Source organism: Streptopelia decaocto (assembly GCF_964273445.1).
Source record: "Streptopelia decaocto genome assembly, chromosome: 22".
Lineage (NCBI taxonomy): Eukaryota > Metazoa > Chordata > Aves > Columbiformes > Columbidae > Streptopelia > Streptopelia decaocto.
In genome coordinates, this window is record NC_138677.1 from 4,401,969 (window position 1) to 4,462,916 (window position 60,948).

The 60,948-nt window shown below is 50.5% G+C and overlaps 2 protein-coding genes and 1 long non-coding RNA gene across 6 annotated transcripts; 1 reads left to right on the plus strand and 2 right to left on the minus strand.

Moving 5' to 3' along the window:
• Positions 1-6,381: 6,381 nt before the first annotated feature.
• Positions 6,382-28,062, minus strand: KPNB1 (karyopherin subunit beta 1; the record flags this gene model as incomplete). 2 transcript variants are annotated; one of them, XM_082070827.1, is made up of 22 exons in its annotated part: positions 27,757-28,061; positions 27,415-27,473; positions 24,375-24,557; positions 22,999-23,199; positions 21,597-21,749; positions 20,508-20,567; positions 20,133-20,222; positions 19,812-19,922; positions 18,716-18,817; positions 17,434-17,658; positions 16,835-17,026; positions 15,567-15,697; positions 14,315-14,462; positions 13,944-14,015; positions 12,472-12,616; positions 10,859-10,941; positions 10,171-10,278; positions 9,778-9,921; positions 9,578-9,683; positions 9,101-9,215; positions 8,410-8,571; positions 6,382-7,779 (listed from the first exon to the last, which is right to left on the minus strand). In XM_082070827.1, coding segments are annotated over exons 1-22 (2,631 nt in total). In that variant the 5' UTR covers positions 27,797-28,061. The 2 variants fall into 2 exon arrangements, with proteins under 2 accessions (XP_081926953.1, XP_081926952.1); XM_082070826.1 differs by lacking the exon at positions 6,382-7,779 and having other exon boundaries at positions 8,406-8,571; positions 27,757-28,062.
• Positions 27,660-31,666, plus strand: LOC309448945. 3 transcript variants are annotated; one of them, XR_014185885.1, is made up of 3 exons: positions 27,660-27,759; positions 28,856-29,434; positions 29,665-31,666. It is a non-coding gene; the product is annotated as an uncharacterized lncRNA (long non-coding RNA). The 3 variants fall into 3 exon arrangements; XR_014185886.1 differs by lacking the exon at positions 27,660-27,759 and adding an exon at positions 28,615-28,681; XR_014185887.1 differs by lacking the exon at positions 27,660-27,759 and having other exon boundaries at positions 28,707-29,434.
• NPEPPS (aminopeptidase puromycin sensitive) lies at positions 31,378-59,771 on the minus strand. The gene is made up of 23 exons (XM_082070828.1): positions 59,500-59,771; positions 52,895-52,979; positions 46,606-46,683; positions 45,623-45,744; positions 44,615-44,722; positions 44,119-44,319; positions 43,710-43,806; positions 43,569-43,602; positions 41,913-42,027; positions 41,196-41,360; positions 40,589-40,693; positions 40,222-40,282; positions 39,566-39,675; positions 38,971-39,034; positions 38,487-38,626; positions 37,944-38,078; positions 36,903-37,122; positions 36,140-36,282; positions 35,359-35,415; positions 34,784-34,891; positions 34,348-34,503; positions 34,195-34,242; positions 31,378-32,781 (listed from the first exon to the last, which is right to left on the minus strand). The coding sequence occupies exons 1-23, from the start codon at positions 59,620-59,622 to the stop codon at positions 32,629-32,631; spliced, it is 2,628 nt and encodes an 875-aa protein (XP_081926954.1). The 5' UTR covers positions 59,623-59,771; the 3' UTR covers positions 31,378-32,628.
• Between the last annotated feature and the right edge of the window lie 1,177 nt (positions 59,772-60,948).

Here is a 60,948-nt window from a genome sequence, read left to right on the forward strand (position 1 = left end):
CAGACAAACCCCCCTGCTGCTCCCCAGCCCGTGCCTCAGTTTCCCCGTCCGTACCTTGCAGCGGGCCCCGGGCGCGGGGCGAAGCGGTGCGGGCTGGGCAGGGCTGCGGCGCGGGCACGCGGGTCTCAGGCGGCGGCGGCGCGGGCAGGGAGCCGCGGCGGGCGGGCGCTCAGATCGGCCACGACAGGGTCAGTGGGAGACGGCAGCGTTATCATTAGGTTCCAGGGGTAACGGTGGAGGTCCCCACGGCACCGGTTGCGCTCCCTCTGCGTTCCCAGCCGATGGTCCCTCCTCGAGGCCTACAAATACCTTTAGAGAGAGCGAAAATGGGGCTGCAGCTCCGCGGCACCGGGACGCGGCGGGAAGGCTCGGCCGGTGAGCGGCAGTGGGGATGGGGACAGGGATGGGGACGGGCTGTGCCAGGGAGCAGATGCCACCGCGGTGCCAGCACTCAGCTCCATATGGGGGGACACTCCACGCAGCTGCCCGGCCCCAGCACGGCCCCGCTTGGGCGTCTGGGGAGACGTGCTCGGCCGTACCGTGGCCCCGGAGCGGCCGCCCCAGCCGCGCAGCCCTGCCCGGCGCAGCCCCCTCTCCAGCGCTGTCACCTCCCCGGGCACCGGCCCCGCTGCGGCGGGGCGAGGAGCCCGGGACACGGGGCCACGGCCCCGAGGGAGCGTGGACGGGCTGCGAACCGGCGTGTGAACCGGGGAGCGAACCGGGGAGCGAACGTGCCCCCGACCGCGGGCGCGGGGCCCGGGCAGGCGGCTGAGCCCGGGCGGGGGTCGCGGGCGCCGGTGGGCGGTGGGGGGGGTGGCCCGGCCTGCGGAGGCTCCGGTGCCTCCGGTGCAGCCTCCCCGAGCGCGCCCGGCCCTGCCCGGTGTCGCACCGCGCCGGACGGGATCGGGGATGCGGGAGGGTCCGGGGCCGAGCCGGGGATGGAGCCGCGGGGGGAGATGGGGATGGACACGGGGACGCGATGGTGACCGGAGGCGACAGGCCCCGGTGGGGCGGGGGCAGCCCGGTTATCCCCCCCCGGCCCCGGCCCCGCACTCACCGGCGATACGATACGATGCGACGCGACGCGGCAGCGCCCGCCGGGATGCGGTGCCGGTGCCGGTGTCGTGTCGGTCCCGGCCGCCCCCGCCGCAGCCCCGGCCGCCGTTTCTTCCGCTCCGGAGACACCGCGAAACCACGTGGGCACCGGGCGGCCGCCAGCCCCTCCCCCCGGCCCGGTGCCGCCCCCGGGGCTGCCCCCCCATCCCCGCCACCCCCGGGCACGGCGGCTCCCGGGGCCGCTCGGGGGGACACGCTGCCCCGCACCCCCCGGAGCCGCCACCCCCTGCCCAGCCCCGGGGGGACACAGCGGCCCCCAGCCCCCCGCTGCGGCCGGGACCCCCGGGGGGCTGAGGGGGGCCGGGGGTTCTCCCTCCCCGGTGGGGGGACGATGGCAGCGCCGCAGCTGCACGCCATGGGGGCTGGGATGGGCTCGCCTCCCCCCTTCCCCCTTCCGAGAACATTTTATTCCCTGAATTGTTCTCTCGGAGCTGCTTCCATTATGGAATTACATTTTCTTCCCTGTGCTGCGCAGGGTTATTAATAGCTGCTCTCCTTTCGCCGCTGCCGCCCGTGCTGCGGGGGACAGACCCTGCACCCCCCCGGGTGGGGGTGTCACTGCCAGCCTGGCACCCCCCGACCGCGAGGCCTGGACAGACGGACCCACAACACCTGGCAAACAGACAGACCGACAGCACCGTATGGCCCCGATGGCACAAGCGTCGCTGCCAAGGCCTCGTCCCATCCCATTGGGGGATCCAGGGGACAAGCGGAGCCCCCGTGGTGCAGGAGGTGTCACCGCAGCACATCCTGCATCCTGGGCAGCTGCTTCCATCCCATGCTGGGCTGGGGGCAAAGGTGTTGCCGCAAAACCAGCGAAGATGGTTTTTGGCTTCACCCAACCCCTGTTTCCCCCTCGGCGACCCAAAGGGAGTGAAGCCCCCAGCCAAGGAGCTCCCCCGGGGGCCCCTGTCCCAGAGCCCCCCCCCCCGGCGCTGTGTTTAGTGCTGCTGGATCATCGCTGGGATGGAGCTTGGAGAGCGCCGCGGTGATTGAGCGCACGGAGCATCCTCCCCGGTGGCACAGCCGGACCCTGCCCGCCCCGGGTCGGCATCACCGGGTACCGATGCCGAGTGATTCCCGTGGCTGAGCAAGAACCGGGCACCACGCCGGGGGTTTCCCAGACGAAAAAACAACGCGAGGCCCGGGAGGTTTTGGGAGGCGATGCCGGGCGGGCACCGCGCTGCTCCGAGGCCTCGGCGAGCAAAGCGCGGCCGTTCCCGTCTGAATTTCTGCCAGGGAACTGGCACGTTGCCTTCGGTGCGTGACCTGGAGCAACCAACAGCTCTTGCGGGCTGCGGGGGCACCGGGCTGGGCTGGGAGGCAGGAGGGGACACGGGGGAGCCGAGGGGACAGGTGGGGACCGCGCTGTGCCGCAAACAGGGCCCTGGAAAAATCCCGAGCGTGCCAGCTCCGGCGTCGCTCACGCTGGCAGATTGCTGCAAAGCGCTTTGAAGTGCAAATTAAGGTTTTTCCATCATGTTCGGAGTTAATTTTGACGCAAGGAAAACAGCACCGGCCTCAGCCCCGCCTGCATGGGATGGAGGCAGGAGCCGTGCTGGAGATGGGCAGCCCTGCGGGGATGGGGACACAGCCCAATGTCCCCCCTGAGCCCCCTGGGGGCTGCGCACAGGGGACAGGGCAGGAGGAGTGATCCGAGCTCCGCGCTCATCACCCACGTAAGCCAAGATTTGGGGTCCCCATTGCACCCCCCAGCCAAGGAACACCTGGGACCGCGGGGACGGGCAGAGCAGCACCCAGCCCGGTACCCAGGGATGCTCCGGCTCTGCCCCTGCGTTTCCCGCCTCTCTCCCAGATCCCCATCTCCACCCTGTAACTGAATTATTTAACTCTAATGCATTTTGGGTACGGTTGAGGTTTCGGCTGATCACACGGTTCCATGGTGCTCGTGGCAGGGAATGATGGATGGCAGGGGAAGAGCAGGGAGGAAGGGCAGGGAGGAAAAGCAGAGAGGAAGAGCAAGGGAGGAAGAGAAGGGAGGAAGAGCAGGGGGGAAGAGCAGGGAGAAAGAGCAAGGGAGGAAGAGCAGGGAGGAAGAGCAGGGAGGAAGAGAAGGGAGGAAGAGAAGGGAGGAAGAGCAGGGAGGAAGAGCAGGGAGGAAGAGCAGGGAGGAAGGGCAGGGGAGGAAGAGAAGAGAGGAAGAGAAGGGAGGAAGAGCAGGGAGGAAGGGCAGGGGAGGAAGGGCAGGGGAGGAACAAGCTCTCCCGTCCCCAGCCCTCGTCTCCTCCTCGAACAGCCCGTGTTACTGGGAGGCTGCAAACTCCCCAGTTGACCCAAGGCCTGAGCTGTGATAAACACACCAGTTGAACCCCAAAACGCGGCCGTCATCATCCTCAGCGACAGTCCCTCGTTCGTTATCCCCATTAACCACACAGGGAGGAACGCAGGAGCTCTCGGGCAAAGGCTTTATCAGGAGCTCTTGGGCAAAGGCTTTATCCTGTGTCTGGACTCTGGGAACTTTGGTCCTGGCAGGACAGCCCCACGTCCCCGCTGGGTGAGGGGACACGCGTGATGCCACCGCAGCACCCGGTTTCGCAGGGGGCGCTCCCCATCACCGGGAACCGCAGCTTCCCCAGCGCCCGACACGTGGAACGTTCATGGTCAGAAAAGCCCCTCGAGACCATCGAGCCCAACCAACCGTCACCCCAACACTGTCCCCAAACCGTGTCCCCAAGGGCCCGTTCACCCCCAGTGTGCAGAACCCCCGGCGCGGTGACACCAGCCCAAGGGCCGCGTCCTTGCCCTGTCCCCTGCGCTGCCACCGTGCCACCCCCAGTGCCGTATTCGGCGAGCGCCGGCGGCGCCAGACAGCGCGGGAGGTGCCGAGGCTGCGGCGACACCTCCCAGACTAGAAAATGAAGCTTTCGGTTGGCTTTTTGTCCCCAAAGCTGTAGGGAAATTGGTTCTTTCTCCTCTCCCTGTAGGGACGTGGCTGTTGCACATCAGCCCCGCTCACCTCGGGCCACCCAGTGCCAGGAAAGGCGCTAAGTGATGATAATAACGATAATAATAATAAAAATGCAGCGCTGGGGGGGAAGAGAGCGAGCCCCCGCGCCCAGAAATAGCGCGTGCGGCCCCGCGATCCCCGGCGTGGCACATACGGCTGGTGACACATTTGCTGTCACCTCCCCGAGAGGAAACATCGTCACTGTCACTCGTCCCATCCCACGCGGCCGCCGGGAGCAGAGGCGGCTCTGGGGAAACGCAGCAGGAAAAGAAGGGAAAGGAAAATAAAAATAAAGCTTTGTTTTTAATTTAGAAGGTGTATAAATCGCTCCTACCCATCCGCCGGTAACCGGGTCCTTTCCGAGCGTCGGTACCAACGGGTTCATCTTCGCTGCTGCAAGCGCCGGTTCCTTCGCTGGGTACAACTCAACCAGACAAAGTGAATAAAGCAGCTTGGTTTGGGGAGAAAAGGCCCAGATTGCGTTAACGGGCACTTCGATTCAACTTTAACCCCACGCCCCCGCATCGCGAAATCATTCGAGGAGGAAAAGGCTCGACCCAAAGCGTCAAAATCACCATGGTCGCACGGCCCCAGCTGGACAGGGACAGGATTGTGGTGCTGGGGGGTGGTCAGTAGGTCAGAGAAGTTCTCCTGCCCCTCTGCTCTGCCCTGGGGAGACCACACCTGGAATCTTGTGTCCAGCTGTGGCCCCTCAGTTCCAGCAGGACAGGGAACTGCTGCAGAGAGTCCAGCGCAGCCACCAAGATGCTGCAGGGAGTGGAGCATCTCCCGTGTGAGGAAAGGCTGAGGGAGCTGGGGCTCTGGAGCTGGACAAGAGGACACTGAGGGGGGACTCGTTCATGGGGATCAATATGGAAAGGGTGAGTGTCAGGAGGATGGAGCCAGGCTCTTCTGGTGACAACCAGTGACAGGACAAGGGGCAATGGGTGCAAACTGGAACACAGGAGGTTCCACTTAAATATGAGAGGAAACTTGTTCCCAGTGAGGGTGGCAGAGCCTGGCCCAGGCTGCCCAGGGGGTTGTGGAGTCTCCTTCTGTGCAGACATTCCAACCCGCCTGGACACCTTCCTGTGTCACCTCAGCTGGGTGTTCCTGCTCCATGGGGGGATTGCACTGGGTGAGCTTTCCAGGGCCCTTCCAACCCCTGACATTCTGGGATTCTGTGACACGGCACTTAGAAAAGGGAAAAATAATGAAAAATAATCAGTTGTTGATTCTGTTAACTAAATCTGCCCAGCAGCAAAAGCAGCTCTCAAAAACTACGTGTATAAAAGGAATAGCTGGTCCCCCCCTCCAGCCAGCACAGCAGGTGAAGGGAGAACATCACCCAGGTGAAGCCTGAAACAAAAGCAACAAAAACCCAAGAAACAGCCCCAAAACAAAGCGCACAGACACAGTTTGTTTCCACTACGGGCTCAGTGTACTTTATTCTCCTGCTGTCTACAGCTCAACAGCCACACAGGACAGAAACAGGTACCACTGAGGAATGATCAGATTTCTTCCCTCCCCAACTTCAGGAATGGCTTTTATTATTATTTTTTTTTAATATTTAATTTTTTTTTTAGGAAATCCCACCCCCCGCCTCGAGAAACAAAATAAAAAGGCATTACTAGAAAGGCGCCGCAGGGCTCCCCGTGCTGCGGAGCGGCCTGACCCCTCCGCACCCGGGGTTCCAGTTCTTTTATTGGTTTCTATTCCGTTTGATACACTGGTTCAAAGTCGGCGCTTCGACTGCGATCTGAACCCAGCACTGAAAGGCACATTATCCGATACCCTGTACAAGAGCGGCTGTGGGTGCTGCAGCGCGGGTGGGCAACGTAAAGGGGCTTTTCCACTGGGATCCTCGGGTCGGGGGGGGGAAGGAAAGCGGGGGGGTCACGCAGGGTCCCCAACTGCTTTTTAAAGGAAAAACAAGGAAATAGAAATGAAAACAGGTTGAGGTTTTCTCCGCTCCCTCCCACAAGCGGCTTTTAGTCCAAGCGGTGGGAGCAACAGCTGCGTTAATAGAAATGAAATGAACCAGCCGCGCAACCTGCGGCTCCTCGGCCCGTTTTGCCTTTCCCTGACACAAAACTGCTCCTCCAAAGTCTTATTTAAGAGGAAATAAAACATTCGGATCCTTCAGGTGAAAATAAGACGTGGGGGACGGGGGGAGCGGCAAGCGGGGGTTCCGAGGGGCCCGTGGGGCGGTTGCTGCTCCGTCAAATACAATAGAACATCATTGATGGGTTCCCCTTTTACTGGAAAGAGCAAGAATACAAAAGGGAAGTATTGGGGAATGTTTGACACCATTTTATTAATCTTCAACTGCAGTGGAAAAATATAACCTTTTACAAGTGCCGTCTTGTGTAAGCTCAAGTCAGTATATATATATTTTATATAAATTTCTTTTTTTTTTTCCTTTTTTTTTTCGTGTTTTGTTTTTGTTGTTGGTTTTGAAGTGCAGCAAGAGACCAATAACCACATTGAATCCGATCAAATAAAGAGCACAAAAAGGCCGAGCAGTTTCCAAATGGCGTTTTATCCGATTCGGTTTGAACATTGAATTTATCTCCTCATTTTGCGATCCAAAATATTACCTGAAGTCTCGTTTTTCAACTCTTTGGCACAATTTTCGTGGGCGTTCGGGCTGCTACAGTACAAGTCAGGAGAGACCTTTCCCTTTGCGTTCTCATGCCAATTCGGAGCACTTTACATTTGTCCTTTTATTTAAGCCTGAAATCCTGTTTGACAATTTACTTCTATTCCCTCTAACGCAAGAGTTTGCTATTTTTTTGTCGTTTTTTTGTGTTTTTTCCCCCATTTCTACATTCACAGTTGAACAATATTAAGGAAGGAAAGGCGCTTCGATGAAACGAGATCATGAAAAGCGTCACTCGGAACGGGAGCTCTGAACATTCGTCAGTGTTTCCCTAAAATAAAAAGCCCTAAAGAGCGACTTTCCTTTTATTCTTTTATTATTTTTTTTTGTCTTTTTTTTTTTTTTGGTTTTGTCTTTTTTTTTGTCTTTTTTTTTTTTTTTTTACTCCTTTTTTTACATCTCTTACGCTGCATCAGTAGACTGAACTCCGGTTAGTTTATGAAATGCAACAGCTAACCCTTTTTTATTTTCGCTTGCTTGCTTATTTTATCGGGAAAAGATAAACTGCAATGACTCGAAGTTGAGAATGTGGACACCGCCTCATTCACACACACTCACTCCTAGACCCAAAACCCTTCACCCCGCTCCTCCCCGGGCACATCCTGCGGCTCAGGGGGTGCCTGGAGACCCGACGCTCCGGCATCTCCCCCTCCGGCAACCAACCAAAGCCAAACCTCAGACCAAAAGCACCACGGTTGAACCCAGTTTTCTCTCCCAAAGGGGCCGTTGGGCGCCGGAGCGGCCGGTCCTGGCGCGGCGGGAGAAGAGACCCGGTCGTTCCCTCTCCGCGACGGTGGGTTTATCTTACGCAAACCAGTGCTCGGCTCTCGCTGGCGGCGCTGCGGCGGGATTCTCGATGTGGTGTGTTTGTCAAGCCTCACTCACTCATCCTCTCATTCCCAAGCATTCAGCATCCGTGCACACTCCTCGCTTCCGGGTTGTGTATATTTTTTTGTGTTATTTTTTTGTTTTGTTTTAAAAGATTGGAGATTTTTTTCCAGTGGGGGTCGCGGGTGTCCCGATGGTAACACATCTGCAAGCAGAAAGGGGCCGTCAACACAATAAAACACAAAACAGGAGATAAAACCAGCAGCAAGCACAAAAAGACAACTAAAAGATAAATAATAGGGATCCTAAGGAACTTCTTAATGTGGGGCGACAAAGCTATAACACTTTTATTCTCCTAAATTCTGATATAACATCACACCCCTCGCCACAATCTGCTTGTCCTCAAATGCATTTAGTGGAATCAGACTCCGAGGTTCCCAAGTTGGACAGGACCCATAAAAGAACCGAGTCCAAGTGTCTGCAGGACAACCTAAAACTAAACCAGGACTAACCAGCATCGCCCAGGCGCTCCCTGAACTCTGAGCGGGACTGAGGAGGCAACAGGTTTTAATTAATGGCGTTTGGGGAGCGCGGGATCGTCCCCGAGCAGCACTGGGGACGCATTTCAGGAGCCATCGAGCCTGCAGGTCTCACAAACCCAAGTTCACCATGTTCCGTGGTGTTTTTCTGATATATGAGACCGCAGATGGGGCTTATTTACAGCAAAAATAACTGAGAAACAGCCTTCTACAGAACAAGGCTTTTGGTGAAGCATCTTGGTTTAGCCAATGCCATAATTACACAACAAGGTGGGTGCCGGGGTGCCGGCCCTTACCAAGCTTGATTCTTCAGTTTCCTCAGCTCTTTAGTGGCCCAGGTAGCGAGGGTTTTCGTTTTGTTCGTCTTGGATCTCCTTCCTTCAGTTAGCAGTTCATGTATCATGGGTCTAGCTTCTACTAATTTGAGGACGTCTTTCCCAAAGGCTGTACACAAATCCCTGCGGAGCAACGAGAGGCTGAGCGCCGCAAACAGATGTGCCGCCAGCAAAATATCTGACTCACAGCTAACGGCCTTTTTGAAAATGCTGCATACGGTCACTAATTGCAGCAGGAGGAGAGACGAGGAGTTTCCTGAAATTGTGATGGAGCCCATTCAAACTCCTGCCCAAACACTGATCTCCCTGATGTCCCCAGCAGCTCTCCCTAAACGTGACCGAAAATATTAGAACGCCCTGACCCGAGTTCTTCCATACCTGGGGAATTGAGGGTGGGATGCTTTGGTTTTTTAAGCCTTGAAAAAGAATACGACATCTGGAGTTTCTGTAACATGCGCTTTCAGTTCTACCTCCTGGTTTTCACCCTGTCACTTAAAGGGCTTCACCTGCACAAAGCACTTCACACCTTGGCTTAAAACCCAACGCGAGACTCTAAAACGCCAGAACTGACGTTAAACGCTTCAGACACTCATAAAACCGCGGCTTCGGATGTTAAAGCTGTTGTACGACGGTTTCTATTGACTGAACTCACCCTATCAGTCCGGCGGCACACGCCACCACCACGTCGGTGTGATCCTCGTCTCCAGCAATGTGGTCGATGTAAGACAGGATAAATTCTACTCTGGGCTGCACCAGCATCACGTCCGCTGAAAGGAAACGGCTTGGTCAGCGCGGGGTGAAACGCAGTTCAAGCTCAACAGTCTGCCCTTCAAAAGAGATTTGTCGGCTGCCCCCAAGCTGCCAAAATCTGACCCCAAAGAGAAATCTGAGACAGGGAGGGGCAAAACTGTCAGAGGAGCCACAGCCAAGGTGCCAAAGCCATTCCCTGCTCACGGCAGCACAACATCGGCTCCCACGCAGGAGGGAGGAACGAGGATGTGCCCGTGGACGTGGAAACAGCTACAAGGATGTGCCCATGGATGTGGAAACGGCTCGTCCGGGCAGAGTTCTGCCCATCTCCCTTTGTCGTTTCAGGCCCAGAGGCGGTGCAGCGGGACGAAATACTCACGATGGACGTTTTCCTGGTCTCCCTTCAGCCCCTGGATGATGCCGGTGTACGCTTCCAGGCAGCCCTCCCGCAGCTCGTTCAGGTAATCCACCATGTCGTAGTCGGACTGGAAAAGGCGACGGGAAAGCACATTTCAGCCACGTGGCCTTTCCTCGTTTAGGATTTTAAGGAGGGGACGCGATGTAGCAGCAGCGGTTTACCTTGTCAACCTGCGCCTGGGACGCCTGCTGCAGGGTGTTCAGCACAACATCGAGGTACTTCTTAAACTCTCCTCCGATGGCCAGGGCGATATCGCCAAACACAGAGAGAATCTGAGGCTTCACGGACCTGTGGACATTTTCATTCTGGAAGAGATTTGGGCACCATTACATTCAGCTGCTAAGGAGGGAGGAGCTAATAAATCAGGACATTTGCTTGCAATGTATATCCTCACCCCCAATAAATTTGGATTCCATTCAAATAGTAAGCAAGATAGTTGTCAAACACGCGATCTTCAGAGCATGCCTGACACTTCTGCTTCTCCCACCTCCCACTTTCCTCTCGGCGTGCAAGCCAACTGTTACTAACCGGCTAATGAGGAGGTAAACACTCACCCCCAGGTTCTCCAGGAGCAGCTGCATCACCTCGTCGCAAAAAGGCAAGATGTTGGATTGCAGGGCTCTGCACAAGTCGCCAACCAGCCCCACCGCGGCCAGACAGACCTGCAAACAGAACAGCGCGACACCCACCGCTGAGTCAGGCTCTGCGCTCCGTCCTCCGCTGATTAAAACACCGAGCAGCGCTGAGTCTGGGGCCATTAAACAGAGAATAACGACCCTCACACAGCTGATGAGCCCCTGCTTCGTTAGCCATCTCTATCACAAAGAGCCAAGCGTGCTTTTCCAGGGGGAGGACAAGAAACCCAGGGGCAGCAAAGGGACGGGGACTTGGTTTGAATAAACGCTGCCAAATTCAGTGGCCGATGGTCTGAACACCCACCCCACCCAGGACTTGACCCTTTAATGAGAATTCACAGCCAGAAGCAAACTCTGTCTTCATCAAGGCAAACTAATGCGCAGCCACTGTGAAAACACAGGTGTCACATCAATCAAGCCCTTCTGCTGAATTCAACAGTTTGAATTTGTGCGTGCAGCCAATAATTAGAGACAAGTCTACGGGGCTCCAGGTTCGGTTTTGTCACCAGAAGCTGTGTGGGTTTGGTTTGGTTTAGTTTTGACACACGCACACACTCAGCATCTGAGAACTGAGACTGAACACGGGGCCGCGTGGCCTGAGCTCTACCTGGTACTCGGCGTAGTTCTTCAGTCCAATGCCGAGGAACGGCTTGAAGGCATCCATGTACTTCAGGAACTCGCCTCCTAAGACTGGGCATGGAAAATATTCTAGTTAGAAAAAAAATCCCAAACTGCAACGTATTTGCTGGAGTTCATCAAAACAGAAATGCCCAAACGCGGGACCCGTGTGTTCCACGGAAGCGCAACACATCGAGTTAGAGTCATCTGGGCAGGAACAACCCCAGGTTCCAGTATAATTTGGGGAATGACCTATTAGAGAGCAGCGTAGGGGAAGGGGACCTGGGGGTCCTGGGGACAGCAGGGTGACCATGAGCCAGCACTGGGCCCTTGTGGCCAGGAAGCCAATGGGACCTGGGGTGGGTTAGAAGGGGGTGGTCAGTAGGTCAGAGAGGTTCTCCTGCCCCTCTGCTCTGCCCTGGGGAGACCACACCTGGAATCTTGTGTCCAGTTGTGGCCCCTCAGTTCCAGCAGGACAGGGAACTGCTGCAGAGAGTCCAGCGCAGCCACCAAGATGCTGAAGGGAGTGGAGCATCTCCCGTGTGAGGAAAGGCTGAGGGAGCTGGGGCTCTGGAGCTGGACAAGAGGAGACTGAGGGGGGACTCATTCCTGGGGATCAATCTGGAAAGGGGGAGTGTCAGGAGGATGGAGCCAGGCTCTTCTGGGTGACAACCAGTGACAGGACAAGGGGCAATGGGTGCAAACTGGAACACAAGAGGTTCCACTTGAATAGGAGAAGAAACTTCTTCCCGGTGAGGGTGGCAGAGCCTGGCCCAGGCTGCCCAGGGGGTTGTGGAGTCTCCTTCTCTGCAGACATTCCAACCCGCCTGGACACCTTCCTGTGTAACCTCAGCTGGGTGTTCCTGCTCCATGGGGGGATTGCACTGGATGAGCTTTCCAGGGCCCTTCCAACCCCTGACATTCTGGGATTGTGTCTGTGGTTCTCACACAAAAATGGAACATCGGTTAAAATGTCCATCTGGACCAAACTGAGATTCAAAAACACTCAATTATTTGAACACAGACAACCCCTCCAGCACTCAGACAGGATGTTGAGACCTTCCCAACTGGGCAAACCCTTCCAAGGGAGCTGTAAAACATAGTTTTCACCTTCTAAACCTGAACCATGAAGCTCAAAAACTGATTACCAGAACCAAGGCCCATCCTGACATGCTCCAACACCCGTCTTTGCCATTGTGATTTCTTTCAAACCAGAACAACGACCATAAAGCCACCGCTGACAAAACTCCACAAAACCACCACAGGTCGCGAGTATGAATCATGAAGAAACCATTAAATCTGCGCCGTGGCGGCACAAAGGGACCAGGTTCCCTCTGCGTGGGGCACGGTACAAAGTACCAGTGGGGTGTTTTTTCCCTGCTAGAATTTGCATTGTAGCTACGTTATTAAAGGAAAACAAACCACTCATTCAGGAAACACAATCTAGCGTAATCAGCCAGTCTCAGAGCTTCGCAGATGATGTGGTGAGATGCATGATGAGAAGTGTGCCTCAAGAAAACCCAGGAAAAAGCAGGTTTTTCGCCATATAGTCAAAAAGAGAAGGAAGCAAAGGACAAGCCTGCTGTGCAGCACAGGACCGACCTTCCACCAGGGTGCTGACGGCCATCAGGGCGTCCTCCTGCACGCCCCCCGATCCCGCCGTGCTCTGGAACATCCTCAGCAGCGACGCCATCACCACGTCCGAGATCTGCAGAGCGTCCTGGTGCTGCACCTTCCGCAAGACGTTCTGGTGGGGACGGACAGAGACATGGGGATTATTTCCACGGCCGCGAGGTCGAATCGCGCCCTCGCGTGTCCCGCGGCCGCGTGGCGCTGCTGAAAACGCGGCTGCTGGGTGAACTGGGCTGCTGCAGAAATGTGCTTTGTCAGGGCAAGCGTGATGTTTTAGCTGCATTCAATTTTGCAGCTACAGAATGAGCTGATTTCACCTTTCCTGCTGCATAGGCTGTTCTCCAGGCTTTCCATTTGTGAGCTGGCATTAAACGTGACCAGCTCAAACTCGGGCCTGTGAAAAAGCCCTTTTCCATCACCGCCATCTCTTACTGCCAAGTGTGGGCTGCACGGAAGCTTTGCTTCTAAACGCAGAATTAAACTTCAGAAATATGACATAACAATGTCCTTACTGCAATCAAACCTCTCCTACAAAGACGAACAGGAATAAATTAACTTACAACCGATACAAAGTAGGTTTACAGGAACGTGTTTAGCACTGGGGGGTTTGAAATAGTGATTTTTGGAGTGAGCAGCATAGGGGAAAGGGACCTGGGGGTCCTGGGGACAGCAGGGTGACCATGAGCCAGCAAAGGGATTAATCTGAGCAGAGACACTCTGCTCTGCTTTTGGTTCAGATTACACAATATTCTGTTACACCTCCAGAAGAAAATGCTCCTTTCTTCTCCGAGCCGCACGGAGCTGCGTTGATGCTGAATCTACATCTATTACAGAGATTTAAAGCAGCGCCTCGAAGCTGTTAATAAGCTCGGTTAATGAGTTAATACAGCACAGTAAGACCCTTCCCGCGGTGCGAACGGGAAAGCTACAATATCAAAAATCAGGAGGGTCTGATCAATCTCCTGAGTGATTTTTGGGGAGAAAAGCGGCTGTTTTCAGCAGACTTGGTAGGAGTAAGCAAGGACTGAAACACGCTGGCACTCCGAGCCACACGGGCTGTTCATTACCAGATGTTTAATTTCAAGGACACTCAGCGCATTTTAATTAGTGCCATTTTAAATAAGAACACCAACCACAAGAGGCAGATGAACGAATTAAAGCCGTTATGGAGGTTTTTTTGTCGGTGCCAATCGAAGCGATTGTTCAGCCAACACCAGAGCTCATCTGAAAGCACACACCACCTCTAACACGCCGCAAATGGTGTTTTTTCATTCATATTGCCCTAAATTTTAGAAGCCGTATTCTACTGGTGCCTTCTGAACCCTGTGTCACCTCCCACGCATCAGCTGGGCCACCAGATCCAGTTTCCTCATGCAGATCTCATCGCCAGCCCTAAAACCGCCTCTTCCCCACGACCACGAACCCGGGCGACGGGAACTCACCTGTAGAGTAGCGCAAAGAAGAGACTGGAGATCGTTGAACTGGATTCTGTCGGACGTGCTCTGGATATGAGACTGAAAAAGAAGAAACCCCGTGTGAAAAGCCTGAGTCGCGGTCCATGCAAACCCAGCCGTTCTGACTACGAGCTCCGGTGCTTCAATTTATATAGCTGTTTCCTCAAATCTAAGGCAAGACATTCTGTTTAGAACCTTAATGCATCTACCTAGCTATAAAAATAAAAAACCATTGTACCACAATATATGCAGTCAGCAACAAAACTCATTTTTCAGATGAAGACAAAGCACAACAATATCTCAGCTGCTTGGTTTGCTTAAACCTGCCTATACCATGGGTTTAAACTGGGCTTTCCTACCTCCATCTGCAGCACTTGCTGGAGCCGCTCCATGATGACCAGGGTCGTCTTCTGCACGGCCGGGTAACAGTCCTTGGCACTGTTCTTCACGATCTCCATCAGAGACTCATACGCAGAACTCCTCAAGTTATTCTGGTGTCCGTCAGGCCTGTAACAGAAGGAATATATTTGCAGTTCCCAGTGCTCAGGCTTGCTTAGAAACAGACTATTCTTTATTAGTAAACCGGTAACGGCTCAGTTTAGTGTTGTGACAAGCAGAAGCACTTGCATCCCGTTTCCCAAGGCTTGAAATTTGTGAAGCCGCTTTTGGAATATATTTTTTCCTTTCGCTATTAATAATGAGTTCTAATAGTTTCGGTCGCTGGCAGCAAGTACAGGAAATGCCGTGCGCATGGGCAGGTGAGCAGCACACGTTGCTGCCTCCGACACCAGCAAGGGCATTAAATCTGAACTGAAGAGCCGAGATCTGCGCTGAGATGACTGACGGGCTTCAGAGCCCTGAGCCAGACCCTGCACTTGTGGTTGGGTGTAAATGAGATGGGAAGAGTTTAGACTTTGAGCCGTTGAGACAGGGACACCACTGAAGGAGTCGTCCTGCAGCAAAAGGCTTCAACCGGCGACTGAGCTGATCCAAGGATTGAACTCTGAGCTGTCAAGATCCACGCGACCTTCAAGGCAAAGAACAAGCTCCAGCATCACCCTGATTTTCGCATCTGCAGAACCGAGAAAATATTTTGCCTCGTCTATTTATATTTCAGCTTAGCTGGGCAAAGGGCAGTATCCAGCCTAACTGGGTCCTCGTCTCCTCCGGGAGCACCTGGATGTAACGCGACGGCAACAACCGCGGCGTAAAACAATCAGGGTAAAATGAACCGTTCGATACGCAGATTTCTAATTATGCCTCGCTGCAATCCTGATTATTCGGTGGCCTTGAAGAGCCTCACGACTACCATACGAAGATGTGCACGGTCCTAAACTGTGCTCAGAGACCTCAAAGTAAAGAGGGAAGGGAGATTCGTGGAGGAAACACCAGACTTACTAAAAGCAGATACGGACAAAATACTGAGAAATTATTCTGCATGAAAAACTTTCTTCCTGTGGATTAGCATTCTGTATTGCACGGGACACCAAAAAAGCCCGGTTCTGATAAAACACCATTCAGATCTAAGCTGCAAGAGGACCAACAGCCTAAAGTAATAATCAAAAGTGTTTTGGCAGAGCTGAAGCCAGCTGGTTAAGGGTTTAGCGTTACCTGTCTGCAGTCTCCAGCAGTTTCTGAACTATGAGCTCAAATGATGAGGACAAGCAGTAGGTCGCTGGTTCTTCCTGATCATCAGCTACATCTGCAGCTTCATAGGCGGCTTCAGCAAGACTAGAGAAGGCCTGAAACACAGAACAACCATCGCTGTTACGAGTTCACCCTCACAAGTCCAGAAACATCTATTCCAACGGTTTTCATGCTCACAGAACAAGCCCAAAAAGCTCCAAACGTGTGCCGGGTTAACTTTGGTTCAACAGTGGTGAAAACTTCCAAGATTTAAAATACAAATGCCTGCACGGCGTTGGTGTTAACCGGTAGCTGTCAAAAATCAAACTGAATAACAGCAAATGGCTTGAACCTTGTGGGGGTGATCAGCTTCTCCCCACTACCCAGCACCACCCCAGGTTGGACACGGCTGCTCCAATTCCCAACCGCGAGCGATTGTAAACACTGAGATCCGGGTGGGATAGAGGAGTTGAAAGCCTCCTGATTCTCACTTCAGTCTGCAAACACAGCATAGTCATCATCTGCAGCAGACAAAAGCCACAGCTACATGGACTTTTGCCAGGATCAAGCTTCTGTGCTCAACTAGAAGCCTTCAAACCTCTGGAATACTAAGAGAATAAATTCTGTCATTTCTAAGACTTGTTTTGACATGCAAATACTCGTCTCCAGCTCAATTCCTACTGAGCAGCTCTCTTAAAAGGCAGTAAGGGACACATCCTCTTTACAGCGACAATCGGATGTGCAGCAGACACAGGCGAAGTTACAAACCAACCCAAGGGACTGCGGCTCTGTGAGCGAACAAAGCAGCCTCGCGCTTCTCCGTTTGGTCCTGGAACCACCGCAGAAACAGGTTTAGGGGTTGGGAAACAAGGTATCTTGTGTGTCCCTTAAGACTGAGGTGACAAACCCAGCTGTCCCCAAGAGAAAAGTGCAATGCCGGTGCGTCTTTTCTAAGCAGCTCCCACACCTGGCATCAAGGACAGTCCACATAGCGTTTTCAAACCAAAGGCAGCTTCTACCTCTGTGAATATCAGCATTTTTCTCCTTAAAATCCATTTCTTCCTTTTTTCTTTCCTACCAGAGCCACAGAACAGACCTGAAGTAACTGCAGAGTTAACAAGTTGTGCGTGCGGGATGACCAAGCCATGAATCACCTCTGAAACCCCTTCAGGCGTGCGAGTATACATACGTGTGTGCGTATATATTTGTAAATACGCGTGTCTATGTGCATATATGTAACACGAGCCGCGTACCCAGCAGACGTTGGAGGCCACGCGGGGCTCGGCGCTCAGCCCCTCCATCAGACACTGCAGCAGCGGCGCCAGGTAGATGTCGTTGATGGCGGCTTCGGGGAGCATCTCGCAGATCCTGCCCACGGTCCAGGCCGTCGTGTCTCGAACCACCACGCTGGGGTCCTTCATTAGCTCTATTAAAGTCGGCATCGCCTAGGAGACAATCACAGGCAGGAGAAAGGCGTGATCCTACGCTGTGTATGGAAATACTATGAGTTTGCCAGCGTTTCTGGTATTAGTGGATTCCCTAAAGGTAAGACCGGAGAGGGGAGGACAGTCTAGACCCAGTTAGGCCATTGTCCTCGTATTTTAAGATTCATAAAGTTATTTCCCAGGTGAACGAGTTCAAAATTCCTGGCTCCAGATGCGTCCTGCACATCCCCATGATTCAGACCTACTGCCTGCCCTGCGCCTACCCAATTTCTCTAAAATACTATAAAAAAGTGGCATCCTTCTGCTTTTCCTCAGATTAAGGACAACGCGCAAAGCAGGAATCCTCCTCCAAATAAATCAAGAAGTTTCTGTCCTACAAGACTCCAAGAAAACCCACCAAATCCTACCTGTATGACTAGTGGTTTGAGCTGGTTTGGCTCTGGTCCTTCCAAAATGCACCCAAAAGCCATCACAGCCGCATCTCGGTATCGCCAATCTGGGTTTTTAATGTGTTCTTTAATAAAGGGCAGCACGTGAGGAACAATGTCGTCTTCGCAGCAGGTGGCCAGGAGCATGAGGCAAACTCCCGCCGCTTTGCAGGGGTTCCAGTCGTCATCGTCGTCGTTTTCATCCTACGAGAAGAGCATCCCCGGTCAGTCTGGGGGGGAACATCCCGTCCCACTCGCGCATCCTGCTGGGTTTACTGCAGGTAACATCATCGCCTTATTACCAGGTGTTCTCTTTAGAAATTAATTCAGGTCTGGAAGCACCGGCTGCATCTCTGGCAGAGAAGCAACCTGAGTTATTGGCATCTTCTGTACCTTCTCATCTTTACTGACACCCCATACGTCTCCCAAGCTGCTCCTTTCTCATCCAGGCTGACTTTACCCTTTGATCCATCCCATTGCCTCGCGGAGTAGCCCGCTGTACCAGTTAAAGAGCTCTTTCCCCCCTCAGTCACTTCCAAATTCCTTTGAAGCTGTGTACCTGCCATCCTCTGATCTTTATCTTTCCTGTTCTAACAAACACTCTGGAACCTCCTGCAATTTAACTCTCCACATCTAAGCGGACGGCAATACAAAACTAATAGGGAAGCAATTCCCTGGATTCGCTAAGAGCACCAAGCACTTTCCCAGCTCGTTGCAATAAGCCAAATGAACTCCATCCTGTACGGCTTAATTAACAGCTTTATTTTATAATTAGACCTGCTGTAGCAAGTGATTCTATTAATTCTGATTAGACTGTGAAGCACAGTCCAAACAAGTCCCTGTGAAGTGCTTAATAGGTACTAAATAAACATGGACTTCACAGTTCAAGAAGTAAAGCTCAAGAATTCCAGCAACTGGATCGCCAGTGACGCAGAGATTGGTTTCAACTTCACGAACATTTCGTTAGGAACACAGATAACCACCCAACCCATAAATACAAGCATGTGCTAAGAGAATTCAGCATCAGAAAGACACCGTGTGCAGTCTCACAGTCTCAGCCTTAAAAATCGATGCATCATCCCATCAGAGTGGTGCATGGTGTCTCATCACAGACCGAGGACTGCGACCGGTGTGCCCAACACAAAAACCATCCCGAGCCACCCACAGCACGTCAAGAAATCACTTGTGCAAGGGAGCATAGACCGCCGGCCCGGGATTTGAAAGTGGGCATAATAACCTTTATTTTTGCCATGGAACTCACCTGTTTCGTTAACGTCTGTGTTAGAATCGGGACCAAATACTGTAGCGCTCCCTTTGCGTAGAATTTGCTAGTGTGCTCTGGAGGCCGCCCTTGCTCTGCTGCCTGGAAGAAAAGGTTACAAGTGATCCTCAGTGGTTCTACGGGTACGAGGTCCGATTGACGAACTCCAAATCCTCATTTGTGCGCCTCCCTCCCCTTCCCAACACCAGCCTGGAGTTACCACAACACACAGGAACGTCAAGGACAACCAATCCCAGCTAAATATTCAATAAGCAATTTCAATTTGCCATTCCACACACATCTAGAGCCCTTCCTCATACAGATATAAATATTTTCAGTTTGCAGTTATGTATAATTAACAAGTGACCCCGAGCAGAAGTGGCAAAAGGTCTTCAGCATGTAAACGTGCTGCTGACTGCCCTTTTATCCTTGCTATCCTTGCTTTTTTGGGCACTCAACATAAATATATATTTAGCTGCTTTTAAGGATGGATATGATTCATCTAGAGCCCTTCAAAGTTTAAGCTATTATTGATGTCTGCAGCTAATTTATGCAAACAGCATCTGCATGCAGAACAATACCCCAAATTCATCTCCAGCCCCATCCACTGCAAGGGATGATTACTTTTATTTCATCCCATCATTTTACACTTAACTCATAAATAATATATTACATAGAACGTGATCAATGTTTTTGTGCACTGGGGTAGGGCTGAGTCCATAACAGACCCCAGGAATCCTCCGTGTCAGCGTCCATGAGGCCTCCAAGGCACCAACTAACTCAAGAATGATCCGTGTATCAACACAATCCAAGATGCCGCCTTAACGAAGCAACAACTCAAAGATTTTAACGATACTGAGAAATATACTGTGCCTAGGTGCTTAATGCACATTTAGGTTCCAGGAGTAGCTTTGGAAGGCTATAAAGAAATCAGGCAGTTGTCACGTCCCGTTTGCAGAAAACCAGTGTTCAAGCTACACTGAAACTAAAACAGAGCCTAAAAACACAACCCGGGAGGGCTTCCAGACACCATTTCAACGTTTCCAAACAGACCATCGCGGGCAGTCACCGCTTTTCAGCATCATTCGGGTCTCACCTCCGAGGCCTCGATGGCCAAGTCCATCTCCTCATCGCAGACGTTGGACCAGAACTCGATCCCCTGCAGAGCCACCTCATCGATGTCGCTTTTCATCGCTTCAATTGTTATCTTCGGAAAGACAAAAGAAAAGAAGACATTTCAACAAGCTATTTCTCCTGAAATACGTGCCCAGACTTTCAGCTGACTGGTAGGTGGTTGGTACGAGATTTAAGAGTGTCTGAAATCGGATGCCACGCGAGCTGAACTTTTCCTTTTGGATTAGGACAAAGGAGTGCAGGAAGATCGGATTAACTACAGAAGAGAAACCCGAGTACTCACAGCAAAAAGCGCAGGGCCCATGTACGTCTCCATATACTGATAATAAAGGGACATTATCTTCACCAAATTCTGTAAGGCAGCCACTCGTACCTGTCGGGGTAGGAAATGGATCAAAGATGTGACTGTTCTGAGCGCGGTAGCCCACCGCAGATCAATCACCCCCTTTCTGCTGATTTAGTTCACTCCACACCTAATGAGATCTCTCACAAGAGACATAAACCCTCTGAGTAGTTTAATACTTCTAACTTTAAAACTCATTTTGTTTGAGTACTTAGATATGCACTGATCATTTAACAGATTGTTGCTTATTCCATGTCGCATTTCCCACCCGTTTGCCGCCTTCCCCAGAAAAAGCAAGCATTTCATTTCACTCACCCTTGTATCTGGACACTGCGTTGCTTCACAGACTACTTGCATAATAAAGTGCCTTTCAGACTAGAAAGGGAAAGAAAAGAACATTAGAACTGCCTCACAAAAGCATTCAAGTCTTTGCAAACCTTCCTATGGAGGATTTATTTTGAGTTTGGACTAATACAATCCCTCGTGCAGCACTTGTAAAGATCAAGGAGCAGTACGGGTTACTATTCACTGCAGTATTTGAAATAATTTCTTCCCCCAAACGGGAATCTCAAGCTCAAGTGCCTAACGGGCTGTCCAAAAGACAAAGATCCTGCTCTTTTCCTGAACCACTTCAGCAATTGCTTCAAGAAACCTCAAAGCTCAGGACATAAATTTCTTGAGGGGCAGCACCTGGATACTCGCATTTCATAGGGAGATTTATGGCCAGGCTATTTACAGTGGAGAACCCAACAGAAATACGGGCTGGACGGATCGTGCACCTCCCAGCCCAAATCCTGCCGGACTCTGCTTGATCCCCATCAACACCAGTTGACCGGGGAAAGTTTCCATTACAAGAGCTTCTACACTGAGGGTTCAATATTAACTCCTCCTTCCCAACACTCCCCCAGAGAGACCCGGAGGACAGACTCAAGCTGAGAAGGAAAAGAAAAATCAATAGGTGTGTTGGTTCTGAACAGGATCGCGTTTTGAGGCCCGTTTTGAAGACTCCCAGGCCTTCCTCCCCCAACAATTTTCCGAGGGAAAGTTAAATCTGGATGGCTGCCACAGCGCTTGAAAGAAAGTGCTGAGCCAAGCTCGTCCTCTTCCAGCAGCATTACAGAGCGGGGTTTGATTAGGAAGCAGAGCATCTAACGGGCTAAACTCTACGGTCACGTTCAAACTCATCCCAAAAAACCTCAACGGTGCTTCCTTTCCCACTGATGAACCTCTGAAGATTTCCACAGCATTTCCGCATCACAGCGAGAACGCGCCGGATTGACAGAGATGAATCCAAGTCTCAGCCGCGACATAATTATGCATCAAAACTCAGCGTGGTGCATGATGTCTCATCACAGACCGTGGATCCAGCCCTTTGCGGTTCAGGTTGGGACCCATCCTGCTCACCTCTTTGTCGAAGTTTGCTTTGGTGAACTCCAGCGAGTTGAGGAGCGCGTTGGTGGCCGCCAGCTTCACGTTGTTGCTGGGCTCCTCCTTCCTCATCCCCTGGATGATGGCCGTCAGGATCTCGTTGGATTTGTCCTGAAGCTGCTCTGGATCCTAAAAGAAGCGTCGATAAAGTTATCTGCCAGCTGAACAGCTGTCTCTTTATTTTAAATACCCACTCAGTTCAATCCCAAAATCCACAAAGAGAAGTTTTAAGACATTAAGGCCAAGAAGCCCCTTTGTACACCAGAAGAACAAAAGTACATTCATACACCATGGTGTCTTTACAGCTCCTGGGACAGGAAAGACTGAGCTGAGCACAAATACCGCATATTCAATCCATAAATGCCAAATAAACTCCACTGTTTCAAACAAGCTTCAGACTACTTGACTTGATTCAATCAGCACGTTAAGAACCTGATTTCCAGTTGGTTTATACACCGGTCAACGCCAGCAGCTGCAGTGGAGGTTCTTATTGGTCAAGTTGCTAATTGTTTTTAGACACAGAGCAAAATTACATTGCCCAAGCAGCAGTGAGCACTGTTGAGCACTCCAGGCTTAAAGAATATAACTAAGAACATAAAGATTAACTTTTCTTTGTGGTGAGTTTGAAGGCTGCAATATCCCCAAATAACTGTATTTACAGCAGAATTTATCCAGCAGTAGATTCCCAAACTACATCACAAACTGTGTCACAATGGGATTGAGACTACAAAACTCTTAAGAGGGATCTTGGTTACAAAATACCCGACCAGAAAGCCGGGGCGTCCAAAAATCCCGAGGCCAAGGACTTTCACTGACCCTCCACCAAGCAATCGAACCCAAGACTTCTCCTTCTGCCTCCCTACTCAGATGACACACGGGGTTTTTGCAAGCGACTCACAGATATTTGCTGCAACCAATACTGCAAACCACGCTGCTAAAACCACGAGACCTTTTGTAGAAGGTGCCTCAGAGCTGAATATTCTCGTGTCAAAAATTCCTAAATTAAGGATATGGAGAGTCCTCACGCGAGATGAAGGTATTTGTCAGGTTTCTCCGACATGGAATCAAATGCTTATAGCTCACGTGTAACATCGCACACAACCGGGCGTTCAGCTGCAGTTTTATCACAGCACCTATCACCGTTATATGATCACAGCGACCTATAGACTTAAATCTGCACCTTAGGAACAACGACCTGGATTTATGCTGCCAAAGCAGGTCGGCCCTTCCAGACACCCTCCTCGTGTTTCCTGCCGGTCCACAGACATTCCCCGGACAGGAGGTGAAAGACAACAGCGAGGAAGGAAAAGGTGCTGGGGAGAGGCTGGGCCAGCGCTTGGATAAACACGTCAAACAGACCCGTTTGAAATGTACTCACAATGTCCTGGCAGATGTAGCCGATGGCCTCCAGCGTGGACTCCTTCATGTGCTCGGTGCTGTGCTGGTTTGTGACATTGGCGACCAGCTGGGGGATGAGCTCGGGCCACTGGTTCATGGGGATCTCGGCGCAGGCGATTCCGGCCACGCACTGGGACGCCGAGCTGGGCCGGTACGTCTCTGTGCCCAGCGTCTGCAGAACCTGCCCGAGACAACCACCCCGCACCGTTCAACATCGGCCACTCCACAAACGGCCACCAATTCGCCACCCAAGCCTTCGCTCGATGTTACTCCAAACACCTCCCACAATAAAGCAGTTTGCTCCTTCTGTTTTCTTCTTTTCTGCTTTTCTTTGTATTTCTAAACGAGGCCACGGACAAATGATTGAAATGAAGGAGGCCGCGCTGCCCCCGTCCAGGAAGCGAGACCCAGCTGCGCGGTGACACGGTTGTGCCACGTCCTTTGGATCCCGCACACAGCGCGACGTGCACCGACCCACCCAACACCTCCCCGCTCGGGCTATAAAGCAAAACTGGGAACGCTAAATTTGCGGTTAAAGTAAATCCACTCCCCCAATACCAGGCTCTTTATGCCAAGATAGGGATGGAATCATTTTAACTGCAATCAATCAGAAAAAATTAGTTTTTTGTATATGTCAATACCATTGTTTTAAAAAAAATAACAGAGGGGGTGGCATTTGTTTCAGCATTTCCGATTAAAAGCCTCCATTTTCCATACATCCACTTAAATACTGTACTGTCAATCACATGTGGATACCCAAGTGCGTCTTATTCCCAATGGCCAAAAACCATTAAGCCACCAGTTCTGCCATGGCGAGTCCTGAACTTCACCCATCACAGAGCACAAGAGCCCTCAGGTGAATTTCCCACCGTGTGAAAATTTAACGATATGATTTCCTATTTGGAACTTGGAAATTTTGGACCATATTGTACCCTTGAAATTTGCCAATGGTGCAAACGCACGTGTTCAGACACGGAGGATGATTCCAGGGTGTTGATGTGGATTGTGAAACAGTCCAGGACGATGTTTGAGCATCAGAAAAGGGCAACACCAACCCTGTTACAGTCACCAGTGGGGAAATCACATCCAACCACACCAGACTGTGCAGAGGCTGCTTGTAAAAGCATTTACAGGCATGAATTTAAAACCAGTAGCCTCATAGTTGTTTTTTGCCCTAATAATTCTAAGATAAAACACGCCACAAGCAGCAAAGCACCCAAGCAAGCGCAGATGATGCTTCTGGTCTCGTGACAAGGAGCGGCCGCGCAATGGAAGATGCAGCAGGTGGAAAAGGATGGACAAGACGTTCACCCTGTGAGAAAACAGGCGTGGAGGCCCCAAAGTCCCCCGACTTACGTAGTTCTTGACCTCCCTGCGCGCGTTGGCGTCGATGGCGAGCCATCGCTGCTGGTACTGCGCCTTGATGTCGGGGTCCTTGGACGTCAGCGAGTTCTTGATCTGCAGCCCCGCCGCCACTCGCGCCACTTGGCTGTTGCCGGGGTTGGCCAGGACACGCGACAGCTCCACCAGGAAGGTCGGCTGGGGACAGAGGAGCCGTCAGCACCCCGAAAACATCGGGAACAAAACCCCATTCCCCACAAAACCCGAGGGGGACTCACTGCAGCTCCATCTCCAGCAGCAAATCGCCACCGCGGCGGCTCTATCCCCAGATTACGGGCGTTAAGCTCCTAATTAGAACCGCTGGAAAGCGCCGTAAGTAGCATTGACTTTGCGGGATTTTTTTCCAGCTTACTCCAGAGACCGTTACCTTCCGTGCTCCTGCCCGCTTTAAGTGCTCCTTTAAATAAACCGCCCAGATACGTATTTTCGGGATGGGCGAAGAGCAAAACTCTCTGCTGGTCGTTCCCTTGCTCCAAGGCGAACACCCCGACTATAACCTAACGCAGGAATTGTCAAAATGTGAAATCAGATGCTCCTCTGGCGCGTTGTAAGCTTATCAATTCGCTTCTCTGCCATCAAAGGTGCGCGGACACACGCGAAGATTCATCCCCCAAAAAAAGCACGGACGCGGGGATAAAAATACCCGACATTTGTGCCGCTTGCTTTAGGTGAGAAATTAAATCCTTTCCTGATCTCAGGCTTTGCGTTTCCGAGGCTTCCGCCTCATAGGAGACGCAGCTGAAGTTTGGGCAGCGAGGTTTCTCCTTTCGTTGCCTCCGTGGAGCGTTTTGCCTCCTAGAAAACCTTTCTAGGACCAGGGGAAACGGCTGCAGCGCGTTCAGAACCGTCCCCCGCCCAGCGCAAACCTGGTTTGGCCAAAAACGTTGCGCATTCAGATACGCAGAACCCATCGCTGGAACCTCAGAGAACTTCAGGTACACGGAAAGATTTTTGGGCACCAAACCGATGAGCGTAAGCCAGATACTCCGAAATCTTAATGCAACAGACAAAACCCCTACAAATATACCGCAAACCCACTTCCCAACCGTCAAGGTTGCTCATGTTTTATCCACTGAGTGTATTAAAAGAGAGGAACCATTCAAAGAAAGTTCACAGGGCAAAATACAAGCGTCGCCGCCACCTTTGAGGAGATGACTGTACCAAATTCAAAGGTGAAGGAGCCTCCTTGGATTTCTCACTCATAATTTAGCAAAAAAACCCCACTTTTTGTCTTTACGTGGAGCTTTAAGAATAATTCTAGCTAAAAACAAGAAGCATTTCATTAAACCTTCCAGGCTTGAGGCGCAAAGCGACCTCGGCTCTTACATCTACAGAAGTGCCAGTGAAATATGTCAGAAAAGGTTCTAAATTAATGGTGGGAGGAGGAGGAGGGGATGAGGAAGGACGAGCCGCTGTGTGGCTGCATCTCCATCCACCGGAGACCACGCAGAACCTCCTGCATCTCACCCCCTTCCCATCCATCCCGAACCCCAAATCATTGCTCCCCCGCAAGGCCGAGCCTTAAACTGCTCCTAAAGCCCTTCCCAAGGCTGGACCGTTCTGCGTCCCCGTCCCACACGCAAACTTTTAGTCCCAGCTCAAGCTGTGGTGCCCTGACCCGGCTCTCTCAGCAGGTATCAATAAACCTTTAAAAACCAGCGGATCCCTCGGATCTTTTAAAAGCCTGAAACCCAGAACCGCAGCTCGAGCGCATCGCCCCGAAATACTTCACGTAACACAGCCCAGGAGGCTCCGATCGAACCAGGGGCGTCCTGAGACTGAACAAACAACAATTCAGAGAAAAACACGACATTTCGCACAAAGGCTCCGTTAGTCCTGATTCCGAGGGACGCTTCGCACACCCCGAATCGGAGCAACGTCAAAGACTCTGTGACTCTCCTGGTTTGCACCAGTGGATGCAACTGCTTAAGAAAGCGAAAGATGACGGTTTTTTGACAACTACACTGCAAAAATGCTGGGAGCAGACACTGGGAGAGCCCAAGGCCACCAACAACCCTCCCGGGGCCACCAACAACCCTCCCGGGGCCACCAACAACCCTCCCGGGGCCACCAACAACCCTCCCGGGGCCACCAACAGCCCTTGTGTGAGCCTGAAACCACCAACAGCCCTCCCAGGGCCACCAACAGCACTTGTGAGAGCCCAGGGCCACCAACAACCCTCCCGGGGCCACCAACAGCCCTTGTGCGAGCCCAGGGCCACCAACAGCCCTCCCGGGGCCACCAACAGCCCTCCCGGGGCCACCAACAGCCCTCCCGGGGCCACCAACAGCCCTTGTGAGAGCCCAGGGCCATCAACAGCTCTCCTGGGGCCACCAACAGCCCTCCCGGGGCCACCAACAGCCCTTCCCTGCGCAGACACGGAGCAGCAGCAGCTCCAAGCCTTGACTAAGCACCAACCGCACTCGCTCCCCCTAACGAGTCCCACTTCCCCGCCCTGCGCACGGATGAGATGTGGGGTTCGCGGGTTTTTTTTTCCTCCCTTTCTTGTTTTTGCCTTTTTATTTGAATTTTAAGGAGGCCACGGGGAGCAGCCCGGGCGCGGGTGAAGCCCCCGACCTCCCCTGACACCCCTTTCTCAGGCCGTGGCTGCTCGGGCGCTCCCGTCCCACCGCAGCGGAGGGTGCTGGGGCCGCTGGCGGTGCGGGGGGGCGGTGATGCCGGGATGCGCCGATGGCGGGGCCGGGATGGGCCGGCGGGTCGGGCGGCGCCCGGGGCAGCGATGGCCGCGGCCGCACATGGCCCGCAGCCGCTCCCGCAGCCGGTACCGCCCCCTCGCCCGGCGCCGCGCTCCCATTGGCCGCCGTGAGCAAAAGCCGCGCTGCTATTGGCTGGGAGCAGCGGCCGGGCGCGGGCAGGGTAGGCTGCGCTCCATGGCGGTTCGGCCTGACCGGGCGGGGCGGGGGGGGGGGGAGGGGAGCGCCCGCCGCCGTTCCCGGCCCGTTCCCCGCCGCCCCCGGGCCCGTTTCCCGCTCACCAGGTTCTCGATGGCCGCCTGCTCCAGGAACTTCTGCGCCGCCTCGAGCTCGGAGCGGTCTGCGGGGAGGAAACGCGGGGGGAACCGGCGTCAGGCAGCGGCTGCGCGGGGCCCAACCGCCCGGGCCGGTGTTACCGCCACCCGGTTCCCACTCCCCTCCGCCCCGCTCCGGTTCCCACCCCCCGGCCCAGCCGCCCCGCCGCCTCCCCCCCCGCCGCCCACGCCCTCCCGGGGCCGCCGCCTCGGCCGCCCCAGGGCTGCGCGGCCCCCGCCCCGCCCGGCCCCGCCGGGCCTACCCGCCGCTCCCGCTCCCTCCCTCAGGCCGCGCCGCCCGCGCCCTACCCGGTGAGACCGTCTTCTCCAGGATGGTGATGAGCTCCATGGCGGCGGCGTGGCGGCTCCGGCGCCGGCGGAGGGAGGGGGGGGGAAGCGGGGCGGGCCGGAGGAGGGGAGGGAGGGGAAGGGAGGAACGCCGGGGCCTGCCCCGCGGAGGCGGCCGAGGGTCGGTGCCCGCGCTGGGCCCGGCGGGGGCGGCGGCGGCTCCCGGTGCTGCGGGCGGCGGAGGGAGAAAAGGGCCGCGCGAGCGGGGCGGGCGCGCGCGCGCACACACACACACACTCACAAACCGAGCGGGGCGGGCGGCGGAGGGATACACCAGCCGCTAACCCGCCGCCCCGCGCCGCCGCGCTGATTGGCCGGCGGACTCCGGCTGCGCGCGTTCCTATTGGCGGCGGTGACCGGGGCGCGGCTATTGGCGGGTAGCGGAGAGGAAGAGAGGAGGTGGGGCTTCCGGGTAGAGAGCGCGGTGATTGGGCGGTGCCGCGAAGGGCGCCCCGGCGGCGGCGGCCACGTGGGGCACCGGGACCGGGCACCGGGACCGGGCACCGGGACCGGGCACCGGGACCGGGCACCGGGACCGGGCACCGGGACCTCCCGCAGGAGCCGGCACTGCTCGGTGCGGCGGGGCCGCTGCCGGTAACGGGCGGTGCGGAGCGGGCGGAGCCGCTGCAGCGACCCCCGGCCCGCACCCCAAATTCTGGCGGTTTTCAACTATTTTTAACTGTTTCCCATCGCGCTCCCCAATGAAACGGCCCCGGCAGCACCGGGACCCCGGCGCCCGGTTCCCGCGGGGCTGGGCTGGCCGGACCCAAACCCGCAGGAATTAAACAGCAAATAACAATTTGGAATTAAACAGGAACAGGAATTAAACAAATAAATAACTAAGCAAAAGGGCAGAACGAAGGTGCGGCTGAATCATTACGGGCAGGTAACGGCTGCGAGCTGCGGAGGGAGCAATTAGCAGCGCAATTAGTAACTCAGTCAGGCGGGAAGGAAAGGGACAATTACGGGTGACCCGGCGCGGGACACGGAAACCGCGCTCCCGGCCCTTGTGTTTGTTTAATTAATCACCGAATATATCGTGTTTTCTCCTTGTGTTCAGGTGGAACCCCCTGCGTTTGTGCCCGTTGCTGGTTGTCCTGTCACCTCGCCCGGCCCCGTCCCAGCTGCTCCAGCAAAGCAGATGGGAGTCGCTTGGGTTGAAATGGGGTGAAATTCGCTCAGCCGGCTGGACTCAATGATCCTGAGGGTCTGTTCCAACCAAAATGATTCTCTGCTTGTAATCCGCAGTGGGGAGGAGCCTGGCAGAGCTGCAGGTTAGGCCGGGGTTAACTAAACCCTGGGGTTAACTAAACCCTGGAGCTCGCGGGGCGCAGTTTCCCGACCGTAGGATGATGTTCCTCGGGTTGCTCCTCCCGCAGGAAAATCGGGCGGAGAAACAATTAAGGAATTTCATACAAATCTGGCCTCCATAGCAATGAAAGCCCGAAAAGCCGGTGTAGATGGGGATAAGCGGGACTGCAGACTCAGCTCCGCTCGGGCTGGGAACGTGAGCGAGCGAGCTGGTTTCCTCCTCATGGCCATAAATGGCATACGCAGAATTCACGTTGCTGCAACAGACGCAGGAACCGGGCGAGAAACGCTGGAAAGTCGCTGTTCTGTGGGACAACGTGAGAACCGGGTGGGTACTCGGGGTTATTTCGGCACGTGAAATGTCATCGGGTTCTCCTTCCCGGGCCCGCGGAGGCCGCTCGGTGCCTTTCTCAGAATCCAACACAATTTCCACACGGCAGGAGCTGTGATTTTGGCTCCATCCAGGGCTGAGCAGACACTCACCTGCTATGGGGGATGATTTCCAAGCGCTTTGGTGTCTTTGGGCTTAAAATAACTTCACTTTTCTTTCCCGTTTAGGTCCCTGTAAAAGAGAAATCAACGAGTGAACATCAACCCAGCGCAGCGCCGCGTCCTCTTTGGCTCCACGTTTTGGCACACATGTGTTTTCCCCACACGTTTCCACTTGAACGTGAATAATTTTAACCCTAAAGCACAAATTTAGCTCTTTTGTAATAAAAGGAAAACTCTGAAAGAGCCCAAGAGTAAAGACCCCCCGGCATTTGGGGCAGCAAACAATGTCTGTCCAGACGCTGCGTTCCGCTTACGCTACGTCAAATTTTAGCCTGAAATCTGGTGTTTTGGGGAGTAAACCAGATTTGCAAGCTCTTGCCCAGCTCATTCCGCATCCACCTGGCGTGTTTGTGCCTTCTCTGACAGATTCTATATTATTCTATCCCATGTGTAAGAGTCTTGCAAAACATCAAAGCAACGACTGTAGACAGGGACGTGTATTTTTGTTGTGGAGGGTTCACATGCGCGATTGTTATTAATTTCAATGGCCCGGGCTGTGTCAGCAGCAGCACCAGATCCATATCGGCTCCCAGTCCCCACCCACCACGGTTCCCCCCAAAACCAGCTGAAAAACCTCCATTTCCAGCTTATTTTGGTGTCGTGGGGCCAAACGCGGCGCAGGTGCCCAACCGTTCCATACCAGCACAGCATCAAACTGGCTTCCTATCAGCTCCCGGTCTGGATTTCAGCTGCTTTTGTTAGTTTTACTGAAAAGCAAACAAATGGATGTGTTGAGATTTCCTTAAAACTCAATTATCTAAAGCTGATGGGGTAGGAAATGACACATTTGAAACTGCAGATCCCCCTGGCCCTGATCTCATCCGATCAGATTTGACACAGAAACCGCCCAAAAGGGAAGAAAGAATGGGTTGAGTTTTCTTTAAACGGGTTTTAACTTGAGTAGATAGTGTTAAAAGCCAATTTCTGTCGGTCAGGACACCGCTCAATTCTGGGCAATATCCTCAATAATCTCCTCGCCCACTCAAACTTCTGCTGTTCTAGTCCTGAGCTCCAGCGGAACAAAAGATGATTCCACATTAAGCGGCCAAAGCCCAAAGGTACTTGCAGGAGGCTTTAAAACCGCGTTTCTGTGCGGGAGGGGAGCCCGGGCCCGGCTGCCACGACCATTCAGTTTGCTCAGCGACCACGAGCCTGTTGTTTTTGTCGCTCTCATGCCATTCGCATTGTTCGGAGGCACCGCGGCGCTCCCGCGCGTTTCCCCCGGCGCGGGGCGGAATCGCAGCCCCGCGCGGTATTTTGTCCGTGTGCAGGAGGCAGAAGAGACGGCGGCGCTGACGGCTGGAAATCCAGCGGGAACCATGGGACGAGAAGTCGCGTTTCGGTCACGTTTCGGTCGCGTTTCTGAGCGTACGACCCAAACCGGCCCGTTTTGGCGCGTCCCTGCCCTGGCCCATCGCAGCGGTGTTTGCACAATCAACTATTCCCTCTCACAACACTCCCCAGCTTCCCAGGCGTTTTGTTTAATACAAATTGCTTTGTTTAATAGAAATTTGCTTTTCCCCCCCTTTACCTTCCAGATTCTGTCCAGGTTAGTTCTTTAGCGCTCGACTACAACGTTGCTGCGGATTCCAGCTCCCCGAGCCCCAAACCCACCGCAGGACGTGGAGAAGCAGCTTTTCCGCTCCTGGGAGCTCCGGGTCCTTTGGCCGCAGCGCCGCTCGTTGGGGCTTCAAACAGAACACAAGATGGGGCCGTGAGTTTCACATTGACATTTTTATTAACGCCAACTGTTTTAATTGTGGTTTGTTTTGTTTTGTCGTCTTTTCTCTTTTAAACAATAGCACAAAAATGTTTCAGGGAAGCAGTCTGACAGTTAGTCTGATGACCTTCTGAAATACAGTTAAGCCACACCAAATACGAATTCCTGTTAAATTTAAAAAAAATAATAATAATATATATATGGAACTCCAACCTTGGTATTAAAGGGTGTTGTGTCTGGTTAGTAGACGCTGCTTTGTGGAGGAAATGATGGCACACAGCTTAGACTTCATCAGCACGCCAGTCATCACTAATTTAAGGCTTCTGAATCAAATTACCATCAACATCACAGAAAGGAACGAAAAGCTAGAGCTGCTACGGCCATGAGGAGATCGAACAAGCTGCATCTTTTAGACAAGTGACGGTGTCTTGAAGAGAAGAGACCTGCCCTGACAGCAGCGGGACAGTGATGATCTCCCCATCTGCATGCAGTTTGAGGGTGCAATTCAGTTAGGAAAAAGAAATAATAATAATAAATCGCATGAATCTTTCTCTTATTTAATGTGGCTATGGAAGATGTTTCCTTACAATTCCGTTATCTCTAAGAAGGACATCAGCGAGTGGAACCGAGGAGAAAAACCGAGGAGCAACAGAACATTTGTCTCTTTGCTGAGAGGTAACACAAGAGGGAGGGAACCTACTGTCCTTGGCTGGGGGTGCGGGAGCAGCTCCCCAAAGCCTCGCGCAGACTCTACGTTACACCAGCTACCTGCCTGTCCAGGGACCTGTTCCCAACGCTCGGGGCATCGACCCGTTCCTGCCCCAGACCCTCCACTAAATTCCGCTGACCTAGAACCCACTGGGCTCCTTTTGTTTTTGGAGGGGAGGGTGTAAAAAACCAGAACATCTGTCAATAAGAGTGTCAGGAGGGGGGTGTTAAATATTGTAACCACTGACAAGGCTTGAGGAAGTTTCACAGTTTTGTTATGTTCTATTTTATTACTATCATATTTACAGATTTTTTTTTTTCTCTCTCTCTCGCTTTTCTTTCTTTTTGTTTTGTTTTTTTTTGCTGAATTGCTGATAATTTCAATAGGATTTTAGATCTGGAGTGTGAGCAGGAACCAGTTAACTACATTCATTGTCCAATCCCCATTGGTTTGAGAAAAAGACTCCAAATTCTTGGCATGTGAATCGGCTGTCGGGTCGCTCCTCCCTCTCTCCCCATGAGGCGGCAGCAGGACCGGGGGCTCACACGGCGGCCGGGGGGGCCTTGCGCTGCAGGAAATATTGGTGGATGTTGTCGGCGTCTCGTTTCAGCCAGGCCGCGTTCAGCAGGATGTTCTCGCAGCACTGCTGGACAGTGCGTTCGGCTGACGGGGCCGGGTGGCTCTCGAAAAAGGCCTGTGGAAAAAGCACACGACCAGCCCTAAGTTTTTAAGTGGTCAAATTCCCCAGGTTATACAGAAATCCGGTGAATTCTATCCTTTGTCTGACTATGGTTTGTGCGGTTTGCTCCCACCGACACCGCAGGCTCTGAAAAACGTGCAGGGTGCTGGGAGATGCGTAATCCCAAGCACGGAGCAGGAACGGCAAAACGCCCCCGTTTCTCTGCTGGAGAATCATAGAATCATAATCACAGAATCCCAGAATGTCAGGGGTTGGAAGGGCCCTGGAAAGCTCATCCAGTGCAATCCCCCCATGGAGCAGGAACACCCAGATGAGGTTACACAGGAAGGTGTCCAGGCGGGTTGGAATGTCTGCACAGAAGGAGACTCCACAACCCCCCTGGGCAGCCTGGGCCAGGCTCTGCCACCCTCACCAGGAACAAGTTTCTCCTCAAATTTAAGTGGAACCTCCTGTGTTCCAGTTTGAACCCATTGCCCCTTGTCCTGTCACTGGTTGTCACCAGAAGAGCCTGGCTCCATCCTCCTGACACTCCCCCTTCCCATATTGATCCCCATGAATGAGTCCCCCCTCAGTCTCCTGTTCTCCAGCTCCAGAGCCCCAGCTCCCTCAGCCTTTCCTCACACGGGAGATGCTCCACTCCCTCCAGCATCTTGGTGGCTGCGCTGGACTCTCTCCAGCAGTTCCCTGTCCTGCTGGAACTGAGGGGCCACAACTGGACACAAGATTCCAGGTGTGAAAAAGCCACGTTTGCACAAAGCAGCCCAAACGCCGCGTCTTGTCCTGTCCCGTCCTCGCTGCCAGGGACAGCAAGTGGCACTTAGAGATTAACTCCGTCCCTCACTGGGAGGCAACGAGCGAGCAGCAAATCAAGTGGGTATTTCTGGATACTTGGAAGAAGACGCAAGCGGAAGCCTAAGGCCGGTTTGCAAAAGCATTTGTCAAGGGATCAGATTTCTCAGCGTTCTACCTCAGTCGCGTCATGACCTCCAAGCACCAGCAGCTCTCAAGGGTTTCGCTGAATATTCTCACATTTCTTCCTCCAGAATGGACAAGATCGACCGGCTGTGAACAGCTGAGAAACCCGCACAGGGGCGGCTGCGGCTCTGAACACGACGATCGGTTGAAGGGCGGGAGTGTTCACACAAGCGAGCTCTACCCAGGGTTTGGCACATCACCCCCGCTAACGCACAGGACAAGGTGACACGGGGACTCGCACACACGCGCTCACATAACTCAGCCCACAGCAGCGCGACACCGGGACACAACAGTCAAAACAGAGGCAGAGCCACAGTCTGAAACTAAAACCCACGTAGAAACTCACGGCTCTTCCATCAGGTGCTTAGAGTCTAGAGCATGCCACGTTTGTCACAGATTAAGTTAATTGCTTCTTTAGTTAAAATTTCTTACCTTAACTTCTGCGGCCATTTTATCATTTGCAAATCCATCCACTGTTAGCTGAGGGAAGAAACATTAACCGAGGGTGAGCGTTTAGTATTTCAAATACAGCAGTTTAGTTTTGCTCACGTACGTGACCGGGACTTTTCTCCCAGCTGCACGTACCTTTATTAGTCTGGATATTAAGAATCCACCTTGGTATCGATTATAAAGTTCTTCCCAATTGTCCCTTACAAATTTCCAAGCAGCTTTCCTGCCCTGCTTGCTGCCTCCGGCTACTCCGCCAATGACAGACACAGTGTCCTGGGGACGTACCTCTTCCTGCAAATGAAAACGTACACAACTATTCAAGACTGTTTCAACATAAACAGCAGGTTGGCTTTATGCATTTCCACCCTAAATTGGCTTTATACATTTCTACGCCTCATCTGTCAATGGGAGCTTTCTTTTCCCTCCACAATATTTAAGACACAGCTCAAAGATTTGATGGTTAAGACTACTCCTCCTATTGTAGCGCATCACAGCACTCTGTCACTGAGTGCTTTGAGCACACTCATCGTTCTCACGGGGTAAGGAAGCAGCAGCTTTGCCAATAACTTACTGAAAGTGCAAAGGTGAGAACTTTTTGAATCAGTTCGGGCTGCGAGATGGCTCCAAGAACCCGTTCAATTCGGTTCTTCTCCTCCTGCATGTCCGCTTGCTTGTGAAGCTTCAAAGCCAAAGTGAATAACGTTAGCGCACAGTATTAAACACACTCCTGAACTTGCTGCGTACGCTAGAGCTCTGGATTAATCTTCAAGCTTAATATGTGACGAACAAAACCGGTTCATGAATCATCCTGCAGCTATCAGCATTACGGACCTCATTACACGTACATCACAAGTACCGTTAGTAATAAACTGATCTTCACCACTGCTTAGATAAGGTCAAGTAGGACTGTGCCTCCAAGCACTGGAAAATAATCCTGATAAAAAGAGATGGAACAATCCACTAGATGGCAATTTCACACCACACACGGAGCAGGGAACATCATCATGGAGTCCCAGCGTTCACATGGTCTGTAGAACATCAGGCTGAGCCTGTTTGCAGATAAACTACATCTTAGAGGAACTTGTAGGGTGGAATATTTAGCTTTTCATGGCGTAAGCTGGCAATGTTAACAAAGAGAGCGCTCACCTTCAGCATAGTGTCTAAAGTTGTACTGTCTCCGTGCTTCAAAATAGTTACATACACCTAAGACAGAGCAGAAACAAGGAAGGTCCTTTAAAACCCACGCTTTCAGAAATGCAACAGTCGATTTCTACATATTTGGGTCAGGTTTCCAATAAGCAAACAGATCTGGAAGATACAAACACTGATCCCATCTGTGTTTTAAGACTGGATTTTAAAAATGGGCCAACTCCTTTACCTCTTCCTCAACTTCAGCGTGATTTTGGTAATTTCAACCACAGCAAAACGCCAGACCAAGAAATCTCTGTACCCCACAACATGTAGCCAGTGAGTGCATCGCATCCACCTGGATGTTGTGCTCCTCCCTGGTCCCTGCACTTCACCAGCTTTGAAACCTGGAGCACGTGGGCTGGTCACGGGTGGATGGGGATGAGGAGTCAGCTCAGGTCCAGCACTGCACCTTCAATATTGTCTTCAAACCCCCAAAAAGCAGCACAATCCAGAGCTGGACTGTGGCAGTTAACGTGGATACAGCCGAGCTAATTAGTTCTGATGAAGTATTGGCCATGGCAGATGAGGCTCACTTGATTCAGGAAGCACAGGGATGTTTGTATCACGCTCCCCAGTATAATTTTCTTCATAACTGGACTTATCCAAGCCCCCACCATCTCTGCCAAAACCAGTTGTCCTCACAGCTCCACACTGGCTTCCTCTACCTTCCCTATTCTCGCAATTACAATAAGCAAGTGGGGACAGTCTTTTAGAACCGACATTCCCAGCAACCTACAGGACTCCTCAGGTCGGCTGACAGAATGTGTTTTCCTTCCACGTGATCCTTAAATCGGCGTCGGGCTTCCTCTAGCGTTGCCTTGTGCCCAGCTTTGCCCAGTTTGCCCAAGACCAGACCTCTCAGAAGGGCATCTAGGTGACCTGAAAAGTGAGCAGGAGGAAAAATATAACTATTTGGAGACACAGTTCAGCAATTCAATGAAGCGTTCTTCCAGTCAGAGTGATCAGGGAAGAGCTGTGTAATGATCCTTCCACGTGCTTGAGGATATCTAAAGAAACTAGGCCTTTTCCCACTCTCCTTGGTGCCAACTGGAGAATACGTTGATTATTTTTAAGGCAGGAGGGTCAGAAGATGATTCTGGCCCAAACACAACAGGCCAGGCCTGTGACCTGAGCTGGGTCAGTAATATTAACCATTCGCATCTCTAACAGGGCTGAGTAGGACAAGTAAACATGCACATCCATGGCTTTCCATCCCTGCAGTCTAATAAGTTTCATGCACTCCAACAGACGCAAAGCTAGAGCAGAGAATTTTTATCAATCAGTGACCAGCTAGGGACAAATTTTACCATTTTCTCTTGTGTTCCATAGAGGGTTGTTTTGGGGGGTTTGGGACTGTCTGTTTTTCAGTACAGAAAGACCCCTGAATGCCTCCTTCAGATTCCTCTTCCTCCCTTCTCTCCCCTTTCCCAAAATCGTGATGGTTTATTTACACGAGTTGTTCAAAACCACTACTGGATTTCACAGCAGAAGTTTCCTACCCTCTCCAGGTTTGGGGTCCCATCCCAGTCTCTCCCCTATGGGTGAAAAGACATCTTTCACGAACACCTGGATTTCCTCATAGAAGTCGGTGTGGGACAGGAGGGTGGAGAGGATGCCCAGGTTACAGCTCAGGTCGCTCCACACCGTGTAATTGGGCTCGTTCACAAAAGCTTCCATGACCTTTAGAACCTCTACAGTGCTAATGATTCCAGCTCGGGCCTGAGAGAGGAAAAGACACAGATTAATCCTCCTTCCAAACAGATTTAATAGCTCATTGTGTTATTTTACAGTCTTCCCAGTTCATCTTGCACGTTATTTTCTGTTGGGGTTCTGCTGAGGTGAGTTAACAGCAGTGGAAGCACCTGGGCCGTCTGCTCACATGCAGGTAAGCGCTTTACAAGGACACTTCTCTAGAATTATAAACACATTTTGCAAACAAGAAAACAGACAAGGAGATTAAATGACTTAACAGAGTTGCAGCAAGGTTGGCAAGAAAAAGCAAAACCCCAGAGTTATTCTCAGCCAGATACGACACTCACCGAACTTATTCTAGCTAAAAACTCTAAAGATTTAGAGATTTCATTTTTGCTCTTCATTAAATTGAGAGTGTAAAAACTGCAAAAGTGATTTTTGCTTCCTGCTTGCCATGAATTAATACAAGAAGAACTGCCAGGAAAACTTCACATTAACTGCTTCACGGCATCACGAAGACAGTTCTATGCTTGGTGCTGAAAGTATTTGATAAAGTCATTGAGGGGATCATCAGAATATCCTTATTTTGATGAGTCAGAAGGAAGGAAGTTCTCAAACAATTTGTAAAAAAAGCACCCCTACAGAAAACAGTGCAATGGGAGTTATAGCCAGATCGCTTCTATAGGGTTTAATTCTTGTCATACAAGTTAGAACTTGCCAGGCTCATCGCTGTATGTGGTAACCCCAACAGCACTCTGGCCTCGAGAAACTGGGGGTGGCTCTTCAGACACGGATTTCTGCAGTTTTTGTAGCTCTCGCTCTTAGACGGAGAGCAAAGCGTCGCTTACCAGAGAGAAGAGATCGTTCTGCAGGCCCAGCCTGTCCACGGGCGGTAGGGAGAGGTCTTTGATCGCTGGTATTAAACTCTCCAGCATGTCAGGGCTGTACTGGGTACGGTAGAACCCTACTGTGCCAAGGTTTAACTGAAATGGACCAGAAGAGGAAAAGAATTAAGAGTAAAGAACAAATAACCATTTTTTAAAACAATTTTTGAACCACTAGAAATTTCTCAAAGCGTCACGGCTCGGAGAAGTCAGTCGCTATCATTTAAATAACAGAAATCGTAGGTAAGGAAGAAAGACTTAAGATTTCAAAGAAGAAATGATGACTAAGAAACGAGAGAGAGCTGACCTAAAGAAACAGAGGCTACAGTTAAAACCAGGAGCAAGGAAACTGCACTGAATTAAGGGTAGTTGTGCACTGAGAAGATTAAATGCAGGAAACTGAAGGTTCTGGGGGTGGGAAGAGAAGAGGAAAATGAAATACAAAGGAACATGATGGTGACAATTGAAGTTATTCCCAGTGATACCTTCCCCTTTGTGAGAACTCACCTTTACCCACTGGTCTGGTTTGACATCTTTCAAAACCAAGGTCAGCTCTGGTTTGTCCATCAATATTTGCATTTTGGCACAGGTGGGGTCGTCACTTGTACAAATACTTATGGGCACCATCCACATGGGGAAATCCTCCCCTAAGAGAAGAAACACCAAAGAGGCCTAAGGAAAAAAACCTACATGCACAGCACTGAGAAACTCTGCCTGATGTTAGGACAAGTTGCAGCAGTGGTTTAAGCAAGGTTACTTATATTTAAATCTAAAAAGGCACAAATCTGAAGGGAAACGAGTTAAAAATGCAAGGAGGACATGGAAACCACACATGCAAGAAGACGCAACCGTAGATTTTCTAAAGTTTTAATGAATACTTCAAGCCCTGAATGCACGCAGAGCTCCTGGCTGCTCTGCAGCGATTTCACCTCTCCAAATTGCTGCCATGGCATGGAAAGCAAAGAACAACCGGTTCCTGTGCTCATCTTACCAGTATATGGTCCGCTGGCACAGAATTTCTTCTGGACTAACTTCAACACTTTGTCGTCTTCTTGCTGAGAGAAAAAAAGGAATAATAAGGAATTATCAGAAGATCTGATCTCAGCTTCTGTGTATCACACACATTCACATGCCCTCTGTTAAATGGAGTAACTTGTAATCTGTTCCGGAAAGAGGAGCTGCCTCGAGAATCATTCCAACGCATTTAGCACCGTTAAAACATACATGCCCTGTTTCTCATTTAGGTTTGTTGTCTGACTTCAGCTTCCAGCCAGCAATCCTGTCCCTGCCGTCCTGTAGAACAAACACGGTTAAACCCGAGCGAGCAGCCAAATGTGCGGCCAGGGGAGCCGGGGCAGAGATTCCCCCAGCAAACAGCAAAGAATTCCATAGTCCTTGCAGCAGGTTCCTTGAGTGAGCTGCAATTCCCCTCCCTCCACAGATTTGTCACCAAACAACCCCCCTGTACGGCCTCCTGATCCCCAATTTTTTCTTAAATGATGAGATACTACTAAATTTGATCCTAAAACACAGCGAAAGGCAGAATTTTTGCTCCGAACTGCTGAAGAACACAGAGTTATATTTACCTGTTCGGCTTCCACATAAATGAGCGGAAATCCCATCTGTTTGGTCCACGTGTTCATCACAGCAGCGATGGGTTTCCCGCTGGCTTTTTCCAGGCTCTCCCAGAGATCCTCTGCAGAACAAAACGGAGTGAGGAGGAGCGGGACACGTGTGACACTGCTGAACACCCTCCATGGGCACTGCAGGTGGGAGCCTCTATTATTATTATCACTATTATTATCATTATTATTATAATTATTATTATTCCACTTCACCCTTCACATTTTGGGTGGTGTTTTTATTGAATTGTAACATACGGCAGGCAATTTAAAAATAAATAAATTATTTAAGTCACTCGTGGGGAAGAGAGGGGAGAAAGCCTCTTTGCTACTAAAAAAAATGCAACTGATCCACATTGTGATAAAGTATAATAAATACGAGCATTAAATATTCATGGTAAGCAGAAGAACGTTTTCCCTTGATTTTTCATGTAATAAGCCAAAAGAGCTGGGTGAACACGGGCTGGTTGTGGCTGGTGGAGCACGATGCGCATTTCTGCCCGATGCAGAAGAAGGGCTCCAGTAAAGAAAGTGCTGTGAGCTGTCAGACACCCGCTTTAGCGCAAAAAGTTTTGCCTCCAGAAATCAATTTTCTCAAGCACGTAACAAGCAGCAGTTACCTGTAGCGGCGTTCTTCTGCTGGAACTTCGTTAAATACAAATTCATTCCTTTCCGAAAGTCCTGGGAACACACAATGGAATCTGTAATGGCACCAGAACCGAGTCCTTTCTATCCTCCCTCTGCGCTGCGTTTATGTTCAAAAATCAGCCAAGACGCCTCAGGATCAGTATGTACAACTGGGACTCCCTTCATATTTTCCCACTATCTTATTTCTCCCAGGTGAATTCAAATAGAGCCCAAATTGGAGAAGAGTTTTCAAAATATAGAAAACACAGATTTAAATATTTTTTAAAAACAGTATTTTCAGCTGGAAAAAAAAAAAGATTTTACAATCTACGTTTGGCTTTTTAACAACAACCATTTTACCTCGTCGCCAATATAGTCGTGTAGCATTCGGATCACAGATGCACCCTTGCTGTAAGAAATAGCATCGAATATTTCATCTACTTCGGAGGGATGGCCAACACTAACCTGTGGTAAACGGGATAATTAACAGTGAGAACAACTTTAAATGCCAAAAGATTTTGATTTGGCTTGTTCTAGTGTTTAAGGAATTGACTTTTCCCACTGAAGAAAGCACATGCGTATCCATCACTAAATTGTATTAGTGGAATCTCTGCACCTAGTCAATTAAACTTCGTCATGTATGGCTGGGTTAGAATTGGTTTATAGGTTAAAAATACTTTAACTAAGCTTTTGCTATTTAATCAAATAGACTTGGGGACCTCGCTTCAGTCCTTTGGTTCAACACTTACCCAAAAGCAAAAAAACCCAACTAAACAAAACAAAAAGAATCAGTGGAAGTTGTTTAATTCTGGGACAGGGAACAATAAATACTCGGGAAATGGAACCTTAGATTTTCCTTTGCATTGTGAACGACTGCAAAGTTCCCTTTTTCCTTAATAGGAAAAAAGCTTATGCAGAGCTGACAAGGCAAAAAAGGGAGAGAATCAACAGCAGAGACAGAACTCACTTCAATAGGGTGACTGTTGTCTAAGGCATCGAGCTCTTGGGCTCGCGTGTAATCGGCAGAAACAAACTGGGTCCAGATGTCGTACTCGGGGAAGCAGTGATCCACACACAGGTACTCGATCCAGGAGGCAAAGCCTTCGTTCAGCCACAGGTGGGTCCACCATTCCTGGGGAGGCAAAACACAGAATCAACCAACATTCCAACAGCTTCATTTAACCAGGAATAAGTCAGCAGCATAAATAAGCTGCTACTGGCCTACTTTAGTACATTCAGATAGCTGTTTCCCCCATATATCCCAATCAATTTGTGTGAGTTACTACTGAGCAACTTTTCAGCTGCCAGACTAGAATAATTTGCAGTGATATGTCTGCTCGGTATGAAAACCCAACGGATCGTGCCGACCCGGATTGGAAACAACATATTACTGCGTCAAAGGAACCTGACGAGCCAAAATAACCTCCAGCTCTGACCAGGACAATGTTCAAACAACTGAACATCACGTATCTCAAAGGTCTTTTCCAACCTACACGATTCTATGATTGTACAGAGAAGATCTAGGGATGCTTCTAAAGAACACGCTCGTAAAGAAGTGGTAATAAAGCACTACTTAAATGCTTATTTTTTTTTATTTTAAGCATAGCATGCCTGCTATAAAGGGAACACATGAAATAACAAATGATATGAAGCACACATCAAAGAAAACGTAATGATTAGATACCATGGTCACAAGGTTTCCGAACCACTGATGGGCAAGTTCATGTCCCACAACCAGAGCAACCCACTGGCGAGAGGAAGAACAGGAATTTTTGGGGTCAATGAGCAACGCGGTCTCCCTGTATTCAAGAGAGAAAGAGAACTGAACACAGTGGTACATGCCTAGGGAAAAAATGCAAGCAACAGAAGGTTAAATTACCTAAGCAAGCTAAAAAGTGGTCAATACAACTGAAAAAACAAAGAAGCTATTTCAGTTTAGCCATTATTTTGGTGCGTTCCACAGCTGTTGGAACGCTTTGGAGCAAGAATTCCTTACGGCATGCAAGAAAAGTGCAGAAAGGCAGGCAGGAATGAGACAGTGCATCCTTTAGTTATAAAATAGCTCGGCTACAGGATCTAGGAACCTTAATTCTAACTGCTCTTGCACAACCAGCCATGTTCCACGCGTCACTGCACACACTTGCACACGCACTCACACACGGGCTCACGCGTGTACGCGCTCACACGCACTCGCACACACGTGTACGTGCTTGCACAAGCACTCATGTGCACTCGCGTGCGCGCACACGTGTGTACACGCTTGCACAAGCACTCACATGCACTCGCGCGCACGCACTTGCACAAGCACTCACGTGCACTCGCGCGCACGCATGCACACGCTTGCACACGCACTCACGCATGCACACGCTTGCACAAGCACTCACGCGCATGCACACGCTTGCACAAGCACTCACATGCACTCACACACACAACCTATGAACACTCCAGGGCTTGGCGGATCAGTCACAGAAAGAACTGCTGGACTGAGGCAACTCCAAGGGGCAAAACCTGCATCTCAAAGCAGAGACGGTGCCCAAATCTGTCCCCAAAGGGATAAGGCAAATGTGCCAAACTGAGCACAAGGGGGGACAAATTAACAGCACAATTAAGAAAGGTTTCCAAAAATTCTACTCATTCGGGACTTTTTGGTTTTTTGCCCCACAGGGAGTAAAATATCAGATTCCATCAGAACTGCGATAGGCAAACATGAAGATTTTAAACCGGGACTGGAATTTCCATGTCAAATTTGTAAGGCCGAATTAAAAGTTCAGCAGAAGAAATTCAAAGTATTTCGGGATTTGAAGTCCAAAGCTTACAAGACCAATATTTTACAAAATGACGGCAAATCAGTGAGCGCAGATAATGTAATAATATCAAGCAAAAGTGCAAAAGCTTGATCGGATGAACAGCAAAAAATAAAACTGAAAAGGAAGGCAAGTTAATCTTTTTCGCTTTACTCATATCCACATGGTTATACTGTGGTTGCTAAATTTACCAACTTGCCTACGAGATAAAATATGAAACTCTCCCAGCTGTGGCAGCGAGTACGGAGATTTTACAGGGGAAAAAGCGGCCAGGAAAGTTCTCGTGCAGAACAGGCAGCGCTGCCAGACCCTTCAACACCTCCCGCCCCGGGACGCGGCGCTAACGGCTCATTGTTGCCTTCCCGAGACCTGCGCAACAACGCACGCTGCTGCAGGATCCAAATCATCCAAACCCAAGCAGGAGTTGAAAGTATTTGCTCAGCCTTATTTGGGACGATACCTCCCTAAAACTAATCCGATTACTTCCAAGAATTAGTGAACAAAGAGGGGGGAAAGACAGTATTTTAACAGCATACCTATAAGTAACAAGGCCCCAGTTCTCCATGGCACCTTTATAAAATAAATACAAAGGTTTATTGATATTGATACACACACCTCTTCCTAAATGTTTAAAATTCAAATAAAATACAGGTCATCAATAAAGCGAGTTACTTTACCAGCAGCAAAGTCTGCAATAGCTATGAGATCAATTTTAGGAAGAGGGTAAGGAACATTGAAGTAATCCTTATAAAAAGGCAGAGTTTTAGCAGCAACCTGTAAGAAACAAGAGGAGAAATGTTACCTGGGAACGATTAGTAAAACTTGCAAACCGATGACTGAAAGTAGCCTAAAAAGCAGCGTACAGAAGTTTTCTTCCAGAAGCCCCAGAGCACAACGAGCTGGAAAACTCCCACCCCCTTTTGCTCCCAGCCCGCCCGCTGGTGCTTCTCAGCATCTTCGGACCAAATCTACATCACTGAAATGGAATTAAACCCTATGGTTTTGGCATTATACACGTTAGTTTATCCACAACTGAAATTCTGCTTAGTACCAAGCCTGGTGTCTCCAAGCCCTGAGCGCATTTACCTCTAGCGCAAACTTTCCTTGTTCCGCTTTGCCCACCGGCGTGTAAACGCGCACCAGGACGCCGTCCAGGGATCTGGCCTCCACGAAGTCGTACTCTCCCACCACGAACGCCACGAGGTACGTCGACATGACGGGCGTGCGAGCAAACTTCACCTCCACCAGGTTCTCGTCGTCCGGGTATGGCTTCCGGTCAATGACGTTCTTCCAAAACAAAAGGGGAGCAGTTAGTTTCATGGAAGTGAAACCACGTTACACAACACACCCGATTATTTCATCACGGTGAGTCACGCATCTAAAATGAAAGGACAACTTTTATGATTTTACAGGGACCGTAACGTGGTTGCCCTCCTAATTAAAGCACCACATTCTATATGGAGGTGTGCTTTTATAATATTTAAGTGATATTCAATTACTGCAACAGCAGCTGAGCACACCAGCTATCAGCTGCTGTCTAAAGCGTGTTACCCGCATCCCAACTTGAACATCAAGAACTTACCATGTTTGACAAAGCTACTCTGTCTTTAGGAACCACCAAAGAGATATCAAACGTTGCCTTAATCGCAGGCTCATCCCAGCAAGGGAAAGCTCTGCGAGCATCAGTAGCCTGGAGGAAATAAGAGCATTAAACAAATAAATCACAAGAGATTGTGGCAATAAAACACACACAAAAAATTACAGGTAAGAAATCGGGCGAATGATGGGTGGTCACTGGTGTAGAGCCTCTTCATTGACACTCTCAACCTCTGCAGTAGAGTGTTTTATTCATAGTGTGGTAAGTTATTTCACTCTCGGTTTAAAAAGCTGCAGCTGAAAAGCGCTCTGTGCTCTGATGGAATTCTACAATCTGAGCAAAATTTAGCAGAGTCATGAGAGGAGCAAAGCTCAGTCATGTGAGAGCAGAGGGCACCCAGGCGTTCACAGCCCAGATGCACAAGACCACCTATTTATATTCTGTCGGCAGACTGCCCCCAAGAAATGTCCTGTTTCTGGGAGGTGAGTGCTCAGGGATTTGATGTAACCAGGCAGATAACTACGAAATTACAATACGGTGTAAAATCCTGTCATTGCGTCCAGGGTTTACATAACACCAGCGACAGAATCCAGCTCACAATTTGGATGTGGTTAAGATACTGAGATAAAGTCAGTGTCCTGTTAAAAAATTAATATGCTCCATAGAGGAAAGTTATATGGAGGTGTACGACCAAATCTAAAGAAACCGTTGTTCTTAAACATTGCAGCTATTGTACATATACAATGCATCACACATCAGCATCATCCTTGGCTGGGGAATTTGCCAAATCCGGAATTCACTGACCTTCAAGTCACAATGTAAAGGCTGCTGTCAGTATTACCCATCCACACAAGCAGAGAGCAGCAAATAATATGGATTTTGGAATCTACGCAAAGGGTACAGGTAAAGCTAGGAAACCGTGTCTTTCTTTCTTCTGAGCATAAATCCTGTATTAAGAACGACACCCCCTGAAAACAGAAACGCAGCCCGTACCTCAAACTGAGTGACAGCAGCGTAGCGAGTGTCTCCAGTAGGGGTGGTGTATTTACTTCGGTAAAAACCTTTCATTTTATCATTCAGCTCCCCCACAAAGTCTATCTTTAGCGTCCCCGTCCCTGTAAGAGAAACAGATGGGACATCGTTATTTGCATGTGTCAAACAGAACATTTCTTTGGTCTGGGCCGCTGCCCTTCTGAACTCAGACGGCCCCTCAGCTCCTCTCCACCCGTCATTTTTTGGCAGCCCCCCTCCAACCCTTCGCTCTCCTTACACAAAATAAGCTCCAGCGGATCAGTGCAGGCCAAGCCAGACTCACCACAGCGTCTGAGCATCGATCGGAGGCGAGAGGCTGCTGCAATGCTCGTCTCATCTGAACACAACGCAGCGCCACCACAGGTTGAGAAACATGACCTTACAATCCTTACCTTTGAGTAAAGTTTGCAAAAATACAGGATGGCTACTAAGTAATAACAGCACCCTATGGAATCCATTACAAAAGCTGAGATGGGGCACTGGCTGCGTTCAAGCCTGTAAGTCAATTAGTCTCAGGATTTATTCTGCCCTCGATGTCTCAGCACAAAAGGGGAAACCTGATCTCGCCCAGAGATCCCACCCAGTGGAACACTGAAGTGTTATCACCCTAGAATATTTGTATTTGTCGAGATGAAATAAAACTGCTTTATTCAAACCGAGGAGCTGAGAGGAAAACACATCACCAGCATCTAACACAAACAGCTTCTGAGCCTCACTCCACATAGCAGGTGAATAATTGGAGTGAGGAGCAAACACGGGTGCTAGTGAAACAACATTTTCAGTTGCAGAGGCTCACAAAGTGAGTTGCAGTGGACAGACTCCTTGGGAGCAGCACATCTGCAGCCAGAGCTCCAGGGAACAGAGCTGTCCTGCTCCAGCTCCTTCGATCGCAGACACTGAAACATGCGGTTGAGGCAAGCGGAAGGTGTGGAAACAGCTCTTACCTTTCTGGAGAGTACTGGGGAAGGAGAGAGTAACCTTCTCATCCTCATTTTGATAGTTGAACCCTGTAGCGTGTACCTCTGAAACAGAAAAACAGACCACAGCGTTTGAAACAAGCCCCAGAGACGCTTTTGTAGCTCATGAGCATTTAAAATGAACTAAACCAGCTGAAGCCACCACTCTGGAGTTATAGAACAAATCAATGAAGACTTCAAATAATCCTGAATTATATAAATGCAAGGAACCAAAGCAACGCCAGCCATTGTCAGATTTGCATGTTACATTATCTTGCTTCAATCTCCATTTCCATCAGACCATACGGCCCAGACTCAAAGCACAAAGTGCTGCGATATGCAGGGGCGGGCACTCTAAAATGTACCACTATATCCACTGCTTCATTACGTGGAATTCCGAATGACAAAGCTTGTTTGAAACAACAATTCAATTTACAGGATGCCCCATTTCCCATCCTCATGTACCACTCCATGAATCCAGGTATTTGGTGTCAGAGGCAGCCTGAGCGACTCACATGTTCAGCTGGGTTGTTCCATATGTGACAGAAGTAACTGCAAACACATTTTTATTTTTATAAAATGTAAAGTGTTATTTATTCTGGAATAGTATGATTTCAGCCCCAAGTCGGAGCTAATACCAACCTCTGCTCACAGAGAACACAAAAGCAGAAGCTGTATGAATGCATTAGTCTTAACTACTGGTTTCACAGCCTCTGCTCAGCGCTTAATCAGAGTTAACCGCTGTGCTCGGGCTTATAGCACATAAATACCTCAATAAAACAATCCTAGCTGTGAAAATGAAGAACTTTAGACTACTAGTCTGTACTGAGGAGCTCCAAGATTTTTAAAATCAACTGTAAGAGGCAGAGCAGTTAAACAGAACACGTGCCAAGGACACCAAAATGCCAGCAAGCAACAAAAAGGAAAGGTTCAGATTGCCTTCTAACTCTGTGGAATACCGAGGCAGAAAAAGAGACGTTATAGGAGAAGATATTTGGGGGAACAATGCAACCGTACAACACGATACCCTGAAATTGGGCTTCCCAGCGACAGGCTGAGTGCACGGTTTAGATCCGATGAATTTTGACCCTGGGTATCTTTAGAGTCCAACCGACAGCAAACCTGTTCTGTGCCAGCGCTGGGGACCTGGGGCAGAGGGAAGGACTCAATACCTGTCAATGGACGTGAGGCTGCTCGGGAGGAACCCGCTGCTGGGGAACCTGCAGATGCTGAGCGGTGGAAAACCTGAGAAACGCTGATAAAGATCAGAACAAGAACGCAGAAACACGCCCCCCCATGTATCTCAAAATGACCACAGCGAACCAAAAACATTTGTATCTTTTTACAGCTTCTAATGGAAACAATCTGATACGGAAGACAAACAATACCATGAGTTCAGGATCACGGTTCTAACCTACTGAAACCGAGGAACGCAGAGGAATGCGCGTTATGCGGATCTTCTGCCAAAAGCTGACAATGGAGATCGAGTTTCCCCCTCCTCCTCCCCAAATGCGAGTCCTACGTGTGTTCCAATTTGTAGCTCTGCTGCTTTATAACCTTTTTAAGCTGGGTTCGGAAAGGCACAGGTAAACAAGGTGAAGACCTGCAGGTTTGGGCTTTGCAACACCCTGGGAAAGCACATTGAACACTGCAGAAAGCAACCTTGTTTCAAAGAACTTCTCAACCTTAATTTCACAGGGTTGGAGCCCAATTACCCTTAGGTTAGAAACAAGGTTACAACAAGTTGTAGTTCAAAGGGGCTGGAAGGAGCCACCTGGGGCAAACACCCACCCGGATCTGCAGCCAAGGAGCCTTGAGAGCGCCCACCGCAACCACCCTGGACCAGCAATTAACACCGAGGGCACCTGGAGCGAGAGGTGACGCTCATTACAGGTTCACAACACGTACTCTGAGGAGCTGGTGTCTACAAGGCTCTTTCCCAGCTCCACGCCAGCAAATTTTGGCAATTCCCAAAGCGGCTGCTTAGATATCAACTTCTGAAACTGCAGAATCTAAGTGGAAGATTCAAAGTCACGTTTTTGGTGTTTTTTTTTTTTTTTTTAAACTATTCAGTGCTAATAATTTAATGCAGAGCAAAAGAACCACGGAAAAACATCAACAATGCTTCTTGTTGGAGTTCAAGAGAACTGCTTATAACAAAGATGTAATTGGAGTGAAAGGGTCTCTGGGTTCCTAACGGTGCCGAATACAAAAGCTCCCGAAGAGAACGACACAGTTTTGGCAGCCTGCGAACTTTGGAGAGTTTGGCACGGCGAGGTTGCAAGTTAATCACTAGCACATTAGTGCACAGTCTGCACCAAGCCGCATGAGAAAATAAAGAGCTGCGAGCGCTCCGTGTCTTTGGAAAGAATAAAAAAGCATAAAAATCAGACCTAGCGACCCTCCCAAACTGGGAGCGCGACGTATCACATTTTACAACAGCGTTGACAACGAAGGGCAGCCCTTCTGCAGAGCTCTGCCCGACACTGCACAGTAACCAGATGGAAACGGCAATTAAGGAGCCTGGTTTCTGTATGACACGCTTATAACCGTGGATCGCAGCCAAAGGTGTTAAGCAATGTCAAATGTGCGTGTATTTCCCAGTGAAGACAAAGCCAAGTGTGAGAGAGGGGATTTTTTCGAGCGGCCCTCGTTGCAGGGCAGGGAGAAGTCACAGGCAATTAAGGTATGGTGGCTTAATGAAGTTGTGCTCGTCAGCCGAGCTGCAGCGACAGGGTGCGCTCTGCCTGTTCCACCTGCACATTGAACACGTTGGCTTAACCCATGTCTGTGCTGACAAGGCATCACCCCCGAACCACCGACACGATCCCCAGAATGTTAATGCTTTCGAGCCCTTTCATGCATTTTCACGTTTCAAACCAGTGGTTGGAAAAGAAGGAGTCAGGAGTATTCTCGCATATCAGATATTCCCAAATCATCCATGCCAATGCAACCCAAGCCTCCTTAAAAACCCCACCATTAAAAATCCCGTCACATGGAGCCCTCTCCAGAAGAAAGGATGAAGACGAGCTTTGCTACAACAAAGAAAGGCTCCACAACGGGCCGGAGCAAATGCAGAGTGCTCGGGCAGGACAGGAGGCTCGTCTGCCCCCCCGGCCCCAGCTGTGTGTTCCATCCCTTCCCTCGGCTGGGATCAGGAACACGATCTGTCTCCAAGCTGCTTTTCTTTTTGCTTTCCCCCCTTGCAGAGGCAGTTTGCAGGCAGTGCCGTTTCCTGATCGCTTCCATCAGTGCTGGTGACCTTTTCTTGCTGTTTTTTAAACATCAGTTGCGGCCCTGGTGTAACCAGCATTCACTCCTGTCCCTACCGTACTAGGAAAGAAAAGACTAAAATAACGAGGTCTGGCTTAAAATCATTTAAAGGTTGAAGTCCAAATCAAAGTTCACTCAATTATTTCTGCTAAACAAACATCGCTGTGGTTGCTTTTAATTTTCTATGTGGAATTACCAACTACTGCCCTCCGAGAATCTCTAAATTTGAGAAGCTGCTTTAGATTCCCCAGTATCTGAAAAGCTTTCCAAGCAAAAAACAATGCAATTCACTGCCGATGACTCCACCGCAATTTCACAGCTCCTTAAAAAGAGGGATGCACAAGAAGCTCAAGCTACTCAGCATTCACTGAGTATGAAACTCAATCCCCTAAAATTTAGCTTAAGAACCAACTTGCCTTTTCAGTTCTTCATTCGGCTGAGCAAACTCAATGGTTTGGACAAAAGCAGCTCAGCACCCGCACACCTCAGCGCTGAGGCTGCACTATGGGCTACGAATGCTAAAAACAAGGTTCTGGGAAAAAACAAGAACAATTGCTCATTAGGATCAGTGGGAGGAGCCGCTCATTACTCCAGCAACAGCACACTGAGTCTTTGGAGCACTTTGGTCCACACCAGCGTACCTGGCACCACCGGCAAAGCCACAGCGCCCAGTCCCATTCACCGCACCGGCTTCATAATGAAACAGGGAATGCTTCTACTCCAAAGTTCTGTGTAATCGATCCCTCCTGGTTTATTATTCGCTATCGCTCAATTGCGGAATACGCAGCAGAATTTTTGACTTTAAAGCTTCAGAGATCCTCCCTCAGCTTCTTGTCAAATATTGGGCAATAATCTGATTTCCCTGCAAATCTGCATTAAAATTCCAAAGATCGAGTTCTACCCTCTGCTGTATCCATCTTTAGAAGAGCGAACAGGAGGGGAGGGGAAACGTGGCCCACAGTTCCAGCCAAGATTTGTGTTGTGCAAGGCGCGGTGCAGTATAACAATTCTAATTCTAACAAGAATTATTAGGAAAAGAATAAATGATTCTGCACAAAATCAACAGATCACCCCCACAAACAAGGGAAAGGTGTCTGTTGGACAAGAAGGTCACTTTTTCACACAGCTGCTTCTCAGAACAGAATCACACTTGAAAGAAGATAAGTGACCCGTTATCTTTTGTCTCACATTTACAGACAAGTGTGAGACAAATTCTTCCCCACTGAGGTACAGAACTAAAAGAGGTAACGATTCTTCACTGGAGCCTTTAAAGGAGAAATCACCAATGTCTCACTTGTTTTCAAACATACTATACAGGCAATTGGTGCAAAGCTCACCTGAGTAACCAAACCCAAATGATCTGGCTGATATTCCTGTTGGTTCATCAGCCTGTATTTCATACTCTGGTTTTGAGACCAGTTATACAATTACCATCCCAAAGCTGCGCACAATAGAAGCATTAGTAGGACTGACTTGAGCTGTGTCAACAGGTGCCAGCAAATACCCTGCCAATTTCATGCGATTTTCCTTCCAAAGCCATTACACTAGTTGGCAGTTCACCAAACTGAAAGATACTTTTAACCCCATGGAGCCTGAGTATAATTATAGTAAACATGCAACAGAATTGCACCTTGAGTATTTATGATGCAACAGGGTGAGAGGTGAGTGCCCAGAGCACAACCAGACTGCTCTACTGAGATCATTCAAGCCACAGAAACTCATTTCCAGTGTATTTGGTTCTAAGTCTCCATGAAGCTCTACTATTAATACTTTGAAGCTAAAATGAGAGTATATCACTGCTAAAGAGCAGAAAAATAGACCCCTACGAGAGGGAAATCAACTCTGAAAACAACAAAGATAATACACTAAAATAGAGACCCTCCCTATTTTATGTATTTTTCTTAGGCACCATCTCCACTTATTTTCATTTTCTCAATGACAAAATAAAAACTTAATAGGTGGTTTGTGCTCCCAGCAGGGTGGGAGGTGGAGCTGACTCCACACACACTCTGCTATTAGTACCACTCTCGTTAGCACCTCATTACTCAGTACAAGAAATAGCTCCAGGAGCACGTAGCAACACGCGGCATCCAATCAAGCAGAGATCGCTAACGATGGCGTGTGGAAGGAGGAACGGAGCGCCAGGGGACGGCCCGAGAGCCCCAGTCAAGCACGTAGGAAACAGCCTTGTGTTCTTTCTCCATCACAACTCGGTGGCCGGACTCCAGGCCTCCAACTGCACCCAAGAAACCTCTGGTTCATTAATAATACGTTAAAAGTAAAAGCCAAACCAATTTAAATGCAAAGACTCACTGCACACATTCCACACGTCACATAACAAATCTGTTTGTCCGAAGGTAATGTCACTGCAAGAATTGAATTTTTGTGTCTGCTAAATCTCCTCTAAATACAAGTGGGGAAGATAAAAACCACTGTAACTGTGTCTTACAAACAGCTACTGCTGCTCGGATTTCTCCAGTAACTTCCAGCCTTTCGCTGAGCTGGATCCTCCACATAATCACCTTTCTCCGTGTTGTCCTATGCTCAGAACATCCTGCTAAATGCCACCTAAGTGTCTTCTGTACTTTTCCAAGTCCTTCCCAATGAGGATTTCCTACCGCAGGCCATTATTGCTGCATTCCTTATCTAAGGCCTCGTCACAGATGTTGTCAATATTGCAAAGTCCACAGGTACAGATCATGCTCTTGCACAGTTATCCACTATAAAGATAAATAATAATGTAAAAACAGTCAAACTTCCTTTTGCCTACAACACAGAATGCAGATTTAATGGAAGCTTGAGGTAACTTTTTTAAACATAATGTCAATGGTAGTGATGAGAAGAGAGTGAAGGTTAGATAATTAATTTGTGCTTCTAGGGGTAGATTAGCTTATCAAACTATCATGCAATTTCGCAATCGAGTTGTTAACTGTTGGCAACAGCACCTCACGTCAGAAACGAAACGGATTAACGTGTAAAAACTCCAGCAAAAAAGCAATCCTACCTTCGTCTCCTTCTGGCGCATAGGAAGCCGTAATGATGTCGATGTCAGCACAGTTCATCACAATTTGGTTGGTCGCCTGTTTCACCTGCGAGAGAAAACTGATGATCACCAGGAAGAAATGGTGTTCCCTGCTCTCTTCAGCAGGCATCCCCACTGCCCTGTCATCCAAAATCCCCATCATCAAGTATCTGAAATAAAATGCAGTGCTTAAGCGTGGCAAAAAAAGATATTCCATCGACTGCTCTCGTTTCTTCCGGAACATGCGCACTTGAAGCGTGTTCAAGGCATCCAGGCCTACTTATCAAGACTGTAAATTATTTAAGGGAATGGACAGCCCGTTAAAAATTGGTATGTAAGCTGGACAATAGGGCCCTTGTACGTGCCTGGGAATCCAAGACCAATAAAAATAGATAGAGAGCCTGCAAGTTTCATTTTAGAGACAAGCGACAGCAGCCTGGAGTCAAAGCCGTGGAACACAAACCTACATCTTCCAGAGATGATCAGAAATACAACCGACGGTACCGTGTTCTAAACTGTTGACGCTGTAAGAACTTCTTAGGTTAAAACATCTGCCAAGAAATGCGCCTTTACATTTTCCTGCAAGCTTTCCTTCTGCCAGCTCTTGGCTGCACACACTTTGCTTTATTTAACAAGTGGCCGGCTCCCAGCGTAGTAATAAACTGTCTCACTGTGCCAGCTTTCTATTTGGATGCGAGAGCTCGAATAGAGAGGAATTAAAATTAAATATCAATTAATTACAAAGGGGTAAAATATTTGGGAATTAAACTAGAAATTATTTAGAAACTTAGGGCTGAAACCACTAGAATCATCACACTGGATCGCGCTGGTAATGCTGCTAGTCCGGGGTCCAATTTCTACAAGTAGACAATGCCAATTATTTAAATAAAAGAGCAAGAATTTCTGCAACAGCTAACTGGGGTTTAACGTGTGCACAGAGGAACTGCTTCCTACCCCAGAGAGTAAGTCCCTGAAAGCAAACTGACTTATATCCCTTTCTGGGCTTTCACTATTATAACCCTAAAACACCCTGGGACCACCCGTACCCATCGCTCCATGTCTGAACACAGCAGAACCAACTGGACTCATTAATCCGCGATGGAGACTGGTTCCCACAAACCAGGAGCTCCTTCACCCCACAGCAAACCCCAAGCGCTCTGTGTGCACACGCCAGCTCGCCATCCCAACCCCTGAGCCAAGGAGCACTGGTGACAAGTCAAATAACAAGCTGTGAAGTGTCCTGTTTGAAACAGACACTTATCGCTCTGCCACAAAGGAGGAAACAGATATTCAGCCTTAAGCTGTTCTACTGGAGAAATGGTTCCTTAGTCATTGTGTATATAAAAAGTCTAGCCAGTGATAAGAGAGCCTTAAGAAATTTAAAGGTATAACTTCATAGGTGTATCTACATCACAAGAGCAGCCCGTCCAGTCTAATAATCTCTGAAGCAAAGGGCTCACCCCAGATATTCCAGGAGACGGCAACTCCCACAGCGGGTGGTTTACACAGGACAAACTCAACTCACGAGTTTCTCTCCAACCTCAGTCACCAACTTCGGTTCTGGAGCAAATTCTAGAGCTTATTCCCATTAGCAGAATTGTTTGTAGAATAAATATTACGTAAGGGCTTACACAGTATTGGTGAAACTCCCCAAATCCTGCAGCAGTGTCCCCAGAGCTTTGCTGGTCTCACCATGTTGCCTCTTTGTGGTAATAAAAGCAAAACAATGTTACCTAATAAACTTCACCTGACCCTAAAAACAACATGCTTGCCAAGCATCAAACCAGCAAATGTAACAGCTGAAGTGACGCTGGTGGAGACCTTCATTCAATCTATAAATCCAAATCTCTCTGGATTAAGAATTCAAGATGCGCAAAGAGCCGTCCAAATTGCAGATAATGCCGGGTTTAACAACAGGCAAATCTTTAAAAAACACCTTCTGCTGAGGACACAAGGATTCTCAGTGTAGCACTGTGCCTGCAAAATAAGTTTATGTTTAAACAGAGACAACTTCAGAGGCTCCTTAGAAAGGCAATTTTAGATTTCTCCCTTACCTCTGCGAAATACCAAGCCAATTTTACAAAAGAGTGCGACATACTACAAAATGTAAAGGGACTGAGAGAACCAGTAGCCTAAAAAATGTTTACCCTCCAGGTCCCCAGACACGAAGGGCAAAACTCAGCGTGCAGATAGGAATCTGACAGTGTGCTGCACACTTCTGAGGCTCTCAGCATTTCATTCTGTGGGAAAATCAAAAAAGGCTTCATGTTGGCACACGGGCTCCAGCACAAGAGCCTCCTCCCTCTGATCCATTGAAAATAATGAAGCACAGACACACCTGTAAGGACAAAACTATGAACCGCCCAGCATACTTAACTTGTGACCATTCGATCTCACAGGAACCTGCAGCCGAACACTGACAGACACCAGGTGTAGCAGGAAGATGAATGGACATATTTTACTGTAAGTGGTACCTTGAAACTGCTTTACCCTTTCTGCTAATACCATGTTCTGGAAGACAGATACTCTGCTCAGGCAGCGCTTTCCATGAGTGCAATCATATTAAAAGGCAAAAAAGCATCTCGCTGCATACGGTATAACCAACCCTGAAGCTGTGTATATGTGAACTGTCACCCCGCTTCACCTCACACAATAATATAATAAATGTTCTCTTCTACAAAAGAGGCCAATCAAGGCAAGAGCAGGTTACAAATGCCCCAACTAAAGCACTTTTGCCATAAGGCTGACACGCCTAAAAGCAGCAGATGAACTAAGGCCAAGATCTGGAATGAAGCAATGTTGCAAAACTTTAAACCTGTTGCTTTTGATGAAGCTCTAGGAACATTAATCAGAACTCAAATACCTCTGGAGATTAGTCAGACGCGGATACCACGAGCAGGTCTGCCCTGCAATAAAACTCCAGACCTTGAAGACCTTTTAACTGGAGCTGACACGCTCTTCCCAGCGCTCTCCTCATCCACGCTCAGCACTTGCTTCTGGGAAGGAAAATCTCACCCAGTAGGAGATAACAGCTTAAGTTCCCCCCAAAAGTCTTCCAATATCATTTGATGGAAGAAGAGCTAAAAAGGCTCATTATTTGGCTCTGCCAAACAGGACTTGAAGATGCTGTAAAGCTTTTGAGTTATCAGAGCAGGAAAGGATTTGATGGAAAAGCCTTCTGAGGACTTTAAACCCAAGAATCTGAATGGCTCCAGAGGAATGCCAGCCTACCTGAAAGACAGGGTGAGGCACAGCAGAAGACATCTTCTACAATCAAAACTAATCCTCTAGAGCCATTCATAAGACTAGATAATTAAAATCTTGTCACTCGGTTTCAGCATCCTTTTCTGAACGTAGCACTACAACAAGCACGTACGTTTTTACCATTTTACTCTCTAAAAACAACCCAAATTACCTCTGTTCTGTTCTAGGATATATCTCTTTAAGAAATCAAAACGCTCCAAATCTAACTCTACGTGCTGAAAATGTAAGTGACAATTCTGGATAACATGACCATGTACTTATCCTAGATTACTTCCCCCCCCAAATGACACTGACCACAAATACTACACCCATTAAGCTTAATTTTTCAAGATTTACATCCAAGTGCCACAATTAATCTTTAACTGGCATGCAGCAGGATCAGAAGACTACACACTCTTTAGTCTGGCAGATACTGCATAATTAACCTATAAAAAGCAACAGATACAGGTTAAACATTGCTAAATATAACAGAGTATCCTTAAGACATATTAAAGGGACTGGGAAAGATATTTAGAAGAGCCATCCACCTCAGGTTGTAAAGTGTTCAAAGCAAAGGCAGGTTGCTTTGCAACCAAGAAACACCTCGTAGTGTGCAAAGGAAGAAATGAATCCCCGCCCAGCACTCCCCAAAGGAGGGAGTTTATGTGGAGCAATCAGCAGGAAGGCAGAGGAGAGCCACACACCTTCCACAGCTCCGGACGGGCTCGTTTGGAGCCACCGCAGCGTTCAGAGCTTCCATTTAGAAGCTTAAAACAAAACGTTGGGTTTTGGGAGGCGGTTCTGTCGCTAGTTACTCATTTTCGCCTCCTCGGCGCGATGCTGGAGCGCAGACCCGCAGCACATCCCCTCTTTGTTCCCAAACACGGAGAGGCCGCCCAGGATCAGAAGCAGAATGGAAAGAAGTTGACCTAGACGCTGAGTAATACGAGTGCGCGGCGCTGATAACTAGAGCCTGAGAATCAGGGTTAGAATAATTAAATCTCAAGCGAACAGATGAATAAAGTAGATGAACTATTTCCACCAAAATTAAAAAAAAAGAAAGACATTGAATTGTGCTCATTCAGAAACAACCCCACACGCCCAACAAATCAACAGTTTAAAATGCTAAAAGATTATAAAATTGACAGGGCGGTCAAAGAATTGCGAGCAGGCGGCTATTTCAGCCCCAGACCTGCTACTGACACGCAGTGCCCGACCCTCCCAAAACCACGTTTTGTCCCAGCTGGGATAAATGAACTATTTCACAAGCAACCCTTAAGGATTTTTGGCGGTTTTAACTGCGATAAATGGTACAAAGAAGTCTCCACATCCTGTCCACCCAGCACCATAGGTGAGCTGGTTGTTGTTCTCTCCATTAAGGTGCAGAATAGTTCTCCCCTGATATTCTGGGATGTGCATTGACTGTGCTTTGGACTCCGGCAGCCACAGCAAACTTCTCCAGGTTTCCAGACAAGCAGAACTCACCCCACACACCTCCCTGCACCTGCTGACACACGGTGGGATGTGGCCTTGTGATTCTTCCATCTATGGTTGGTAAAAGTTACTTTAAAATAAAGGTATATACTTTAGATAGGTTTAAAAAAATCTCACCCTATATTTTTTCAATCCACTCTACTGTGGGAACACCAGATCAGCTCACCGTGATGCGAGCAAGAGGGTTTTTTACAACCTTGAACCCGCCAGGTCAGCGTTCCTCCTTAACACATGCCCTCAGCTGGTAGGAAAGTCCAGGATTTCGTGTTGTCAGGTGGTATCCATTGCTCTAGGAATCCATTGAGCAATGCCCTGAATAGCAAACAATATTTTAAACATCTCTACAGGACTAAAGTCTTCAAACCAGCTACCACCTCCACAAGGAGCCTCCAAATCCTTGTTATTCCTGGATTTAAACAGAGTTCCCAAGGCTGCTGTTCAGTGCGACTCTCTCCTCAGTAGCAACGCTGGCTTAAAAAGCCACAACTCCCCTCCCCCTAAGTGTTATTTTTAACCTGGATGATTTCAGTGATCCCATTTACAGCACAGCCCCACAGCTGTAACAGGACGGAGCAGCAGCAACTTGGGTGTGAAGACGGGAATAGGTGGTTGGGATTAAGACGGAAGAGACCAGGAATTTCTCAACCAGGCCGATGCACTGTCAAACTGTGACCCCCCAAAACCAGCAGCAGCCAGAGGACTCGAGCTAGAACAAAATCAGCAAGGCAATTCACGTTTCCAGTGCTTCTTCCACATGACACAAACTTACTCATCTCTGGTTGTCTTCCTCCAGGTCCCAAAAGTCACAAGATCCACAATCACCCGCAGCCTTTTGCCCTCCCCGACTCGCACATGCCTCCTGCTTCAGGCTGAGCAGCTTTATTGCCCCAATGCTGCCCCATTTTACAGGGTTTTACCACCCCTATGGACCAAGATTTAAATCTGTGCGCATCTCGGTATTTAAAATCTCCCTCGAATATTTCACAGTCATCCCGTTTTAAGAAAAAGCCTGGTAAGCCCTTACAACCCTGCATCTCTTTCAAATCATTGCACAAGGAAAGACACGAAAGCAAATTTAGGAAATCTTGGCACGGCCGCCTAAGAATGACTATGAGACTTCAGGGCGTTCATCAAACATTCCGGCTTCGAAGGGTGAACACGGGGAAGCTTTTCCCTTTGGGAAGAGGTGGAAGACCCTGTGTTCCCATCACCAACCGAGCCCCTCGGTGACACCGAGGCCTACCAGCTTACTGTGCTGGTGGAGGAGTTCTCGCTTAATTACATATGTGGTAGTTTGTCTTTCCAGCAAAATCCCGAGCCATCTGAATGGCTGGAGAGAGATAAAAGCAGCACGCTGGAGGCTGAGGACAGGAGCGGGGTTGGCTGGGTACAGATTTGGGGGAAGCCGGGGACAGCGGAGGCAGCTCCCCGCTTAACCTACATAGAGAGCCGGGGACCGCCCGGGGGGACACCCGGGGAGCAGCCCCGGCCCTTCCCAGGCCGCTCCCGGGGGCCGGAGCGGGGAGGGCGGGGCCCGCGGGCTGCCCGGGGTGGCGGGGGGGGATCTATACATCGATATGTATAAGCTGAATGGAAAGGAGGGCGGAGACCGCGGCGGGGAGGGGGGGGACGGGCAGCTCCGAGCGGCCTCCCTGCACCTGCCCGGCCGGCCCCGCCGCGCCAAGGGCCGGGCCCCGGCGGGGAGGCCCCGAGCGCCCGGCGGGGAGCGGGGAGCGGGCCCCCGGGGGCTGAGGGAGGGGAGCGGGGAGCGGGGCTCCCTCAGGGAGGAGCCGCTGAGGGGAGAGTCCCCCCGGGGCCGGGGGGAGGAGGAGGAGCGGCCGCGGCCCTACCTGCACGGCGGCCTCCAGCTTGCCCTCGAAGGTGAAGTCGATGAGGTCGGGCTTGAGGCAGAGTCCGTAGTTGAGGGGGGACACGTCGGCGGGCAGCCGCTCGAAGGGCCGCTTCTCCGGCATGGCGGGGCGGCGGGTGCGGGGCTGCGCCCCCCCGCGGCGGGGCGGCGGGGGAGAGAGGGACGGAGGGAGCGAGCGGCGGGGGGCGGGAGCCGGGGAAGGGTTTGGTGCTGCCGGGGACGCGGCGGCCCCGCACCGAGACACCGAGAGAGCGGCGGCGGCGGCGGAGGAGGAGGAGGAGGAGGGAGGGAGGGGCGGGGGCGCGCGCGCGCTCCCGGCACGAGGCAGCCGGTGGCGGGGAGGAGGGAGGAACAGGAGGAACAGCGCGTGCGCGCGGCGGCGCCACGCGGCCGCGCACGTAGAGAGCGGCGGGAGCGCGGTTGCGTAAGCGGGAGCGGGCCGTGCGCGCGCATCCGTTCGCGGGGGCGCTCCTCCTCGTGCGCCCGGTGCGGCGGGACCATAGGAAAGCGCGGCGCGGTAACGGGTCACCGGCCCGGGAGAACCCGGGACGGCGCGGTAACGGGTGACCCGGACTGGAAGAACCCGGGACGGCGCGGCCCGGTAACGGGTGACGCGGCCCGGGATAGAGCCAGGACGGTGCAGTCTGTTACCGGGAGCTCCCAGTGCGCCCCGCCCCGGGGGGGTGGCTCCGTGTATCTGGCACGGGGCCGGCCTGGCACGGTGCAGCCCATTACCGGAGCTCTCGGGGCTGAGCGGTTGGATGGGGTGGGTGTGCGCCCGGGCTCTGGCAGCCCCGGCGGTCCCGGGGTGTCCCGGGGCTCGGGGTGTTGAGCGTGTTTCCCAGCACGGAGCAGCCGGCGGGTCCCACACCGGCACCGCGCTGTGCACACCCAGCACCTTTGGACATTTTCGGGGCTGTTTGTCACCCCGTCCAACCCTCCCAGGAATGTGCAGCGTCCGGCCCTTGTATCTGGAGGACACAGGTCCCTTTCTCCCTGGGTTTGGTCACCTCTCCAGCTCCAGATAAGGCAGCGGAGCTCGAGGTGTAACCATCGCTAACCCCCGCTGTTGAAAAATGGTGAGATCAGCTTAAAACCCCTTGTGCTTCGCAGCAGAAATACAGCGACGTGCAGGCGTGGAGCAGAGAGGAGGTGTCCTGTCCGCCAGGCTCGCCGGACCTGTCGGGACGGCTCCCTGGGGTGGCTTTTGTCCCCACCCTGAGCCAACAGCCTCCTCCTCCGAGCGCTTGAACCGCAGCATCGCGGTGAAATGCAGGCGTCGCAGGGCTCCCGGTAAAACCCCGGGGCGGCCAACGTGCTTCGTGGCCCCGCTCACGTCCTCGAAAGTCAAGAAATCGCTTAAACTCTCAGGCAGAAAGGGGTTTTTGTGACATTTCCCAAGGCTGAGCAGCCCGGGGTACCGCAGCCC

Coding starts and splice junctions, on each gene's coding strand:
- NPEPPS (XM_082070828.1), bottom strand. CDS start 59,622: ATGCCGGAGAAGCGGCCCTTCGAGCGGCTGCCCGCCGACGTGTCCCCC. Junction 38,627..38,970: donor TGCCAGCGGACCATATACTG/GTAAGATGAGCA, acceptor TTCTTCTCTTAG/GGGAGGATTTCCCCATGTGG. Junction 34,243..34,347: donor TAATATCCAGACTAATAAAG/GTACGTGCAGCT, acceptor TTCTTCCCTCAG/CTAACAGTGGATGGATTTGC.